The sequence below is a fragment of the Impatiens glandulifera genome, chromosome 8 (genome assembly GCF_907164915.1).
Source record: "Impatiens glandulifera chromosome 8, dImpGla2.1, whole genome shotgun sequence".
Lineage (NCBI taxonomy): Eukaryota > Viridiplantae > Streptophyta > Magnoliopsida > Ericales > Balsaminaceae > Impatiens > Impatiens glandulifera.
In genome coordinates, this window is record NC_061869.1 from 7,601,630 (window position 1) to 7,673,718 (window position 72,089).

General features: G+C 28.9%; 7 protein-coding genes across 7 annotated transcripts; all 7 read right to left on the bottom strand.

The window, feature by feature from the left end:
• Positions 1-1,416: 1,416 nt before the first annotated feature.
• On the bottom strand, positions 1,417-13,302 carry LOC124912860. Its single transcript, XM_047453499.1, has 23 exons — positions 13,129-13,302; positions 11,792-12,009; positions 5,530-5,644; positions 5,353-5,457; positions 5,214-5,273; positions 5,052-5,130; positions 4,792-4,939; positions 4,578-4,701; positions 4,332-4,512; positions 4,192-4,220; positions 3,941-4,089; positions 3,486-3,588; positions 3,280-3,375; positions 3,125-3,189; positions 2,933-3,056; positions 2,785-2,847; positions 2,654-2,713; positions 2,396-2,557; positions 2,237-2,310; positions 2,057-2,150; positions 1,825-1,961; positions 1,655-1,735; positions 1,417-1,585 (listed from the first exon to the last, which is right to left on the bottom strand). The coding sequence occupies exons 1-23, from the start codon at positions 13,300-13,302 to the stop codon at positions 1,417-1,419; spliced, it is 2,610 nt and encodes an 869-aa protein (XP_047309455.1).
• Positions 13,303-17,269: 3,967 nt separating this feature from the next.
• LOC124911197 lies at positions 17,270-24,123 on the bottom strand. Its single transcript, XM_047451648.1, has 24 exons — positions 23,941-24,123; positions 21,642-21,859; positions 21,469-21,574; positions 21,293-21,394; positions 21,151-21,210; positions 20,987-21,065; positions 20,755-20,902; positions 20,553-20,676; positions 20,295-20,475; positions 20,152-20,180; positions 19,901-20,049; positions 19,509-19,611; positions 19,330-19,425; positions 19,184-19,239; positions 18,986-19,109; positions 18,833-18,895; positions 18,696-18,755; positions 18,453-18,614; positions 18,294-18,367; positions 18,116-18,209; positions 17,895-18,031; positions 17,730-17,810; positions 17,543-17,648; positions 17,270-17,461 (listed from the first exon to the last, which is right to left on the bottom strand). The coding sequence occupies exons 1-24, from the start codon at positions 24,121-24,123 to the stop codon at positions 17,387-17,389; spliced, it is 2,610 nt and encodes an 869-aa protein (XP_047307604.1). The 3' UTR covers positions 17,270-17,386.
• A 5,229-nt stretch (positions 24,124-29,352) lies between these two features.
• Positions 29,353-32,072, bottom strand: LOC124911801 (long-chain-alcohol oxidase FAO1-like). Its single transcript, XM_047452320.1, has 3 exons — positions 31,779-32,072; positions 31,379-31,651; positions 29,353-31,160 (listed from the first exon to the last, which is right to left on the bottom strand). Exons 1-3 carry the CDS (start codon positions 32,016-32,018, stop codon positions 29,406-29,408), a joined length of 2,268 nt encoding a protein of 755 aa, XP_047308276.1. The 5' UTR covers positions 32,019-32,072; the 3' UTR covers positions 29,353-29,405.
• A 2,048-nt stretch (positions 32,073-34,120) lies between these two features.
• On the bottom strand, positions 34,121-37,678 carry LOC124911246 (long-chain-alcohol oxidase FAO1-like). Its single transcript, XM_047451700.1, has 3 exons — positions 37,404-37,678; positions 36,986-37,258; positions 34,121-36,109 (listed from the first exon to the last, which is right to left on the bottom strand). Exons 1-3 carry the CDS (start codon positions 37,638-37,640, stop codon positions 34,349-34,351), a joined length of 2,271 nt encoding a protein of 756 aa, XP_047307656.1. The 5' UTR covers positions 37,641-37,678; the 3' UTR covers positions 34,121-34,348.
• Positions 37,679-38,405: 727 nt separating this feature from the next.
• LOC124912861 (CRIB domain-containing protein RIC10-like) lies at positions 38,406-39,497 on the bottom strand. Its single transcript, XM_047453500.1, has 4 exons — positions 39,437-39,497; positions 39,264-39,364; positions 38,908-38,986; positions 38,406-38,818 (listed from the first exon to the last, which is right to left on the bottom strand). The coding sequence occupies exons 1-4, from the start codon at positions 39,495-39,497 to the stop codon at positions 38,406-38,408; spliced, it is 654 nt and encodes a 217-aa protein (XP_047309456.1).
• Positions 39,498-43,935: 4,438 nt separating this feature from the next.
• On the bottom strand, positions 43,936-45,193 carry LOC124912106 (probable glutathione S-transferase). Its single transcript, XM_047452665.1, has 2 exons — positions 44,841-45,193; positions 43,936-44,324 (listed from the first exon to the last, which is right to left on the bottom strand). The coding sequence occupies exons 1-2, from the start codon at positions 45,162-45,164 to the stop codon at positions 43,965-43,967; spliced, it is 684 nt and encodes a 227-aa protein (XP_047308621.1). The 5' UTR covers positions 45,165-45,193; the 3' UTR covers positions 43,936-43,964.
• Positions 45,194-48,383: 3,190 nt separating this feature from the next.
• On the bottom strand, positions 48,384-49,878 carry LOC124912201 (chromatin modification-related protein MEAF6-like). The gene is made up of 7 exons (XM_047452766.1): positions 49,689-49,878; positions 49,434-49,528; positions 49,238-49,338; positions 49,033-49,102; positions 48,872-48,899; positions 48,740-48,791; positions 48,384-48,632 (listed from the first exon to the last, which is right to left on the bottom strand). Exons 1-7 carry the CDS (start codon positions 49,699-49,701, stop codon positions 48,524-48,526), a joined length of 468 nt encoding a protein of 155 aa, XP_047308722.1. The 5' UTR covers positions 49,702-49,878; the 3' UTR covers positions 48,384-48,523.
• Between the last annotated feature and the right edge of the window lie 22,211 nt (positions 49,879-72,089).

Sequence of the window (72,089 nt, forward strand, 5' to 3'; positions counted from 1 at the left end):
GTTAATTATCAAAATTTGTTAACGTGTTAGTTATGTTAAAAACGTGTTAAACGTGCCAAAAACGTAAAAAAAAAACGTGTTAAATTTGTCAAAAACGCGTTAAACGTATTAAACATGTCAAAAACGTGACAAGACGTGTTATTAGTATGAAAACGTGTTAAACATGTCAAAAACTTGTTAAACGTGTAAAAAAAACGTGTTAAACGTGTGAAAAACATGTTTTAAGTGTGAAAACGTGATAAAAATATTAAAAACGTGTGAAAAACGTGTTAAACATATCAAAAACGTGTTAAAATGTCAAAAACGTGTTAAACGTGCCAAAAACGTGAAAATCGTGTTAAACTTATCAAAAACGTGTTAAACGTGCCAAAAACGTGAAAATCGTGTTAAACTTATCAAAAACGTGTTGACGTGTTAGATATGTTAAAAATGTGTTAAACGTGCCAAAAACGCGTTAAACGTATTAAACATGTCAAAAACGCATTAAACGTATTAAACATGTCAAAAACGTATTCAACGTGACAAAAACGTGAAAAACGTGTTATTAGTGTGAAAATGTGTAAAACATGTCAAAAACGTGTTAAATGTGTCAAAAATGTGAAAACGTGTCAAAAATGTGAAAACGTGTCAAAAATGTGAAAACGTGTGAAAAACGTGTTAAACGTGTGAAAAACATGTTATAAGTGAAACGTATTAGATGTTAGATGTGTGCAAAACGTGTTAAACGTATGAAAAATATGTTAAACATGTCAAAAACGTGTTCGACTTAAAGTTGGAAGATGATTAATTTATATTGGATTAATAATAGAGAATTAAACTAAATTTACATAATTTGGGTAACCTTAACCCAACCCAACCCATATTAACCAACTCAAATTAATATTTTGGTTTTGGGTTGAGTTTGGGTAAACCCATATTATGCTGACTCCTAGCTTCAATCATTCACTTTTTAACACCATAGCAATTTAACACCATAGCAAAATAAATGTCATGGTGATCCACTTAATACTAATCTCCCTGAAAAAGGAGAATGTTTGGAACTTGGCTTTGGAAAAAAACATGTATCTAATCTTTCTGCATCACTAAAGGGGTTTTGAGCATAGGACAAAAACACCATAAAAAATAAAATAAACATATACAAGCAAAAACAAATATTATGATGCCTCCACATGCAGACTTCTCATTAAACAATCCATTAATTAGACAATGATATACAAGTCTTCCACAAACAGGATTTTACAATCTTAGTAATAAATCCAATACAGGAAAGGAAATTGTGAAATTCGTTTCTGACAGGATAACAATTAACAAGCTGCTGAAGGTACCATGTCAAATGGATTTCCCAATGCCGCTACATTACCCGGACGCGACAATACAATCTGTATCAATCAAATAAGAAATTTTTATGCCACTAACTTAACCTGCAAAATCTGATTGACAAGAGTCACAAGACTGCGTGAAAAAAGAAAGGCATGCTACCTGATAATTCCCGAGGGTGCATGTTTTGAAGCCGGCTGCACAGTAGTCGAAGTAATACTCCCATGTTCGTATGAACTTGTCATCGAATCCCAACCGAATTATGTCACTGGAAATATGTTAAGAGAATTTAATATTTTTTTTCAGATAACAATCATGATTTTTATTTTCTTCATACCTTTGATGCTCCAGGAAGTTTTTTTTCCAATATCTAAGTGTTTGGTAGAAATGGATGCCTATATTCTCACACTGCTCAATACTGAATAATCGAAAGACATTATCAAATATTTGGTAAGAGAGACGAAAAAAGGTCGATGATTGTCAACATATTATGAAGGAAAATGTTACCACATCCTGGATGAAGTCACCATTGCTGATATTACTCTACCTAGAGAAGGAACACAACAGCCAGGGAAAATGTATTCCTTTATAAAATCCGAACTGTGCCTGTAACCGTCATACCTTTCATCTGAAATTGACGTGAACTAAGGAAAAAAACAAAATGTTGTAAAAGTTGGCTATTTGAAACAAACATTATAACATCTTTGAATTTGGAATAAATTTTTTGGAACATATTTACCTGTAGGACAAGGAGCCCATCTTCTGCCAATAATGATTCACAACTGTCAAAAAACTCATCCATATATTCATGGCCAACAGCTTCAATCATTTCACTGTTGGCACCATAGCAAAATAACTGTCATGGTGATCCACTTAATTCATAGCTCTATAACATATTTATAAAGATGAAATGACTTGCCAAGAAATTATTCTGTCAAATTTGTTGGTACTGGCCATCTGACGATAATCACAAAGTAGGAATCTTATTCGATCCTGAAAAGACAACAAACTCACTTAAATGTAAATATTATTAAGAAACAAATTTCATTTCAAGGATAAAATCATAAAATGTGATTGCCTGAAGACCAGCTTCCTTCACTTTCATTTCTGCATAAGTTAGTTGTTCCACAGACAATGTGATGCCTGTATATTTACAACCAGTTTGCTTCACAACTTCAATGGCTAGACTTCCCCAACCGCTCCCAATTTCAAGGATTTCATGTGTCTTGTTAATTTTTGCCTAATTTTTCAAAAGAAAATGTTTTAATGATTTTGTTTAATCAATTAAACAATGAAATCCAAAGCTGAAGAAATTGTTGAGGTAAGTAGCTCTTACTTTTTTAATCAAAAGAGAAATTTTTCTTAATTGTGCAGTTTTCAAGTCTTCATCTGCTGCCTGCCAGCAGATAATACATTGGAAGGATTTAGAAAATGTATGAATAAGATGAAAAGAAGATAAACTTTGACCTTAAAGATTGCACAGGAGTATGTCATTGTTTCGTCCAAGAACAAAGCAAAGAGTTGGTTACTCTATAAAAATAATAATAAATCAAATGTAAGAATATGTATGGTTAGAAAGATAAGCTCATCAAATTCTAATCATAACCATTTGTACCAGGTCATAATGTCGAGATATATTCCTGCGAGCCTGTGTAAGAGTATTTCGTCTAGAAACATGCTCAAGGAAATACTTTGCCGATGAAATGCTAGCCGTGAAAAACAATGGCGTCCACCAACCCCTAAAGACAAAGATGATTTTTCTAATTTTATCAATCATGATTAACTAACTTATTGAACAAAAAATTACCTTCTTTTGGTTCTTTTGGTAGAGCTTGAAGTAGATGTTTTTAAATCTCTGATTGCAATGAAAATCTGCAGATATGGAAAGCATTTGACTACTCCATGAAGAAAAGGAAACATCAAACCAACCTCAAATTCACTACCTTAAATTCACTGTCTTACCATAAATAGGTTTTGAAGACCTTCATCTTTATCAACTAATGAAAAATCCCCATTAATGTATGCATCTGCCAAGCCTAAATCAGCTTGTGTAGCAACCTACCAGAGAAAAACATCCATAAGAGATGGTATCTTTGCTTCTTCTTCTTTTTTATTCAACGCATAATCCTAATTTTCTTTCAAGATGGAAACTTGCCACAGCATGTTACCTTCCAATAGAATTGAGGACTATGTATTCTCAGTGTAACTTTAAGTGGGCATTTCTTCTTGCTTCCTTCAAAGGTGAACATTGTACCTCCTTCCTCCAGCAAACTACCATGCGAAGAAAAGACATAAGAATTGACAAACAACAAAAATCTACTTTGCGACTAACTCTAACCATAGAGTGAAAATGAACATCCGCTGAAAGTATTAAATTTTCCATAAGAGCCTTATTGATAATTGAACAAAAATGATTCCTAAAGTGGCCCCTTTGGAAACACTTTCTGTTTCTGGATCTAAATGATGATCCAGATAAGAAACCGTTAATAGATTTGTTACTTGTTAGTTTGTGTCTTACTAAATTTTGTTTCCAAACGAGATATCTGATAGAAAAAATTGACAAATTACAAAAATATGGAAAAATCATCCGTTTGTAGGACTGCAAACATGTCATTGAACTTACATTAAGCAACCAGTAGATACATGATGTCGAAGGAACCTAGTAACAAAAAGGCGTGCTCCTGTTTCTAGAAAAGATGGTACCATATGTTTTGGATTCTCTAGAACAGCATATTTTTTGTTGAGCATACTATGTGCAGCAATTAGGCCAGCCTGTAAAATGTTCTTTTTAATTAATGGTCAAAATATTCAAGAACCTAAACAAGAAATTATCTTGTGCACTTAGATAAGCAAGGATTACGGAATGGATGATACCTTTAGTCCATCCTCGTAGGATCCATTACCTGAAATAAAATCAAGTAAATAATCCATCTAACTGAGTCCTGATTTTGTGAAGCAGTTATTTATGAGAATTATTTTTCTTAATGAGTTTCTGAGGAATTGAAAATTCTAACCCTGGTATGCTCCGCAAAACCATATTCCCCTCTTTCCTTGAATATGGTAAAGCTCGCGGGATGCTTTTGAGGCTGCAACTGATGGAACAGGATGCCCAGTAGTCCATTTGAGCAACACAGGTTGTGGAGTGTAAAAAGGGTTGACAGTTACTAGATAAGGCAGACCTTTCTCTTCAATAATCTACATCGTTAAAAGTGTTATGTAAGCCATATAAGAATAGAATCACTATATATTTTTTTACAAACCTGCAGCACATTGAGCCAGTAAGTCACACAAAATCTTCCGTCAATAGTTCCAAGAAAATTCCAAGCACTCCATGCTGATGGGTTTCGAGGCATCAAGATCTCGTCACGATGAAGGAAAAACTCACTGCCATGAAGAGTCCGTTAGAGATACTAAAACGGATGAAACTTATTCACAAATTCCAACTTTCAGCAACAAAATGTAAAACTATAGCACCTGTAGACATATTGAAAAGCACCAAGTATTCTCCTTTCGTCATATGTTGCCTGTTCACCTAACATCTTAAGAGCATCGGGAGCATGGGCAGCAACAATGCATCCAGAATACAATTCTTGTGAGCCATCTTCACAAGTTATAATGCAACCTGCCCAAATTCCCCTTTTCATTTTGAGAATCTATGCATAAACTCATCCCATTTATGAATCCATAAGACTTGTGTGTAAACATGAAAATCAAATGATGAACTGATTGCTCACCGTCATCAGTTGTTGAAATGGACTGGATTTCACATTGGCTTCTTATTTGACAACCCAGACGTTGTAGTTCTTCTTTCACCTTTGATTCATTTTGCATTTTCAGTCAGAAATGTTTGCAATAAACATATTATCGGTGAGAACCAAGTATGATGATGAAACTACCTTTGTTACATAATTTTGGGAATGCTGATTGACTGTAAGCCGCTGAGTACAGCCAAAGAGCTGGCGGAAAATAAACACAAATGCAGGATAACTTAAAAAACGCAAAATCATCGTAGCAAGAAAAAGTAAGAAAGTATACCTGTAGCAAGTGATCATGGTTACGGAAGTAGGAAAGAACAGAATATGCGGTTAGATGTTTTACTTCGTCTGAGGGGCAAGACCAGATTGATGCACATATTGGAATCTAGGGTACAGAAATGATGATCCATATAATTAACGATTCCAGCAGCAAATAAGGAATTAAAGTGTGGCTTACAAGATATGATTTCTGAAACAAATCAGAGTAACCGCGCGATTCAATGAAATTCCCCAATGTTTCATGAATACGAAGATCAATCTCTTCATTTTGCTCATGCTCTTCTTCCAGGTACCTGATGCAATGTTTAAACGAATCATCTTTGATCTTCTCCCGCTTGAATTATTAAGTAAAGTTTACTGTTTCTAATTCTCTTTAGCGACGGAAAATTATCAATAATGACGGTATTTCTCGTTATTATTGACATTTATGTACAAAATATTTTAGGCAAACCGGGGCTAGAACCCGGGTAAGAAGGAAAGAAGGTCCGACATCTATCCAGACCCGCAACCCATCTATTTCGTCTTACCTCTTCCAGAACCCTTGGTTGCTAGAGAGTAAGCCAGAACCCTGCCTTATTTATCCTAATAACTTCGTTACCAAAAAGGAAGCTATGAGCCTTTTGAAATCCGGAAATGCGCTGGTTGGAAGAGAAGGTACAGAAAGTTGAATGCAGAAAGTTTGGAAAAACATCTCTTAAAGTATTTAACCATAAAATAGATTATGCTCATGCTCTAGTATATACTCGCTACGGAATCTCTTTTACATACATTCGCCAGTCTTCTTAAAAGATTTTTTAAAAATAATTCATTTAATAAAAAATCGTTTAAGAAAAACAATGGTTAATATTTCGTTACATTACAAATTTTAAAAATTTTAATGGAATCACATTTAAACATATGCATGTAATTCATTATATACAAAAACAAACTATGTTTTCATGTTATATTTTTATTAAGAAAAACATTTATTTGATTAAACAAATTAAAGGGTAAAAATATTTTATTTAAAGTTAGAAAATATTTTAATTGATGAATGAATAGTTGAAATGATATTGATTTATTTAAAAATTATTTAAATAATCTTTATCTTAAAAAAAATGAAATATACTTCCTAAAAATTCACACACAAATAAAAAAAGAAATTTTTCAGAAAATAATATTTATTAATTCAAATAGTGTAAGCTATAAAAATATTAAATCTCTTTTTCTGGTTGGTAAATTATTAGTTTCAGTTAACATATTGCATGACTTCTTTTTAAAATAAATAAACAATTTAAATAGTAATTTAAGCTATAAAAAAATAAATATGATAAAAGGGGCCAAACTTAATAATTAAGAGTAAATGTAAAACAATCAAATATATTCTAATTTGGCCAACATATCATTCTATTAACATTCCTTAATTTGTTCGTTTCAGTTTCAGGTTATTTAAATAATCGGGAGGGAGAAAATAATGATTATGTGTGATGATTTTGAGAAAATATAATGTTTTTGGTAAAAAGACATAAAGAGTATTCATATATATAAATAAAATAAATAATAATAATTTAAAATAGAAAGTATTTTAGTATTTTGGTTAATGAATTGATTGATTTAATGAATGAGAGAGAAAATGATGTGATAATTGATTTTGTTGAGTTATTTAAAAAACCTGAATAAGAATTCGGCCTTAAAAAAAATTTCAAACAAATAAAATAAAAATAAAAACAATATTTGTAGATTCATAACAGAACCGTGATAAAAACAATGAAGTTAAGAACGAAGTAAGATTGCATATCAAGCCACTTGTGTAAAGAAAATCATGTCTAAAAATAGTAATAATAAACTAAAATGGTAATGGTCATATTTGGGCCCACAATGTTCATGTATGGAAAAAAATGGTAATGCTCGGAACAAAATAGCCATTCTTTTAATTTTTTTTACACATTATTTTATTTTTATTTCCCTCCTATACATGTGGTTAGATCATGGTTTTACTTTCTTTTATATTTTGGTTATTCAAATATTTTTTTTCATAATAATTGATATATTATATATATATAAAATAAGATTTTTGATCTTTGTAGAATTAAATTACCTTAGTAAATTATAATTATATTATTTTACCAATATAAAATTAAACAATATTAAGAACTCAAAGATTTTGAGATCTAAAATTAATTTATTCTCAAATTTATATAAATAAACGCTTATAACATAGAACTCTGAAATAAATAAATAAAAGTATTTTAAAAAAATAGAAAAAGTTGAATAATTAGAATAATAAATTAATATTTAAAATTGATGGTCATCTTTAAACCATCCTAATAAGTTAGATTAACAATTCTAAGTAAAAAATCACGTAACAAACATGCCCAGTCATTAATAAATTTTTCATCTTCTATATTTTTAACTATTTCACTTAACTAACCTTTTATTTATATATATATATATATATATATATATATATATATATATATATATATTTCTTAAATGGTAATGCAATAAAATTATGAAATAAATAATAGTTTAATCACCGTAATATAACATTATAAAGAGAAAATCATAATATATATATTTATTTTTTATTTTCATAAGTATAAAAAATGATGAGTCTTCATAAGTGCTTAGCCACGTACAATAATACATTAACCTAATCTATATATATATATATATAATGATGCTTAATTTTTAAAGTGTCCGGATTGCCGGGTCGAGAGCTGTGGTTAATTTGGATATATGTGAGAGTAAATGGATATTTGGGTCGGATTATGGGTTGATCCGTCCATAAACTTAAAACAGTTAAAAATAAAATAAAAAAAGCTATAGGTATGGTTCGAACTTGCAACCTAACAAAATAAATACAACCTTTTAACCAACTAGGCTAATATCACTTTATATTTTAAACTCCACCTAAAATTTGATAAACGTGTGACATTTTAACAATATAAGTTCAACTTTTTAACTAATTAATCTATATATATATATATAATGATTAATGATGCTTAATTTTTAAAGTGTCCGGATTACCGGGTCGAGAGCTGTGGTTAATTTGGAGATATGTGAGAGTAAATGAATACTTGGGTCGGATTGTGGGTTGACCCGTACATAAACTTAAAACGGTTAAAAATAAAATTAAAACTACTATAGGTATGGTTCGAACTTGTAACCTAACAAAATAAGTACAACCTTTTAACCAACTAGGTTAATAACACTTTATATTTTAAATTCAACCTAAAATTTGATAAACGTGTGACATTTTAACAATATAAGTTCAACTTTTTAACCAACTAATCTATATATATATATATATATATATATAATGATGCTTAATTTTTAAAGTGTCCGGATTGCCGGGTCGAAAGCTGTGGTTAATTTGGATATATGTGAGAGTAAATGGATACTTGGGTCGGATTGTGGGTTGACCCGCCCATAAACTTAAAACGGTTAAAAATAAAATTAATAATGCTATAGGTATAATTCGAACTTGTAACCTAACAAAATAAGTACAACCTTTTAACCAACTGGGCTAATAACACTTTATATTTTAAATTCAACCTAAAATTTAATAAGCGTGTGACATTTTAACAATAGGGGAGCTGCTTTTCCCACCCCCTCCCATATTCCCACCCCCCTCCCTCACTCCTCAATCAACTCTAAAATGACTTATTTAACCCTGCCACCTTTATATATTTACATTTCTTATTTTATTTATTTTAGGGCGGCAGTGAAGGCGACTTATTATTAAAAATATTATGTTTGACTAATTATTAATATATAATATTATTAAGACTTATTATTAAAAATATTATGTTTGAATAATTATTAATATATAATATTATTAAATAAAATATTATGATTATATTAATTATTAATTATTATTTAATAGATAATTTTATTTATAAAAATATTAATAATTATTAATATTATGTTTGACTAATTATTAATATATAATATTATTAATTAAAATTAGAAATAATTATTAATATATAATATTATTAATTAAAATTAAAAATATTATGTTTGACTAATTATTAATATATAATATTATTAATTAAAATATTATAATTAGACTAATTATTAATTATTATTTGATAAATAATTTTTGTAAGTATTTTAATATATATATATATATAATTAATATAATAAAATATTAATTATTTATATTTTATTAAATTATTATATATTTCAATATTTAATATATTTTAAATAATTATAATATAAAAATAATAATATTTTGTATTTTTAATTAAATAAATAAAGTTAAAAAATATTAAAAATTAATTAATTATATTTAATAAAAACACTCAATAATAAAATAAAATAAATAAAATAAGAAATGTGTAAATATATAAAGGTGGTAGGGATAAATAAGTCATTTTAAAATTAATTAAGGAGTTAAGCGGGGGTGGGAATATGGGAGGGGGTGGGAAAAGCAATTTGCTTTAAGAATATAAGTTCAACTTTTTAACTAACTAATCTCTATATATATAATGATGCTTAATTTTTAAAGTGTCCGGATTGCCGGGTCGAGAGATGTGGTTAATTTGGATATATGTGAGAGTAAATGGATACTTGGGTCGGATTGTGAGTTGATCCGCCAATAAAAATTTTACCGTAATATTTTTTTCACAGTTTTTTATATTATTACTCGTGCAAATGCACGAGATACATGCTAGTTTATTAAAAAGAGGAAGTTTCAAAACCGATGTAAATTAGAAGACTAATATTTATTTGTATGAAGATCAATGGAAACATGTTTAAACACAAAGGTAGGAATATTCCCATAATATAAAAAAACGTAAGCTCTACATAAAAAAAATAAACTCCATATAAAATAAATAAATAAATGAATGATCAAATACTTCATAAATATATTTTTTTTGGTAAGAAAGAATAGTGAATTATTCGAAAACAAAGAGATGTTAATTCTAATTTTGAAAGGTTAGATTATCAATGCATTGAATTAACAAAAATGACTTATTTATCAGAAACACCTGAAAAAAATATCAATGCAAAGTAAGAGATCAAATTATCATAATACCTTACAAAGTTTTTTCAAAAACCTTAAAAATAAACAAACTCGAACTAAGTCTCAATCCAAATGTGAAATTTTAAAGGTTTTTTTTTTTTTTTTTTTATATATAACAAGCAATATGGGTGTTCGTTCATTCATAGCTACTCAAAGTTATCCTCCACTTTATTTTAAATCATTATGTAATTTTAATGGGAATCAAAACTTGACACATTTACTTGGATGAATTGATCAGGAAGAAACTTTAAAGTTGTCAAACATTATTATTATTATTATTATTATTATTATTATTATTATTATTATTATTATTATTTTGGTAATGTATCTCCACTCTGACAAAAAAAAAAAAAAACTTTTAATATACTAAGTTCATTTGAAATATTGGTCCAGCCAAAAATCTTGAGGATTAATTAAGTAAAAAGATTCCATTAGTTGTTTCAATTACGATTCTTAACTAAGCTTAAACAACTTTTAAGGGTTGTTAGGGTAATTAATAAAAAAATTAGCCACTAATTGCGCTTGATTAATTATATATATATATATATATATATATATATATATATATATATATATATATATATATATAATGGGTAATTAATAAATCAACTGCAGTTTGAATAAGACAAGAACACTTCTTTCATTTTTAATAACCGCCACAATAATGCAACCGGCCTAACATGTTTTTAAAAACAAAGCTAGTTTAAATAATACCTTAATTTATTTATTCCTAATTAAACAGTCAGTTGCCCACTACTCAATAAAATGTAATCTATTCTTTCCTAATTAAAAATCCCTTAATTAAACATTCCTTAATTTATTTATTCCTAATTAAACAGTGTAGCCCTCCACTAAGCCATATAATTTGTTTAGCCTAATTAGAAAATATGCCCTTCCATATAGTTTGAATTTTTCTTTTTCACTAATCACATGGTCTTCTAATTTAAGGGAGATTGAAATCTATTCTCTTATAGTTTTTGTATAATTTCAGATTTCTAGTTATTTGTGTGCTTAATTATTTTCATACTCTAAATTTTTTTGATGAAAATTTTATTAGTAGTATTTGATATATATACAAATTGAGAATCTTGAAATTCAATAACTTATTTAATATCAAATTAGTAGAGAATTTTTTTTTCTTTTAAACCAAGAATCGATAATCTTCGATATTACAAATACAGCCAATTGTACTTATATTGGTTTTTATTAAAAAAAAATTAGCATGATAAATTTTAAATCTTAGATTCGCCGTTTAAACCCTAGATCCACCGTGATTCGTCGTCAACATTTTACAACTTATTTTCAGTATCATCACATTCTAATAAACTAGATCAACACTTCTCTTAGCATAGAACATCATCATTAAATAAGATAGGATATAAATTTACTTGAGAATATCATCATTAAATAAGATAGGATATAAATTTACCTGAGAAGATCATCATTAAACTTTACAATTTCCCTTAGCATTTTCCAAAAGTATGGATGAATTGCATTCTTCTTTTGGGCAAACAAACTTGAAAAGTTATTTTGGTTGCCCCATTCGAGTTGATGACCATCGTCTAAGCTCATCGAGTAAGACATATATGAAGTTTTCATATCAACTCCAATGTTTTCAAAAAAATTTGCCGTATTCGGATGTGTTACCTGAAATTCATGATATATTTTATGAAAAGCTCCCAAATACCACTAAATTAGTCATGGCTTAAAAAGTTGATTCACAACCCTTACAAACTTAGATCAAGCATTTTAAACTTAACTCTCTCTTTTTTGTAACAAAATAATGTCATTTGTTGTTCACCCCCATTCTATTTCATATTTTGTAAAGACTTATTCTTAATTTAAAGTCATACAAGTTCAAATAACTTAATTTGACTTCATGTATTAGTTTAAACGGATTATATATATATATGTGATTTATATAAAAATGTATAAAATGTGATTTAAAAATATTATCATCTCAACAAACTAAAATTGTATAAAAATGTGATTTAAAAATATTATCATCCAAATAATATTAAATGTTGGAATAGGTGATAACTTGATGTTATTTATTATAAATTATTATTTGGTCATAAAATAAAAACATAATTTGAAAAATAAAAACCCATAAATTATAAAAATATTCAAATAATCATATCAAATAAATCCTAAAAAATAATTATCATCTAAATATTCATAATCAAACAAACTCTAACCAAAATAATAATAATAGTGAATACATCTAAGAGCTTATTTGAATTTTTTTTTTTACTCAAAATTCAATATTTTCTCCATTTTATTCATTATATAACAAAATACTCTTCATTCAACATTTTATGTCTCATCTTTTTATCTCATATATTTAAAGGTTAGGATGATCAATAAACTTTATTTTATTTTTAAATTAAATCAAATACATTTCTATCCAAAATCCAAACAAAACCAACAAAAAAAATATAAAAAAAAGGTATAATAGTTTCCCCAATCTCTCCCCCTCAAATCTCACCGGAATACCTGAATATCCGATGATGAATAATTGGATATATAGCTATATAGAAATATAGTATATAATAATAATTGGATAGATAATTCAGAAGAAAGTAGAAAGGGAGAGATCAATTAATTATCCAATGATTTTTAATATATTTTTTCATTATCGTGAATCATGAATTGATGTGTTGAAACACTTCTACGATCAGATTTCATTAGTTTAGTTATAGAAACATTTTTATAATATTAGAACCGATATGAGTAGGAGAAACTTAAAATAAGGTCGGAACTTACGCGGTTAAACCACGTGAGATCGAGGTCTAAATCAATGTCATTGATAGTGTAGATCTTTGATTGCCTGCCAAAGTAATCTTCGTGGTCGTAAAGCACCACCTCGGCTCCTCCTTTGGCTAGCACATGTGCCACCACTTGGCCATTAATGTTGGCACCTATTATCGCCACCTTCATATTCTTCTCCTTTTGCAAAAACAACTAGATAAGAAAAATAAACTTCTTATTTTAAAACATTTTTAAACATATGCTTAGAGTTAGTAAAATGTAATTGGTTGATATAATATATACTTACCTTAAATGCGAACTCCTAGAATATAGAATCAACAACTCAATTTGTCTTCAATCTTTTTTTCTCTCTTCATCCCTTTTTTGGAAAGAGATCAATATTAGTGAGCATTTATAGGAATAAATATTTGACCAAGGTTGTAGGTGGGATATGTTTAGGATTTTTGAAATTTTAAATAAAAATCATTAACTCATCCAATTAATTTAAATTTTACCAAAATTAAGTAAAAATATTTTAATGTTTTGAGATAGATAGTCTATTATTTTTTATTTTATGTTATCATTTGTTTTTGTGTTTAAAGAGATTCTTATTATTATTTTTAATTATTATTATTTTTAATAGATATTGATAATTTTAAAAAATTGTCAATATTTTAATTAATTAATTAATATATATATAAATATATATATATATATATATATATTTAATTGTCGGGTCGAGAGTTATGCTTAATTTGGATATATATATAAGAGGAATGAATATTTTAGTCGGATTGTGGGTTGACCGGCTCATAAATTTAAAACGGTTAAAAGTAAAAATAAAAAATGTTATATGTATGTTTCAAACATGCAACCTAACAAACATGTACAACCCTTTAACCAACTAGGCTAATAAGATTTTATGTTTTAAATTCAACACCAAATTTGATAAATGCGGGACATTTCAACAATATAAGTTCAACTTTTTAACTAACTAATCTATATATAAATATAATAATGCTTAATTTTTAAAGTGTCCGGATTGCCGGATCAAGAGTTGTGATTAATTTGAATATATATGTAAGAGTAAATGGATACTTGAGTCGGATTGTGGTTTGATCCGCCCATAAACTTAAAACGGTTAAAAATAAAATAAAAAATGATATATGTATATTTTGTATTTGCAACCTAACAAAAACAAGTACAACCCTTTAACCAAATAAGCTAATAAGATTTTATATTTTAAATCAACACCAAATTTAATAAATGCGGGGCATTTTAACAATATAAGTTCAACTTTTTAACTAACTAATATATATATATATAATGCTTAATTTTCAAAGTGTTAGGATTGTCGGATCGAGAGCTGTGGTTAATTTGAATATATACGTGACTCGCTCATAACTTAAAACGGTTAAAAATAAAATTAAAAAAATATATCACATTTTTACTGTAATTTTCTTTCACGGTTTTTATATCATTACTTATGAAAATGCATAGGCTAACATGCTAGTTTTTATGAATAATGATACTGGATTTGGATTGGGAGTTACATAAGATACTAAAGTTGATCAGGTGATAGGAACATAATATCCATGGATCACCTTTTGAATCTATCAGGAACATAGTGTCTTATGTGTGTCATTTTGAAAGTTCTAAGAGCAATAGCGAATATATGTACAAGGCTACCCGAGTTGTAACTTGAGTAACCCAAAATATTATATATATATAACAATAACGATCGGAAAATAACGTCGTTATTGATATTTTCCGTCACTAAAGAGAAATAGTGACAATAAACTAGGTTTATTTTGTTTGTTTGCTTGATATTATTATCATTCTAGTTCGAATAGATTTTGTAAGAATTCTAGCCCGAGTAGATTTCAAACTTTAACTCCAACATTGTCAGAAAGACTCATAATATGAATTAAACGTGACAAGGACGTCTAGTGACTAAATTAAGAAGATTGTAATGTCCCACATTATTAGGAAATCAAAATAAATATGTACTATTATAAGAGTGGAACTAATAGACTATAGATACTTCATAGAAACATTTTAGCATTGGGTTGTGAAGACATAGTGATTTGTATGAGGTATTTGTAGTCTATTTTTTCACCGATAATGTTACCCAAGTTCAGGACATTAGAGATGGTATTAGAGTCGACCCAGTAGTAAAAACAAAATGTTACTAGAGCTATTTATTGATTTTTTGAAAACAAAATGTCATGTGAATCAAGGAAAGAGATTGAGATTATGAATGAGACTAACTTGATGAGAGATTCCGTTATGGTTGAGAAATCTATATAAATTTAAACTTTTTATAAGAGTGTAGACTATAAATACATTCATGTGGAGGTGATTACGACCAATTTGTGAGGAGATATTTATAGTATATTTTTTGTTTGCTTACAAGTAACAATACTTGGGTTATGGGTATTACACGTTTTCTTTAATTTTAAAGAAAAAAAATATTACCAACAAGTAATAACACTATATATTTGAGATTTTTTTGTCAAAAAATGTGTTTTAGTTTATATTTTTTCCAAGGTACCATGTCATACCTTCACTTATCGACATTCAATAATGAATGAAGGATGCTTTGGAGAGTAGTGCATAGTCGAGTGGTGGTGGTGGTTTAGAGAAGAGAAACCATTGAATGAAGCTTTTTTGTAGGCTAGTGGCATGTATTCATGATTGTATTATTGGCATGGTGTGAAATTCGATAGGCTTATCTATGCAAACAAGGGCTCACATCTCACCCCCACATGTGCTTTACTTTTCACACACATTATTCAATATCAAATTAACTTTATTTTATTATTTATAAAATATTAAATTAACCACCATGACTTAGTAGTAATACAAAGTTAAGAAGTGGCCGATAATTTATACAATTAAGGTTAAGTGTATATTATCTTTGATTAACAAAGAAATCAACATCAGTTTGTTCTATCTCAAGACCAAGAAAGAATCTTTTTCTTTGCATATAAGCAATGGTCAGGTTCTGACCTATTAAAACCAATTTCAGTACACTTGATCTTTTAAAACAAGGAGTCAAGTTTAAGGCTCGAGTTGTTGCAAGGGGTTCGTTCAATCAGAAAGGAGTAGATTATAACGAAATTTTCTCGCCAGTAGTCAAACATACTTCTATTAGGGTGCTACTATCAATAGTGACACGTCAGGATTTGGAGCTCGAACAACTTGATGTGAAAACAACATTTCTACATGGATAGCTAGAGGAAGAGATATACATGACTCAGCTAGATGGTTTCCAAGTCCATGAAAGAAAAAATATGTTTGCAAGTTAAGAAGTCTTTATACGGACTTAAACAGTCTCCAAGGCAATTGTATAAGAGGTTTGACAACTTTATGATGTCTCTAGCTACAAGAGGAATGCATATGACTGTTGTGTGTACTACAACAAGTTGAAAGATGACTCATTCATCTACCTAGTCATGTATGTAGATGACAGGTTGGTAGCAGCAAAGAGAAAAACAAATGTTCAGAAGCTAAAAGATCTTCTAAATGCTGAGTTTGAGAAAAATGATTTAAGAGCAGTTCGAAAAATTTTAGGAATGAAGATTCTTAGAGATAGAGGTAAAAAGAAATTTTTCTTATCACAGAAAGGTTACATTGAGAAGGTGTTGACAAAGTTTGGGATGTCATCAGCTAAACATATAGATACACATTGTGCTGCTAATATTCATCTTACTATTTTCTTTTCTCCTCAAACAGATGAGAAAAAAAGTATATGACTCGAGTTTCTTATGCTAGCGTAGTAGGGAGTTTGATGTATGTTATGGTTTGTATAAGACCAAATCTGACACAGACAATGAATGTTGTGAGCAGATTTATAGTTGGGAAGGAGCATTGGTAAACTGTGAAGAGGATATTCAGGTATCTACGGGGTACATTTGATGTTGGTCTCATAAATGGAGGTGATACACAATATCTGATTACTGGTTATTCAAATTCTATTATGCTGGAGATGTTGATAGTAGGAGATCTATGACTGGTTATGTATTTCAAAAGAATTTCTTTTATTCACATTTAAATAACGGTCATTTCAACTCAACTTGTTTGAAACAATTTAACTACATTATTTAGTTAAACAAGTTCCTAATAACTCCTTTATGCAAACCTTTCAATCCAATTGAAATAAAATAAGGACCCTCTCTCAAACAGGGTCACTCCAATCATAATAAATCAATAATTAATCGTTCCAATTTAAAATAAATAATGAGTTTTGTTTCTACCAGAAAAAATTCAACTAAGATGTGGTCGATGGTAACACTTCGAACGGATTGCCAAATGCTGTCACATTACCCGGTCGCGAAAATACCATCTGAAGAATCAATCAATAAATCAAAGTAATTATCTCATTTGAAGTAAATGCATGAAAAATAAAACCATGCATGATATTTACCTGATAATTCCCAAGTGTACATGATTTGAAGCCAGCTGCACAATAGTCAAAATAATACTCCCATGTTCTTATGAACTTGTCATCAAATCCCAACCCAATTATGTCACTGAAAACATGATCATTATTAATATGTTTGCCATATCAGAATCTAGCTACATAATTATTATTATGTTCTTCTTTCTTTCACCTTTGATGCTCCAAGAAGTTTTTCCTCCAATATCTAAGTGTTTGGTAGTAATGGATGCCAATATCCTCCAAGTGCTCAACACTGAATAATCAAGAATTTCTTAATGGTTTGGTAGTAATGGATGAAAAATGATCATCATCATATTATCAAGGAATTCAATCTTACCACATCCTCGATGATCCCACCATTGCAGATGTTATTCTACTTAAACAAGGCAAGCAACCGCCTGGGAAAATATATTCCTTAATGAAATCTGAACTTTGTCTGTACTCGTCGTACCTTTCATCTGGAATCGATATAAACTAAACAAGAAGTTCATGTAAAAGTTTGGTTATAATTATATGATATCTTTGAATTTAAATTTGAATTTGAATATGTTTAGTTACCTGTAGGACAAGGATTCCATCTACTGCTAATAATGATTCACAACTTCCAAAAAACTCATTCATATATTCATGGCCAACAGCTTCAATCATTTCACTGGTGAAACCATATATAGTCAAATATTAATTAGCACAAGCTCTATAAGACTATAACATATTTTATTAAGATGAAATGACTTGCCAAGAAATTATTCTGTCAAATTTGTAGGTACTGGCCATTTGACGATAATCGCAAAGTAGGAATCTTATTCGATCCTGAAAAGACAACAAACTCACTTAAATGTAAATATTATCAAGAAACAAAATTCATTTCAAGGATAAAATCATAAAATGTGATTGCCTGAAGACCAGCTTCCTTCACTTTCATTTCTGCATAAGTTAGTTGCTCTACAGACAAGGTGATGCCTGTATATTTACAACCAGTTTGCTTCACAACTTCAATGGCTAGACTTCCCCAACCGCTTCCAATTTCAAGGATTTCATGCGTCTTGTTAATTTTCGCCTAATTTTTCAAAGGAAGAGGTTTAAGTAATGAAGCCGGAAGCTGAAGCAATTTGTAGAGCTACATATATATAGTTCTTACTTTTTTAATCAGAAGAGAAATCTTCCTTAATTGTGCTGTTTTCAAGTCTTCATCTGCTGACTGCCAGATTATATATACATCGGAAGGAAACCATTTAGAAAATGTGTGAAAAAAGATGAAAAGATGAAAACTTTTACCTTAAAGATTGCGCAGGAGTATGTCATTGTTTCGTCCAAGAACAGAGCAAAGAGTTGATTACTCTATAAAAATTAATAATGAAATGTAAGATTATATGTATATGATTAGAAAGATATGTTCATCAAAGTATGATCATAACCATTAATTTGTACCAAGTCATAATGTCGAGATATATTCCTGCGTGCCTGTGTAAGAGTATTTCGCCTTGAAACATGCTCAAGGAAATACTTTGCCGATGCAATGCTAGCAGTGAAAAACAATGGTGTCCACCAACCCCTAAAATCCAAAGACGGTATTACTAATCTTATTCTTAGAAAATAAAGATGGATAAAATATTGAACATAAATTACCTTCTTTTGGTAGATTGGGCAATAGATGTTTGTAAATCTCTCATGGCAATGAAAATCTGCAATATTTTACTTAGCACTTTAGTACTAATCCCATGCATGAAGAAAAAAAAACTTCAAACATGACCTAATCAAATCCACTGTCTTACCATAAATAGGTTTTGAAGACCTTCATCTTTATCTACTAATGAGAAATCTCCATTAACATATGCATCTGCCAAGCCTAAATCAGCTTGTGTAGCAACCTACCAAAGAAAACATCCATCTTTGTCTAAATTATGTGTTCTTTCGAGATGGATAAGAAATGTATCACAACTAGCAATATTACCTTCCAATAGAACTGAGGACTATGTATTCTCAGTGTAACTTTAAGTGGGCATTTTTTCTTGCTTCCCTCGAAGGTGAATATTGTACCTCCTTCCTCCAGCAAACTATCATGCAAATAGAAAAACATACGAATTGTCAAAACATTCTGAACAGCTGAAATCATTAGAACTTCTATACGAGCCTTATTGGTAATGAAACAAAACCGATCATATCTAAAGTGGTTTTATTTGGAAACACTTTGGATAGATAGATTTTCTAATGTGTCTTACTAAGTTCTGTTTCTAAACGGGATCTTATTAGGATCAACATCTAGAAGAGATATTTAACAAAAAGAAAAGTGTTTCCAAATTACAAAGTGTGGAAAACTCATAGCATGTTATTGGACTGACTTACGTTAAGCAACCAGTAGATACGTGATGTCGAAGGAACCTAGTAACAAAAAGGCGTGCTCCCGTTTCTAGCAAAGATGGTACCATATGTTTTGGATTCTCTAGAACAGCATCTTTTTTGTTGAGCATACTACGTGCAGCAATTAGACCAGCCTGCAAAATGCTCTTTTTGATTAATGATCAAAATCTTCAAGAAACTAAACAAGAAATGATCTTGTGCTCTTAGATAAGCAAAGGTTACGGAATGGATGGTACCTTTAGCCCATCCTCGTGGAAACCATTACCTGAAATAAAATCAAGTATATAATCAGTCTAACTGAGTCCTGATTTTGTGAAACAGTTATTTATGAGATGTACTACTTTGCTTAATGATTTTCTGAGGAATTGAAAATTCTCACCCTGGTATGCTCCGCAAAACCATATTCCCCTCTTGCCTTGAATGTGGTCAAGCTCACGGGATGCTTTTGAGGCTGCAACTGATGGAACAGGATGACCAGTGGTCCATTTGAGCAATGTATGTTGTGGAGTTTGAGAAGGGTTGAGTGTTACTAGATAAGGCAACCCTTTCTCCTCAATATTCTACATAGTTAAAGTGTCATATAAGCAATAATAGTTCTAAACCAAAATTTGCCAAAAAGTCCATTACTTTTACAAACCTGCAGCACATTGAGCCAGTATGTCAGACAAACTTTTTCGTCAAAAGTTCCAAGGAAATTCCAAGCACTCCACGCAGCTGAGTTACGAGGCATGAAGTTTTTGTCACGATGAAGGAAAATGTCACTGCCATAAAGAGTTAGTTAAATAACAGGGTCGTGAGATATAGTAAAAAAAATGTTAAAACTGAAGTAACTATACAACCTGTAGACATATTGAAAAGCACCAAGTATTCTCCTTTCGTCATATGTTGATTGTTCGCCTAACATCTTAAGAGCATCGGGAGCATGGGCAGCAACAATGCATCCAGAATACAATTCTTGTGAGCCATCTTCACAAGTTATAATACAACCTGCCCAATCTCCTTTCTCATTGTAAAAATTTATACATGAACTGTAACAAATCCGCAATTATGAATGATAAATATTTGACTCACCATCATCAGTAGTTGAAATTGACTGGATTTCACATTGGCTTCTTATTTGACAGCCTTGACGTTCTAGTTCTTCTTTAACCTTTTACAAGACATGTATTTTCAGTCAGAAATGTTTCCAATAAACATAGAATCAATCAAAGTACCAACTATGATCATGAAACCACCTTTGTTACATAAGTTTGGGAACGCCATCTCACTGTAAGCCACTGAGGACGACCAAATAGCTGAACGAAAAAGAAGAAAAACAATAACAATTGGTAATCTTTTCATAGTTATATTTCTTAGAAAGGTAAACAATCAAAATACCTGTAACAAGTGATGGTTACGACAGAATAAAAGAACAGAATATGCTGAGAAACCTTTTACTCCTTCTGAGGGGCAGGACCAGATTGATGCACATACAGGAATCTAATGAACCAAAATATCACACATTTAACATCCCATAACAAAAAAAATACAAAGAAAATCAATAGTTTCCTTACAAGATAAGCTTTCTGAAACAAATCAGAGTAACCACGAGATTCAACGAAATGCCCCAATGTTTCATTACGATCAAGGTCTTCATTTTGCTCAAGCTCTTCCAGGTACCTACAATCAAATAATGATCTTATCATTTGAAACAAGTTCATTTCATTAAGATATACTAACAACTGACCTCATAACATCATCCTTAAACTTGATAATTTCTCTAAGCATTTGCCAAAAATATGGATTTACTGCATTCTTCTTTTGTGCAAACACACTTGAAAAACCATTACGGCTTCCCCATTCACATCCATTTCCACTGTCTAAACTCACAGAGAAAGACATATCTGAAATTTCCATTTCCACTCCAAGGTTTTCAAAGAATTCCATCATGTTTGGATATGTTACCTGAAAATCATGTCATTTCAATCTTTTTACATCAGTTTACTGCATTTTCAATTTTATTTTGTTTTTAGTAGATGAACCAAATGAAAGTGAATTCATTGTTCATGAATTGTTCAAATGAGAATAATGGGTTTTTCTTGTACTCTTCTTTTTCTTATTCACACAAATAATTTAGCATAACATTTTTTTTTTTCAAGTTTTGATGATGGCCAAATATTCAGCAGATATTTTCCGACATGAGCAAGTGGAAAAAAATATAAATAAATAAGAGAAAAAAAGATAAAATTATGGTCCTTTCTAGATAGATAAAACTGGTCCTTTCTAGATAAAAAGGTCTGGCGTCTGCTAGACTAGATCACTTCATGTCTCTTAACTTTAATCACTTTTTTTTTGTCCACCTCCTAGTAGTACTTGTATTTTCCAATGTGCCCATTCTTTCATATTTTAATTTTAAAATATAAGTATTATTTTTATTTTTGCTCGATATAAAATAATTCAAACAAAATCAAACGTTATTTCATTCTACTCTCTACTCTATTTTATCATATTACTTAAGTCTTTTTATCAAAAATAATTATCACATTCTCAAAATTATCAACCATCATTATTTTTTTCTCTCGTCTAAGTTTTTCAAATAATCACAATCTTCTTCGGTTTTAAGATAACCCAAATTAAAAAAAATATCATTTCAAATATTCTTTCTCGTTACATTACTCAATTCATTAATCAAAATATTAAAATATATTTTATTTTAATTTATTTTTTATTATATATTAATACTTTTTAAAAAAATTAAAAAGTTATACAGTATGATAATGATGATTATTATGATAATGATGTGAAAGTATTCCTTAAATAAATAACTCAATCTAATAAAATATTATTATATTGTATTTCCCATTTTTTATTTTTATTTAATTAGTTAATTAAATATTAAAATATTATATATTTTAAATTATTATTTTTTATCTTACTATTATATATTAATACTTTATTAAAATCTCTATCTCTTATAAATTATCACAATCTATACATTACTTTTTAATAACTTAAATTATTTTAAAAATTCAAAATTTATATTTAATTAAACATCCTTTCATTCATTTATACTCACATTTATTTAAAATATATATATTAATACGCTTTTTATAAAAATAAAATTAACATCAATAAAAAAAAATTAATTAAATAATTAATAAATTATTCAATAAATCCTTATTGAATCTAAGGTAGTTACTTTTAATAATAAAATAAGATAAAAGGACAAATACATACATTATTACATGTTGCGGTCCCCCAAATGAAAACCAATAGCCCAACATTTAATAATTAATTCTCTTAATTATTTGTTTGGATTAAGGTCTTCACCTAGTTTTTGTGCAATTAATTCTTGAAGACTATTATCAATAAGAATAAAACATTATATTTCAAAGTAATATTCATTAGTCTAAAATGTAGTATAGGCTTCAAACAAAAATAAAATGTAAAATAGGCTTCAAGACATTTTTTTTTCTATTTTATTGAATTAGATACAAATACAGTATTATAAATAAAAGATATTTAGATAGTTGAAATAATTAATAAATGATAATTGAGTTTTATAATAAAAATAATAAAAAAACAAAAAAAAAACACTACATCAAACAAAGCCGGCCAAATGTTTTTAGTTATTCAAATAACTATAATTCAAAAATATGATATAACTCTCCATCTTATCAATCACATTACTTAATTCATATTTAATATATTAAAATATTATTTTTTATTTTATCATTATATATTAATATTTATCAAAAATATTCTCACACTTTTTAAATCATCACTAATCATTATTCTTTAAATAACCCCAAATCCAAACAATTCCTAATCTATAAAATTTTCAACTTTTTTATATAATATAAATGTAATTTCATAAAGTCATATATATATATATATAATAATAAATAATATTTCTAATTTTGGAAAGAAATTACAGTATAATTATAAATTTTAAATTTTTTATAATAAATTAAAAGCAGCATAATAAAATTAAAAGATGTAAAATATAGCTAGCATTATATATATAGATAAGAAGTAAAACTTACACGGTTAAACACCATAAAACCGAGATCCAAATCGACGCCGTCCACGGTCACGGTCTTCGCGTGACCGCCTAAATAATCTTCCTTCTCATATAGCACCACCTCCACTCCTCCTTTAACCAGTTCATGAGCCGCCGCCAAACCGCTTATTCCGGCGCCTATCACCGCCGCCCTCATTTTTCGCATTTTCTATTAGAAACCGTAATAATACTAATTAGAACCCGTGACATTTTAGTCTCTTAAATATAAGAAGTTAAGAAATTCTTTCGAGAATTCACATACTAACATTACACAATTACCTTCACCAACAGTTTCCATTGTACTTGACATTCGCAAACGCTAAACGCAAAACGCTTTTTATACTACATTTTAAAGTGATGAATTGTTACCTTGTCACCGATTTTCAGCGGCAGATGGGAATTCCGAACGCAGCAGGGACTCAGTTGGAGAGTTTTGGCCAATCCAAACGCGCCTAATTTCTCTCTCTCTCTCACTAGATATGTTTAAAAATGAATATTATGATAAGATAGAAAGGGTAGAGAAGAACCAGGATATATATTTGTAGCCCAAATTATGTCTATATTTACCTTATTAAATAATAAAATGAAAAAAGTAAGGTGATTTTTTTTAGTGAAAATATAAATGGACTTAATTTTTAAAATATTTGTGTTACTTTAGGAAAAATATCCTAAATTTGTTAATATTTAAAACCATTTATTATAGTCAATATTATTATATTTACTTGTATTACAACTATTTATTGCTATTTTGGATATTTATTTATTTACAGTAATAATGTACTTTATTGCAAATTAATATGACAGATTAATTAACAAATTTGTAATAGATATAAATTATATGGTATTTGGTTGTTGTTTTTATTAATAACAGAATTACACATTTTCTTTAAAAAAAACTGTAGAGTCTAACCATTTTTTATTTTATTTTTAATTCTCATTAATTTGACAAAAAAAAATGTTACATGTATCAAATTAATTTGCAAATAATACAAGATGGTATATATATATATATATAATTAAAATGATTAAATGAGAATTTAAATGTTAAATAATATATTAAATTTATAAAAAAAATAAATTAAATACTGAATATTTATAAATTTTGTAATTTTTGTTAGAATGACTTTAAAGATAGACTTGAGTTCCATAACGATGAAGGAGGAAGTAGAACAAATCAAATAAATTGTGTCGAAAAAATATCTACAAAATATTATAAGCTGTACTTAATCCTTTTTGTTGTTAAGAAAAGTATGAATGCAGACTCAAAGATGCCACTAGAACAATTGACATATATGAAAAATAAGACTCATCAAAAGTTGGAAACTTCGTACCTACGCCTCGATATGCTTACTAATAGAGCGTCCCTTCTCCTTCCATTAGAAATGGATTAAAAGAAGAAAAAAAACAACACATTTCGATTTCTAGAAATCACCTAATTAAAATTTTACACTCTAAAATATATTTTTATTAATTTTAAACAATAAATAATAGAGATATTATGAAAAGAACAATTTAACCAATCTACAGTGTACTTTTTTTTTAATTGATATCACGCCTCCAGTTTTTTAATTAATTATTATCTTTTTAAGCACGATGTACTTTTTTTTTCTTTGCCTAAGTTTGATTTTTCTTACATTAGTTTGAATAAAATTAAAAGTTCTAATTTATATATAACTATTTATAATTATAATACATTTTATTTATAATAACTATTTAAATATTTACTAAATAAATACCTATTAAGTAAATAATAATAATAATAATTTAGAATTAAATATTTATATTTATATATATTTGAATTTTTAATTTTATTACAACTTTTAAAATAAAATTATCATTTATTTAAAATTATTATTAATGTTAATAATTATAAATAAAATTATATTATATAAATTAAAATGGTTAATCTTATTAAAACATTTAAAAAATATATTTTATTTTAAATATGATATATATTAAAAACAAACTTAAATGTTTTGAAAGGGATGTTGCTGAGTGGTTCAATGGTCTAATATCTAGTTGAGACTGGTCTGTCTTTTTATTATTTACCTTAAATTAATATAAATGAAATATATTTAAACAACAAAACTTTCAATAAATCTAAATAAACAAAACCAAAATATAAAAAAAGGTATTTAAACAATAATTATATTTTATAAGTTTCAAATATTTATACATGCCTTAGGACTAAGACTTGTTTGAATTGGGGTTATTGTTATAACCTGGGTTATTGTTATAACCTGAGTTATTTAAAAATAATGATTCACATTGATTTTAAAAAGATATAAAATATTTTTAACAAAAAGATGAGTATTAATATATAATAATAAAATAATAAAATAATAAATAATAAATAATAATTTAAAATAAACAATATTTTAGTATTTCGTTTAATAGATTGAATAATGTGATTAAGGAAATGATATTTATTTGAATATATATGTCGAACAATGTCTTAAATATCAACAATATGTCACATAATATCAACTATAAATAGATTAAAAAACTTAAATTAAGAAAATAAAGAAGGAAAATAAAAAGAAATATGAATTAAAAAATAGTCAAACATAGAACGATCCTTAGATTGATAAGTCAACCTAAGCTCAACAAAAATCTCATCCTAAAATTCATTCAAAATAAACTTTATATTTATCTCAAGAACATGCTAAATCAACTAGAATAAATCTAAACTCCAAAATTTAAATTCTATATTGCTTAAACTCTAATATTGGATTTAGTGGTACTTTATTTGAAATTTATAATAATTTTAATAAAATCTTCACTTAATACGCTTTAAATGAGAATGATAAGTTTTGGATCATGCTTCCTCCCAAATTTAAAAAAAATATTTTTTTTTACTCAAAATTTCATTCATGTTATATATATATATAACTAATTAATTTATTTTAACGTAGTTTTAGTAAATCCGACATTCTTTTCTTTTTTAATTATTTAGATTAATATTAAAAACGTCTCAAAGTTAAAATGGATATGATCATTAACTCATTATAATTTAATTGTTATTTGAGATTTTAATTTGAATATTATGGGATTGAGTTTGTCGACTATTAATTCGTGAGAAGTTAAACAAAATGTGATTAAATCGTTCAAGATTGAAGATGAATTCATCGGCCGCGACAATCTCTACGTCAAAATAAGTATTTAGAATAAAACAAGGACTAGAAGTTATACTTTAAAGCTCGTCAAAACAAAATTCAAAACTTATTTAATAAAAAAAATAAATTGGAGACAAATAACTAACAATTAGGCATTTTCTATATATATAGTAAGAAGTTATGGTACAAAATTTGAATAGAAAAACAGAAAAAGAGACTTATATAATAAAATATATAGTTTGATAACAGTCCCCAAAAGAAGACAGTGTGGGTTTTATACGACCACATAAATTTGTTGGCATTTATTTGGGCTACGTGGAGTTATTACATACCCACAATTATTCATGGTCCTTGGCCATGACATGTTAGTTTATAACATTCTTTTGTTTTCCTTTTAATCCACTTGATTTAAAACTATTCCTACTACTTTTTTATATTGTTTGTTTTAAATAATTGAATGATTCAAATGGTTTGTTTTTTCAAATATAGAAAGTTAACTTTATCCCACGTTTATTATTTTTATTGAAACACGTTTAACTTACAAACTTTTAATTAAAAATTTTCATACGCTTTCTACCATGATTAATTGAACAACTTCAAAATTTCAAACATTGTGTGGCGTTAATAACACGATAAATTGAATAAGTTATCAAACATTCTTTGTTAAGAAAATAATATTTGTTTCAATTTTCAAAAGCATAATATTTGATTAGACATGTGGTCCATCTTAAAAAAATATATTACAATTTAGAAAATAAAAAAAAAATCACTTTTTATTTTTATAATTTTAATCGCATTAGTATAATTAAGTTAATTTTATTTTTATGTTTTTATTTATTTATTTATTTATTATAATTTAACTAATGTCATTAATATTATTTTTATAATTTAGTGTGATTAATATTATTTTATAAATTATAAAATAATTTTAGTAAGTTAAAAATATTATTTAAAATAAATTATAAATTTTAGTTTTTATAAATAATAAATTATATGTATAAAAAAAAAATTAAAAAAATTAGCAACATTAATGTTTTTTCTTCTTATATTTATCCTTAAAAAATCACTTTGATTTCAAAATTATTTGATAATGACAATGTAGTCAAAACCTATAATTTCTTAGATAAGACTTTAATGTGTATGGAATGAATAAAAATTATCTTTGTTATTAGATTTTCCAATCCACTAAAATGACACATTATTCTTAAAAATAAAAATAAAAATAAAAAGTCTAAGAGTGTATCATTACTCTTTTCTTGATTAATAATTTATAACGTCGTAACTAATTTTTTTTTTTGTTATGGATTTCATTTTATCTTTAATATTTTCACAAAAATATAAATGAATAAAAAAAAATTTGCTTAAAAAAATAAAAATAATTAAACTTGTTAAAATGACCAAAATACCCTCACACCAAAAAAATTCAGGAACTGATAAAGTTAAGCCCAAATATTATGTTTAGTCAAAGTACGAAAAACTCCTAATAAGCCAGCCCATTATCAACAGAGCGGTATAATCTGAAAATGGTCTTAACCAGTTTTTTATTTTATTTTTTTAATGAGTCGTGTGACAAAGGATCTTGAAAACGAAAATAATGACACGAATATGATGACAGGACTGTCAGTGCAGGAGAGAAATAAAAAAAAATCAAACTAAAAAAATAACTATGTTCAAAAAAATGACAATGTTCGGGAAATGGCTATATTCGGGAAATGACCATATTCGGAAAAAAACATTATTATGTTAAAAAAAGTCCCGGACATAGCCATGTTCGAAAAAATGGTCACATTTAAGAAAATTGTTATGTTCGAAAAAATGATCTTATTATGTAAAAAAAATCATAAAAAGTTTCCGAACATGACAATGTTCGGAAAAATAGCCTTGATTTTTTAATTTGTTATTAATTTCTTTTAGACATAATTTTATTTATTTATTTCTCAATACACATGTCATATGACCACGTCGTTTAAGTGCCCTTATGTCGTTATAATTTCTTTACCTAAATCATTTTTTTTTCTATTTCTATAATGTGATTTATGTCTCCACATTATTTATTCTTTTCTATATAAGATAATTTTATTTTAATTGTTAACTAAATTAAACCTGAGACATTTCATTTTTTTGACAAAGATAAAAAAAAAAAATAATAAATAAAATACAATCAAAATCAAAAATTTATTTATAAATAAATAATTTAATAAATTAAACAAAATTACTTTAAATTAAACATTGAAATAGTTACATTTCTTATTTTAAAACAAAACACATTATAAGAGACAATATAAACAAAATAACATATTCTTCATACAATTAACAGCTTTTTAAACAAAATCTAAACCGCCATATTTCCCTTCTTCAACAAGATATCCACTATCTTCATAGAAAGACAATATGAAGTTGCTTCAATGGTGATCATGGGATTCACACCTACAGCACTAGGAAGAACACTCCCATCGCACACAAACAATCCTTCCGCCTCCCACGTCTCTCCATTCTCATCAACAGCGCCTTCCTTTTCCGTAATTCCCATTCTACAACTTCCCATTTGATGCGCTGAACCGTAAATTGTCCATTGTTTAACCATAGATTGAGGTCCTGGATTTGCGATAACCATTTCAATGAACTCCTCAATCTCCTTCTCAGTCTTTCCTTCGCATTTGATTCTCTGTCCGTCACTTCTATGTGTTCCTACTTCAGTGGCGCCAGCAGCTACAAAGATCTTCAATGCTTGTCTTAAACCGGCTTGTATGTTTTCTTTATCTTGTTGGTCGAGATTGTAGCTCACTCTTCCTTTTGTTCTTATGTTTCCAGATCCTTTATCTCTGATTATTGTAATTAAATGGGCTGTTCTTGAATATTTGAGTAATCTGTTCTTTATGTCAGTTCCTGATTCCCATGGGGAAAGTGCTGCGAATTGTCCTGGACCTAATGCTGAAGCTTCTAAAACTGCTCTCTCTTTGTTGTCTTCAGACATAACCTTATGCATTGATGTGAGTATTCCGCCTTCGTAAACTCTTCCTTTAATCTTTGAGTTATACTCTGGAAAATATCCCCATGCCATTAGTACTGGATGTAGATGAAGATTCCTCCCTATGTGTTTGTTCCTTAATCCGCTTGAGATCAACAGAGGTGGTGTCAAGAGAGAACCGCAGGATGAGATTGTTACCTTTGCATTGATTCGTATCCTTTTTGTGATGTTTTCGTGCATAGAGAATCTACCTAGCACCCCAATGCATTTCTTCCTTTTAGTTCTTCCTTGTTGATTGTTTTCAAATAAGAATCGCTCGGCTTCACATCCTGTTATGATCACTGCACCATTATCAACTGCATCAACCAGCCAAGTTGTATCTGTTCCTTTTTTGTCTCCTTTTCTGCAGCCATAACCACATGAACCGCAGTAGTGGTGCTCGGATGAGTTTTGTGGCACTGACTCAACCTTAAGTCCAAGATTCTCACACCCTTTTCGGAGGACTTGATTTTGAAAGCCTTCTTGGGCGCATTTATCCGTGACACAAATTCTTTCACACACTTTATCCATTGCAGATAGATACTGAGGGCTCCCAAAGAGAGGGATCTTGTTCTTTTCTGCCCATTCTTGAAGTATTGAATCTGGTGTTTTGATGCAGGCAGACCAATTTATTGCAGATCCCCCACCAACAGTTGATGCTGCTATGATCATCACCTTTCCATCATTAGTGGGGTAAATACCTCCTTGTTCATATAGTTGATCTATAGATGGTCCTTCCAGTGAAGAATAATCATTCTTGTGAAAATAGTTTCCTTTCTCGAGAACTACCACTTTCAGGCCAGAACTTGCAAGAACTCCAGCTGCAACTCCTCCACCACTACCGGATCCTACAATTACAACATCACACTCGATCTTATAGAGTTGTTCTCTAGGATCTTTTGTGACTTGAAGGCCTTTTAGTTCTAGAGATTTGATTAACCCCTCCTCGTTTGTGTCAAATGTTTCTATTACTCCTCTTTGTAGAGGTCTATCTGTTTCGTCCTTGGACAAGTTCTCCATAGACGAATCTGGCTGATACTTAATGGCTTCCCATGCTGCATTTTCTGAATTTTCATCCACCTGTAAGCAAATGACAGAAATTTATATCCTTTTGCTAATCACTATAGCTACTCTAGCAAGTGTTTTTTTTAAAGGATGAACTCTCTTAAGTTATCTTCGGTTGAATTGAAAATCAATCTATCCTTTTTCAGCGATAGTGTGATACAATGGTTGTTGATTTTGGCTATTTATTGGTTATTAGTGGCAAATGAAGTATGTTTGAAAATGAAGAACATTACCTGGGACAAGAAGACAAAAAGGAAAGCTGCTTTGATCAACACAAATGCAAGCCTGATGGGTGTCAAGAACCAATGCTTCATCCATCCCTGTATGACTTTCTCTCTATTCTCAATAGACAGTTCCGAAAACCTGCTGATAAATGGCCTTTCTCTTTTGAAACAAAGATTGCCACAAAGTAGTAGTGACCCTATTCTTGTGGAAAAAAGTATCAATATCACCCGCACCAAGATAACTGCCTCAAGGAATACCCATTTCCTTAACCTCTCTGCTGTCTGATCCCCCCATTAACATGAAAACAAAGAACATGTAAGTTTAGTACTTCTTCTTCATTAGACAGTAATACAATTTTAGTTTCTAAAAATTTATGTATTTAAAGTTGCAGAGATGTGATCAGTTCACCTCATCAGGGACATGATTTTGTGAGCCAGACACTTCTTGGAAGTATTTAAGTGCCTTTTCAGAGCATGCTTCTTCCTCATTCTCCCCATGAGAGATCTCCAGAGAATTCAATGGTAGAGGGGGCAAGATGGCCTCACATATACAGGTTAAGGCTTCCATCTCACAAGAAGAGAAACCATGATTGTACTTCTTACTTTCACTACTCCCACCCCTCAACAAGGTATGACACTCTTTTCCCATCTTATTTTTTGTTATTATCTGCCTGTTTATCTTATCTATGTTCTTAAGACTGTTTGCATTTATAAGGTTAAGTTCATATAGGAATCCCCAGTTCTAGCCAGTTCTAGCTGTTGCTAGCATATAGTAATTAAATTCATTTAAGGTTTGCATTTATTGATTAGAGTCAAAGAGGGTTGCAACTACTCCTATTAATAGCTCTATAGCAATCATTTTACAAGTTGGATGTGATTAAACATCAAAATACTAGTTGTCACAATCAATTGTAAACTAATGGGACAAAGCAAGAACGTATGGAACACATCATTTTAGGGAGGAATGGTTAAAGGAAGAAAAAATCCATATTTATTTGTGTATCAACTCAGTATATATAATCCTGGCTATATAAAATAATGTTATTTATATAGTTATGTTTCTTATATAGTACAAATAGTATCTAATCAACATATTTATATTAAAAAAAAATTTCAACTAGGACTTTGTAATAAAAACGGAAAATCGACCGGTTAAATTATATATTTATAATAGTTCTCTAGGATTTTGAAAAAAAGTATAGAGCTAGATACTCTTAATATATATTTTTTAATTTAATTTAACTTAACTTAAGTATTCATTTAATTTTTTTTCACAATTTATTATAAATATCAATATGGTCTCAGTGATATGTGGATTTGTACAATGAAATTCATTTAATACTTAATTTAAGAAAAATTAAGTTATCGGTTCTCAGTTAAACCTAATTAACCGACCGGTAGAATAAATTTGATACCAATACCGGACAGTTTGGGTTGTAAAATAAATGACAAAATTGGACTTAACCGAACCCGATTAACCAAACAGGCACTCTAGTTTCAACACTATTATTTGTCTACGTAATTATTGTTTTTTAAGAGAATTTAATTTTTTTTTACTAACTACAAAAATTATGAGTCAATTGTCTATATTTAAAAAATAAAGTAATGTGACATTATTTAAAGTGATAATACTATTATATTAGGAATATAGTTCAAAATTTTATTTAATTTTTAATTTAATTTTTTTAGTTTAACATTTTCAAATTGTATTAACTCGTAAATTAACAACTTGACCATTTTATTATAATAACACGAATCTTACATTGTGGTGCTATGACATAATGATTTGAGAAAACTACGTTTATATAGAGGAATTATAAGAAATTAATAAAAAAAAAAGTTTAAATTTTATAAAAACAATGTCATGCAATTTATCATATTTTTATATAAAATTCTATTGTTTAAAGTATTGTAATTTATATAGTTAGATTATTTCAGACAATGATATAAATAGGAGTGAAAAGAGTCCAAATTTATGCATCTACTTCAAAATATGGAAATTACTAAAATTGTTAAACTTTTATCAAATGTATAATTTCACCCCATACCTTTTTTTATCCTTTATTTTTTCTTCTAATTTTATTTTTTGCATTAAGTTGTCCTATTTTTTTTTTCTTTATTCTCATTCTCATTCTCATTCTCATTCTCATTCTCATTCTCATTCTCATTCTCATTCTCATTCTCATTCTCATTCTCTCTTTTCTTCTACCTCTTTTTTTTCTTCTTTATTTTAAATCCCTAAACATTGGCCTTAAAAAAAACAAGTGCCCATTCTTTGGAATTCCTCCCTAACCTTAAATCTTTAAATTAATATCCTCACCCAGGAATTGGGGAATTGGGTATGAAGGAACAACACTCATTTAGACTTCAAGATTTATTTATTTATTTATTCTTTTGGTAGACAACTAGGTAAGTTTATTTTCTATAGAGTAAGGTTCAAGTTCTTTCAAGCATAACAATAATATGTAATATGTTGGTTGATAAATAATAATCTTCAATTACTTGGTTCTGTTTCTTATCTTCATAAAACTAAGTGCAAGGAAGAAAAAAAAGAAGAAACATTTTGAAACTGACTTACATAATTCCACACCAACTCAAGAAAGACAAAACTCTTTCCATAGATAACAATATCTAACACTAACAACATCAATATCATCCAAAGTTTATTATCATCTACATGAGATTACCTCAACATCATACTCATACAATCATGTTTATTCTAGACTGATTCTATTAAAATAATAACTATGCTAGTAAAAACCAGGATGAATGCATTTCAAATCCTTTCGAAAATCTCAGAATAGGAGTTCGAGAGGGAGGGTGATCGTTGTCTCATTTCCTGTTTGTCATCGTCATGAAAGCTCTCTCAAGAATAATGATGATATAGCCAGGCAAGGCTTACAAATTTCTAACATTATACATGAATATACTTGAACAATGAACTTTTTTTTTCATGTACCTAACTATTTAATAAGGAGGCTAAATAAAATCTAAACCACCCTTTCCCTTCTTCAAGACCTCGGATATCCTGTTGGAGAGGCAGTATGAAGTTGCCTCAATGGTGATCATAGGATTCACACCTAAAGCACTGGGCAGGACACTCCCATCACACACAAACAAACCTTCTGCCTCCCATGTCTCTCCATTCTCATCAACTGCACCTTCCTTTTCTGTGATTCCCATTCTGCAACTTCCCATTTGGTGAGCTGAAGCATAAACTGCCCACTGCTTAACCATGGATTTGGCTCCTGGACTTGCAATAACCGTTTCAATGAACTCCTCAATTTCCTTCTCACTTTTTCCCTCGCATTTGAATCTCTGTCCGTCACTTCTATGTGTCCCTACCTCGGTGGCGCCTGCTGCTACAAAAATCCTCAATGCTTGCCTTAAACCAGCTTTTATGTTTTCTTTATCAAGCTGGTGGAGATTGTAGCTCACTCTTCCCTTTGTTCTTATCTCTCCAGAGCCTTTATCCCTGATTATTGGAATCAAATGAGCTGTTCTTGAGTACTTGAGTAATCTGTTCTTTATGTCAGTTCCGGACTCCCAAGAACAAAGTGCTGCGAATTGCCCTGGCCCCAATGCAGTAGTTTCTAAAAGTGCTCTCTCTTTGTTGTCCTCAGACATAACCTTATGAATTGATGTGAGTATCCCACCTTCATAAACTCTTCCTTTAATCTCTGAACTACACTCTGGAAAATATCCCCATGCCATCAGTACTGGATGGAGATGAAGATTCCTCCCTATGTGCTTGTTCCTTAATCCGCTAGAGATCAACAGAGGTGGCGTCAAGAGAGAACCGCAGGAGGAGATTGTTACCTTTGCATGGATTTGTAACTTTTTTGTGATGTTTTTGTGCGTAATGAATCTGGCTATCACTCCAATGCATTTCTTCCTTTTAGTTCTTCCTTGTTGATTGTTTTCAAATAAGAATCGCTCGGCTTCACATCCTGTTATGATCACTGCACCATTATCAACTGCATCAACCAGCCAAGTTGTATCTGTTCCCTTTTTGTCTCCTTTTCTGCAGCCATAACCACATGAACCGCAGTAATGGTGCTCCGATGAGTTTTGTGGCACATCCTCAACCTCGAGTCCAAGATTTTCACACCCTCTTCGGAGGACTTGATTTTGAAAACCTTCTTGGGAGCATTTATCCGTGACACCGATTCTCTCGAATACTTTATCCATTGCAGATAGATACTGAGGACTCCCAAAGAGAGGAATCTTTTTCTTCTCTGCCCATTCTTGAAGTATTGACTTCGGTGTCTTGATGCAGGCAGACCAATTTATAGCTGAGCCTCCACCAACAGTTGATGCTGCTAGGATCATCACCTTCCCATCGATAGTGGAGAAAATACCTCCACGTTCATATAATTGATCTATTGATGGTCCTTCTAGTGAAGAATAATCATTCTTGTGAAAGTAGTTTCCTTTCTCAAGAACTACAACTTTCAGCCCAGAACTTGCAAGAACTCCGGCTGCAACGCCTCCACCACAACCTGATCCTACAATTGCAACATCACACTCGATCTTATAGAGTTCCTTTCTAGGATCCTTTTTTACTTGAAGGCCTTTTAGTACTAGAGATTGGATTAATTTCTCTTCGTTTGTCTCAAAAGTTTCTATTACACCTCTTTGTAGTGGTCTATCTCTTTCGTCATTGGGCAAGTTCTCCACGAATGTGTCTGCATGATACTTCATGGCTTCCCACGCCGCATTTTCTGAATTTTCATCTACCTGGATGTTCAGAAATACAAGTTTGAATATTCAATACTTGGCTACTTTCTTTTGATCATTGCTTGTTGTTTGGTTTTCTAGTAAGCACTATTGGTTTCATTTTGGTTTTCTAGTAAGCACTATTGGTTTCATTTTGTTGTCTGGATGTGCAAAATTTTCATTTTCTTCCAACTATTGAATCTTTTTGATGGCTTTCTCAATAGAAACATGACTATATTTTGGTTTCTATTTATGATTTGGTCAAATTTTATTGGTTTTGATTTTCCCTACTCCTTTTGGCAGCTATTGGTTTTGTAAAGGGATGCTAATTTTTTGAGTGTTAGATTTGCATTGAACATGTCAATTCTGATTCTATCTTCAAATAACATAAGATTTTTTGACTCATCTAGAAATACTTTTAATTTTTTACCTGGATCCAAATACAAATACAAAAATGTTTGAGAACAAAATTTACAGGTGTTTGATAACACAACTTATCACTCAATTTAATCTTGTAATCTACTAAGAACATCTCAAATACAACTTTAATCTTGTAAATTAATCAACTTATGCCCTTTAAGTAGGTTTCTGACCTTAGTTAAGCATCTTATAAATCACTTACATCACTTAATATTCAAATATTTTCATTTGGTCTATTCAACATTTATTTATCAGACACTCATCTAATTCAGCTCTTAAAATTCAGTATTCAATGTTAGTACTTGATTTTCAATTTATCAGATACACTCGTTATAGACAATGTTTTTGTATTTGTATACAGGTTTAAAAACATATTTAAGAAGTGTTTCCAAATGGAAATGGCATGTTATTTAGGTTTTGTCTTTTTGTTGTTCATTAGTGGCAATTGAAGCTATGTTTAAAAATGAGGAAGATTACCTGGGAGAAGAAGACATACATGAAAGCTGCTTTCATCAACACAAATGCAAGCCTGATGGGTGTCAAGAACCAATGTTTCATCCATCTCTGGATGACTTTCTCTCTATTCTCAATAGACAACTCCGAAAACCTGCTAATAAAAGGCCATTTTCTTTTGAAACTAAGATTTCCACAAAGTAGTAGTGACCCAAGCCTTGTGGAAAGAAGCACCAATACCACTCGCACAATGATCAGCGCCTCAAGGAATGCCCATTTCTTTAACCTTTCTGCTGTCTGCTCCCCCATTCACATGAAAACAAAGAACATTTAAACTTAATGCATTCCTTCTTTACTTATTCAGTTATTAGTTTCTTCAATTTGTTAGTAATACAAAATTAGTTTCTAAAAATTTCTCAGTTTGAAGTGCAGATGCAATCACCTCATCAGGGACTTGATTTTGTGAGCCAGACATTTCGTGGAAGTACCGAAATGCATTTCTTGAGCATTCTTCTTCCTCCTCCCCTTGAGGGACCTCCAAAGAATTCAATGGTAGAGGGGGCAAGATGGCTTCACATACACTGGCAAAAGCTGTCATCTCACTAGAAGAGAAACCATGGCTGTACTTCTTACCTTCACTCTTTTCACCCTTTAACAAGGTATGACACTCTTTCCCCATCTTTTTTGTTCTTTTTTATTTGTTTTGTTTGTCTTACCTATGTTCAAAAGACTTTCCATTTATAGGATTGATATCTTAGAAAAGTCTAGAATTGAAATTCATAAAAGTTGCTTTTATTGTTTACTGCTTACTTGAATCAGGAAGAGTTCTATTTGACCACATATTAGAAGTGTCAAAAAATATCAGTGGAAGTTGTACATATATGTCCAAGCATTTATTTCTTCATACCACATATAGATGAGAGTATATGTCAAAATCAAGTTGTCTCAGTTAAGGTTTCTAAAATGACCAAGTCACATCCAGAATCATTTTACTGCAGTTATTATCCATTTGCATTGAGTTGTTATTTTGAAAATTGATTTATCCTAGAAAACATATAAGTCCAATTGAGTTCATACATATGTTACATTGATTTTAGTCGCAAAAAAAGCTTTCTCGGATCAACAACGACAGATTATGAATAATTTGTATTCTTTACAACTAAATGATTTAAGATTTGACTGAAAATGGTCACCAAAATTGAAATTGAACTACCCAGAAAACAATTTCAACAAAAATCGAAATGGGTTGACCTTGTTTGATTTTGAGTTCTCCATCTCCTTCCATAAAATATAATAAGCAAATAAACTCTTAAAAAGAACAAAATTTGAAGCATAATATTTGTCATGCCCTTTGCAGCTTGCTTATAAATGCAAAAGGGGTGACTGAGATATTACAATTTATAAAAGTAAAAAGCTGCATGATTAACTCCAATTTGTATCATCATTATTTACTTTCATCTCCCTCGCGTATTGGTCTCGATTGCGTCTCATTAGTATTCGAAGAAGATGTTTTGGCACGTCTGGTCTTCGACGTCTTACTTGTACCTTCACTCGATCCATCCTTTGTCTTCTTTTTATGAGTCTTTTTTGGGATCTTTATCAGGTCATCTCCGTTTGTCTCCATTCCAATACTTGAATTAGTTGCCCGATCTTGATCCACCTGTTCTGAACAAGCAGCGTCTAGGCTGGAATGTTTTGCTCTCCTAGGCTTGCTTGTGGTTGTTGTTGAATCCACTGATTCACTGCTTAAAGAGTGGTGCTGCTTAGTTTGCTTTGTCTTTTTGGATTTGGAGCTGCGTGTGGCAGTTGGGGACCCAGATGGGTTATTAACCTGTTCAGTTTTTGTATTGTCTTGACCTAATAAATTATGCATATGTTTAGGTATAATGAACTTGGGTAGTTTATAGTTTTTGAGATGAAATAGGAAAAATATTTTATATTATTACCTTGGGTGTTTGATGATGTGGGGTTAGGGTTTACATCATCATTTCCTGATCCTTCTGCAGTTTGCTTGAACCCATTCATCTATTAAATGAGAAAATAAATGAATTAAATTGATGTAAAACCATATGATATGTCATGCATTTATTTCTGACAGTTGTGTCTTAAAGGCTCTTTGTGTTTAGTTTTGTGTCGGCAAATTTCGAGGCCTTATGAAAAACGTTTTACAATATAATACCCAGTCTGGTGGTTTAGTGGAAGAATCATTTATTTCTGACAGTTGTGTCTTAAAGGCTCTTTATGTTTAGTTTTGTGTCGGCAAATTTCGAGGCCTTATGAAAAACGTTATACAATATAATACCCAGTCTGGCGGTTTAGTGGAGGAATCATCGCAACCAATATGAGCAACGTGCTTCACGTCGGTGGGAAATCCAATCTGTATTTCTTCGTCCTCTTTCTCGTCTGAAAATTTTCAATGTCGGTTTAGGTAAGTTAGTTAACAAGTAATGATTGAATTTGAAAAGTAGAAATTACCAAATACTTGAGATATAAATCTCAAGCCTTTGAATAGGCCCTTCATGGATTGTTGAGTCATTTTGGATGGTGATGGAATTAACAACTAATTAATTGCTCCTTCTCACAAAAAAACAAGGCAAAAGAAAACACCTCTCTTTCTCTTTCTCTTTGGATCCTGGGAAGACACAAGGAAAGATGTTTTTATTTTTGAAATATAGAAGAGAAAGAATGATGATACAAAACCATATGAGATATTATATGTATTGCACCTAATGAGGGAAGGAACTGAACTTTAGGTCAAAATTATTGTCTTTCTCATTTGGGGATGGTTGAATCAGATAGATTCAGCATCTCATGATCATACCCTTCAAGTTCTAAGAGCCCCCCCAGAAGGCCAAAAAGAAAGATTAGGAGACTATGGTTAACTTCTTCTTTCTTTTTTTTGGGTTGGGATGGAGAATGGAAATTAGGAGAGAGGGATAGAGAATTGAGGAGGTTGATCAACCAAAACAAGAAGCAGCCCTAACATTTAGGAGGAAAATGGTCCATTTTTACTTTCATATTTAGTAGTGGTTGAGAAATTAATACGCATTTTCATCCATAATTGTTGATAATATAAAATATTATCACAAGGTTACATTTGTTATCAAAAGTCATCTAAGTCCTCAACTAGGGTTAGCTAACTTGTCTCACTCTGTATAAAAAAAGAACGACATTTTTCTGAATATTTTAATTCTCGGATATACATGTCAACCTTGAAATAGCTTGGTTAAACAATTTTATATAATTTACAGAAAAAAATTATATAGGTTTAGGAAAAAAAACACTTATGAAAACCCAATCATTGGGGTTTGTTCTGCCTTTTATAGCGGCGTAAAAATAAATCTTTACCGGCGTATAAACCACTGTCAACATATTGCCGACGCTTAATTTACGCCAAAAGATAACTCGTCGGAAATAACAATAGCGGCGCATACTATTCGCCGGAAATATTGTTATTAAATGTTATTTTGCCAAGTTTGTATTATTTACATTTATTTACTATTTTACTCAGTTGTTTTGTTTTTAATATTTGGCAACATGTTTACTTAGTTAAGTATTTAGCAACGGTTTTATTAATAAGCAACTTGATTTAATCTTGTATAAAATCCAACCATCAACGATATAACTAACAATTACAACTAATAATGAAACATAAAACAAATAAAAACGATATAATTGTTCAATTTATCGAAATCTCATTGGATAATTAATGTCATCAAAATATCGACGATTCTGAAAACCAGGATTTATTTAAATGCAAAAGTTTCTCTTTTATAACATAAACTTGATTAAATAATTGAAGTAACAATATTAGTCTCTTCAAATAGATTATATTCATTTTCATGACACCTATGAACAAAAAAAAAAGAAAAATTCCTAAAATCCAAGCTCCAATGAATTTAACATCAGAACTTTTTTTTTTTCTTTATATATGTGAGATTCATTCATTATTAATCAATAAATAATTACAAATATGACAATCTTTATAGTAAATAATTAAAGCATCAAAAGAGAAATTACATAAAATAATAATAATATGGAAATAAAATCTCAATAAAAAAATGCCAAGATAAAACTCAGTGCTCAGATTGTTTGGAAAAATAAGTTGGCAAAGATTTTGTAAACATGTTTCATTGTTATTTTTTTATTCGATCATGCAACCTATTTTTTATTTATTTTAGGAAGATAGTACACCTTACTTTAACCTAAAACTAATAGAAATTGACATGATTCTTACTAAAGCTATCATACAAAATAAATATTTTAATTTCGATTTTAAAATAGAATATCACGATTAAAGGAGGTAGTTAATTATGATCGTATGACATTACGCTGATTTCATGAACTAATAAACTTGATCTTATAAAATTTATTAATTAATTAATATAGTTTACATAGGGTAAAAGTTTGTTTGATTATCATTAATAATATATTGACTTAAGTAAGAGATCTCCACAAAAATATACTGTTTTATAAGTTATGTTTGGAAAATAAAACATAGTTAAAAAGAGGAAAAAGACATTAATAATATTGAGTGGAAATATTTTTAAAAGACTAAATGTTATGGTTTCATAGGTTAAATAAAAATGGGAGTCATTCCTATAAAGTCATGCTAGTTGATACATTTCTATATTAAAAAAGTAAAATAAAAAAATAAAAGTAAAATATTGAGTGTAGCATAAAATGTCGTTCTTTCAGAATAAAATATTTAAGCATTCACCTTCAATGTGATAAAGTGAGACCAAATTAGGACTTATTCTAGTTTTCTTTGAAAGTTGTATGAGTTATGTCAAAGATTTTTGGAGCCTTCGACAAATTTGTGTAGTTCGTTGACTTTTGATAAAAATAAATGGTTTCGTAAGAATTTTTCAAAATTCTTTAATCACCTTGGTGAAGATTCAAAGGTAAAATTTGAATAATAACGGAGTCATTGTCGATGTTTTGGACGATTTTCGGAGGGGATAGTGTGGGGGACATTAAGAGCATCAGCAGCGCAAATGACCTCAGCCCTCTTATTTTGTCAAATTAATGTTCCACCTCAGCATAAAGCGGGCACATATTGAACTTGGGCAAAACACTCCAATGCTTCTGCCCGCCCTCTTATCTAAATAATTTAAAGGTGTTTTAAATAAATAACTAATTTATACTATTATAACTAATATTCCTATATTATAGGAAAATTTAAGAATTTAAACTTTAAAACGTGTTAATATAATTAATAAAAAAAATATTAATTTATTTAAAATATATATTTAATAATTAAATATATAAGTAATTTAATTTAAAATATTTTTATAATTTAAAATATATTATAATATTAAAAATATAAGAATAAATTTGTGAATATATAACTAATATTACTATATTATAGGAAAATTTGAGAATATATAACTAATATTTTTATATTATAATAAAATATAAAATATTTTTATAATTTAATAAAATATAAAATATTTTTATAATTTAAAATATATTATAATATTATTATAATTTAATATATAATTAATATTCTTATTTTATAGTAAACTTTAAAATATATATTTATTTAATGTTATTATAATGTTACTTAAAAATAGTAGAAAAAAATATTATAATTAAATTTATAACTAATATTTCTATATTATATAATATATTATATTATCTAATCATGAAAAAGTCAGAAGAGGGCATGACCGGCATAGAGGGCACTGCCCTCTTTTTCCTTTTATCTACAATGCAAAAAATGAAAAAAACCAATGACCTGCCCTTTTCCACGCTGTCCGATGCGGGCACAGGTCATGCGTTGGAGATGCTCTAACTTTGATGCCTTTATTTTCCTGTATTGTATTTTTTTCTGTTAATTATATAGTTTTCCTTAAATGATATTTATTTTTAAAAGAGAATATTGAGTGAAATAACAAATGGCCTTTAAATGATCAAGCTGTAAACTTAGTAATAGACTTAATAGTTACTGTAGACTTTTTGAAAAATAATGGAATTTTTTATGTTGAAAAGATTATTACAGTAAGAAAGTAAAAAAAAAAATTAAAAAAAATTATGATATGTATAATCCATAAAAACATAAAGATGTCCTTAAAAACACAACAATATCAAACAACTCAAATAAAAACCTAGAGATCTAAATTCAACAATTTTGTTATTTTTATTAACAAAGTTTTATGATTTTATTTAGTTTTTATTTTTTTAAATTCACTCTCTATTACATCATTATATTATAATTATCAAACTATTTATTTCATTAATTAAAATATTAAAATATTATTTTTAAATTTTTATTAAATTTTAAATATAAAAAACATTTTAATAATTAAACCAATTAAATTTTAATTAAAAACGAAAGAACTTACCTTCTTTTTTATCATATAAAGTGTTTTTTTTTAATAAAATAAAATCTAGAAAAACTCTTACATCAAAATGAGCATCTCAAATCTTTAGTCCCTAGGTTTGTAATTGCAGAAAGTTCTGGTGTGTAGAGACAAAACATCATATTTAAAATAAATAAAAATAAAAATATTCTGATGTTTTACCCCCTCCAATAGAGAAATAGAGAAAATCCCTTTTACTTTTTTTTTTGTTTTGTTTCATTAAAGTTAATAGATTTCAAATGGGTAGATAACACATATTAAAGAAGTGTCAATTTATGCCATTAATTTATATGGACCATTTTAAAGAAAATTATGCCACATGGACCATTTTCAAAAAATAGTTATGTCAATTAATTCCTGATATGTCCTCCAAATCAAAAGGTCCTGAGTGTGCAAAATGTCATATGGCTTGGCAAGAAAAATAAATACCCTAATTTATTATTTATTTAAACTAGGGTTACGTAGGATAACACCGACGCTATTAAATATGGAATGTACTAACGCGACAAATAATAGATTGAGTTTAACTCATATACTATTATACATAAAATTTAACATAAATACATTACTCAATTAATTTCAATATTATATATATATATATATATATATAATAAGAATATTATTAATTGCAAGATTTTTCATTTATTCCAAGCAAGCTTAAGTTGGATCCTGCGCTTCTCGAAATACACAAGCATCTGATCCCGGGGAGGTAAATGGGCCTCAATTTTTGGATGGTCCATAAAACGTTTGGCCCATAAATAAATAACTGGAAATTGGGCTTCATCTAAGATCTTCATGGATCCAACTTCTTCCCAAACAGGCAACCAATAAGAAATCCAGCCCAATACAAGGTCCAAGTAGCCAATACTTTCCCCTCCAAAGAAATCATTCTTAAGTTCTTCCTGGATCAAGCCCAATACTTCAATTGCTGACTGTACATATCCTTCTTTCTCTTCTCCTTTAGAGCATATCATGGCCATCCAAGCATATTCCAATAGCTAAAATCCAAAATTTCATGAAATTTAAATAAAATAATACTTAATATATTTATTATTAGTGACTAAGAGTTTTTATTTGGTTATGAATTAAAATTTCATCAAAAACGAAAAAAAACTATGCGGTAGGAACCCTAAAACTCGGAGCTGACTCTTGACCTAAAATAAACCCAACAAACTCATAAACTAAGGCAAATCATTCATATGTTAAACCAACAAGTTCATAAGCTAAGACATAACCTCCCTAGGGGTAGGTCATCCCAAAAAACAATTAGTAAACCTAATAGGTTATTTAACCAATCCAATAGACTAGATATATATATATATATATATTTTAAATTCTATCTTTATGAATTCAATGATTTACCAAAAAAAAAAAAGTAATTTATATGAACTTAGTGAAAACAACTTATTATCAATGTAAGATAATTATTAAATTAAATAAAAAAAAATTAACATATCTAGGGCAGTCCAATAGTGGAACAACAACCACTTATTAATATTAAAAGTTAAAGTCACCTTATGGTCGCCAACTGTGGCCCAAAAACGTGCGTGAGCCTTTAGATGTGGATCAGAAGGAAGCAACGTGTGGTTGTGATCTGTCCACGTGTCGTGAATGTATTGGAGGATGATGGGTGATTCGGGTATGGGTTTATTGAGGTGAACTAGAACCGGGACCCTTTGTTGAACCGGGTTGAGTTGGAGAAGAAGAGGACTCTTGTTGAAAATATCATCTTCTATGTAGGTGTAATTTAAGCCTTTCAATTCAAGTGCCCATTTTACCCTTATCACAAATGGACTTGGCCAAAACCCTACCAACTTCAATTCTTGATCACTTTCCATTATTTCAAGAATTAGAGAGAGAGAGAAAGTTTATTTGTGATCACAATTTTGTGGTAAAGGTCTCATAATATTTATAAGACAAATATGCACACGTACTCACTTACGTTATAATTATGTGTTTTAAAACATGAGAGAGTTGAAATTTTAAAGAGAACGAATAACTTGACATCGTAACCTAATCTGATTGGTTGAAAAAAATAACAAAATTTTTATTTTTCTTTATTTTCTCATCTTCTATCCTTTTCTAACTAGTGATAATTATATTGACTCATCATTCCTTCCTCATTCTCCATCCCAAATTTCATTCTCTATCACTCCTCTTAAAATATTATATATATATATATATATATATTTATCATCTTCCATTATGATTAGTTTTGATAAAGTGATTTTTATACTAAACTTAAAATATTATTTCAACTATTTAATCAATTTATTTATCAATTAAATAGATATATTATTTTTTATTTATTTTTAATATAAATTAATTATTAAATGAAAATATAAATAGAAAGGATAATTTGTTTTTTTAGAAAAAGTTTAAGAAAGAAAAAACTGTTCCTCAAAGGAGGCTATGGTATAATACATTTTATTTTATAAATGTTTTGAAAAAAAAATACTATAATTTTTCAAACAAATTAAAATTCAGATTTATCTATAGATTTTATTTATTGATAGATGTTGAAAGAGTGGTTCGGGTGGGTGCTCACTCCAAGAAAAAACAAATAAATAAATAAATTGTGTTTGGACTCTTAATTTCATATTTTTAATTTAATTAATTAATATTTTTTTTAATTAAATAAAATGGTTAACATATATTGAATCGTTTTATCAATAATTTTTTCTTGAGGAGTGATGAGAAATGATTAGGTGAGGGAATTTGGTGAGGAAATGACGTGACATAATCTTATTCGCTGAAAAAATCAAATAATTTCTCTCTTTTCTCTCTTTCCTCCCACTTTTACCTTTTTCAACCAATGAAGGTGATGCCAAGTCATTCCCTCACCAAATTCCTTCACCAAATTCCCTCACTCTATCACTCCTCTTATTAAAATTATGAAGTGCATTATTATTTGAGTTAATTTTCATCAAATATTTTTTTTATCATTGTCTAATATTTTGAGATCATAATTCTAACTCTAATTTTATTTTTCAAAATGAGTTGTAATTTCATAAAAAAAAAATTGTTTTATAATTAAAAAATAATATTTCAAACTAAGAATTCAACTCAGTAATAGTATTTTTATGAAAACGGGAAATAAATGTGGTCAAAACATAAAAGACGCCAATATGGACCACGTTCATTTGATAATTCAATTCTCAAATAATCAAATGTAAGCATTAATTAATTAATTAATTTATTATTTTGTAGATAAAATTATAAATATAAATATATATATATATATTATTTCAAAATATTTAAATATTTAATTTTTCATCCAAATCATTCCACTCATTATTTGTCCATCAAACAACATTAAATTTATTTATTTTTGGGGTTGAGCACGTAAAAAAACAAATTTTGTTCACTTGTTAAGTGTATTTTGTATTATGTGCTTAACCCGCGTTGATTAATCGAACAGATAAAGAAAGAAAAAACTTAAATTTATTTCATTTAATCCAAAAATATTCCCATAAAACAAGCTCCTATAATAGGAGTCCTATTGTGTGATACTGTAATGTAAATTAATTAATTATAAATATATTTTTAGTGTTTGTTAACATGGACTTTTACATACAAAATAATCTTAAGAAATTGACAAAATTATATATTTCATTTTTCTTATATAAATGTTGATTTAAAATAATTATTAAATTCAAAGTTGGGAATTGGGATCTCAAGTTGAAACCATGTCTATTTGACTTGTTGGGGGTAATCCATACATTTATTTTTTATAAATATAAACTTAAAATTAATAATTATTAATATAATATAATATAATATAATATTACCATGTAATAGAAAATGAAAAAGTATAAAAAGAGAAATTTAATATTTTCATTGATCACATTGCGTCATTCTCTTTTTTAAATTTTCTTTCCTAATCATTTCTTTACTTTTAAGTACGACATAAAACTGTCTCCAATCCAACAAACATACACAAACTCATTTTGGGTTTGGAAGCTTCAATCCACAATCAAACTCATACGTATAATGAGTTTTTGATCAATTTTACTACGTCATTAATAACTTGATTTTTTTTAATACTATTTGATATATATATTTCTGTTCTTAATATATTTTAATATTTATAAATTGAGTTTAAAATTATAGGTTTAGTTTTATTTTTTTATATAATTTTTTTATACATTAATTTTGTTTATATATTTTATTTTTTATATAATTTTTTAATATATTAATTTTAATTTTTATATAATTTATTTATATATATTTAATTATTTTTATATATATATATTGTTTATGTATCCTAAATTTATAATAACTAACAAAATTAAATTTTAAAAAAAAAACACATTAAAGTAAAATACAAAAATAGAAAAATAACATTACAATCTACAAATTAAAAATAAAAGATATTTTAGACTACATTAATAGATAAAGATTTCAAGATTTCAAAATTTTTAATTAAATAGAAAATATATTAGGGCTTTAATTTGTAAAATTTACAAATATGTAGATAATATTGAAAATGTTAAAAAGTTGATAAAAAAATATTATGAGAATATTTTTTTGAGTTTGAAAATAAATTATTGGGTTAGAGATAAATTACTGTTTGATATTACTATTACTGCATTTTTGGATGTGAGATTGAGATTAAAGATGAGAGATGAATTACTATTTAATGTAACGTTTACTGCATTCGTTTATTGCATTTATCAAATTAATCAAAAAAATTCAAACCGATTTTAGCCCTGCTAATTTGAATTGGATTCGATTGATTATCCAAATTATCAAAACAAAAATATACTCTTCATTTCTTTTTCTACCAAATTATCAAAACAAAAATATACTCTTCATTTCTTTTTCTACTGAATTGTTCTTTCTATCAGGTAGATGAATCATTTTTTTATTCTTCTACTTCAGTAACCATCAAAAATTTATTTCATTTTTTCTAAGCTTAGTCAATTAAAGAGACCATATAGTTGAGTTTGTTTGCCATTTATTTCCTTAAACAAGAAATAAGATTGAGCTATTGATTATACAGCTAAAGAGCATATTCATATAAAAACATAGTCAATTTCTATCCTAAAAACATAGACTAAGAATTGCTGGCATGTAGAAAAAATATGATCAACACAATACAATGATGTTACATTTTCTTATATCATTTAAAGGAACAAACATATTTAAATCTTACAGAATATTGAAAAATGGAAAACCAAGGAAAGACATTTTTTTATCTCAAACTGGAATCTGGATCATCTTCATCTTCAAGATCCAATCCATTCCCAAGCCGAATTTTCTTCCCTTCCCTTTGTCCTGTTCTTCCCTTCTTCGGCTTTCCTCTAAACATAACAAACCAAACATTCAAATTAATAAAACCAATCACCTTAATTCCTCTTCTGCATATATCAATTTGTAACAAGTTTTCTGTTTTTTGAAATGCACTTACTGCCCAATGGTGGATAATCCCCCACTCCCTTTAGTTCTAACTTGACCCAAATCTGATTTCACAAGGTCATAAGTCAAATCATAACAAATAAATGGAAACAAGATAAACAGATATAGAAACAAAAGATCTCACCATCTTTTCCAAGTCCTTGTTCATCTGCCTGAGATACAATACAACAAGTTAAGAAAGTATGTCAATAAATCTATAAATAGATCAAACAATCTTACATTATAACATACAGAAATAGCGAAAAAGATCACAAAAATCAGCTCCTTAGATTGATTGATACATACCAGTGGTGAAGTAACAGAGGATAACGAAAATATCCTATCTTCAGGCTGGAATTTTCTAGACCTCTTTAAGCTGTAAATAACCCAACAAGTTATTGTCCAAACAAAAACTGAAACAGATCACCGAAAGAGGGAAAAACAGCAGGGAATTCATTAAAAGTGGTATTTGATTAAGATGTAAACTTAAGAAACAGTAAAAGCAGCATACTTTGAGGTGTTCTTTGATGAGGAAAGGACACCATCGAAACCCTTTAATGCATTTCCAAAATGACTAGATTCTTGTAGATAGCTTGTTTCTAGTTCATAAACCTATAAATTACATATGAACCCACAAAAAGAAACTATCAAATTGAACTCTCACAATCACAAAATACCATTTATTTGATCAAATAAACACAAATTACCTGTTTCTCGATGTTCTGAAGTTCTTGTTGAAGCTTTTCCCTCTTGCTAATAAGTGATGCAAGCGTAGCTGCTGGATTAAAAGAAGTTCTCTTCCCTGCAACAACCAATCAATCAATCAAACAAACAAACAAAACCCACAAAATCGGACATAGAACCCATCAAAAACTGATATCAATTAAACGAATTAATGAGAAAAAAAGAAGAGAGGAAGGATCAAGAAGCCCTAGTAATGAAGAAATTGGCGCAGAAGTTACCGTTGGATTGCATGTCCCGCGTATTGAAAGTAGAGTGTTTAATTAACGAACAAAACAGGAAAAGAAAAGTTGAAATTGTTTGATGTTACGGGAGAGAGAGATTCAAAGAGAAGCTAAAACTAAACTAAGCTAAGCTAAAGCTAAAGCTAAAGCTAGGGCACAAAGCGCCCGATTTGGGTCCTTTTGTTTGAGATAACGAGTCTTGTCTGTTTTCTTGATAAAATAAATAAATATAAATAAAGATAATCACAAGGGCATGTTTGATTTTGACTATTTTCCAAATTATCTGATTTTATTTTTTTATAAAAGTTTTGATGAATTAATATATATTTTGTTTGGAAAGGGTAGTCCAATTTCATTAAAAATTTATGTTATTTAAGTTTTTTTTTATCTTTATTTTGTTGGTATATGTTGATTGTTGAATACTATTAATTTTAAATTATATTATTTAATTTTGTAATATACTTTTGCAAACATATTGTAAACACTAAAATCTATCCACTCAATTTATAAATTTTAAAAAAATTATTTTGATTATTTTTAAATAAATAAAATCTAAATAATTAATCCCAACATTAAAACCTAATTAAAAATTAATTAAATTAATTATTGTGATAATTAAATTTTAATTAATTTAAGGTAATGACAAAAATAAATAAATAAAATAATTTAGGATAAATATTTACCAATTAAAATAAACAATCTAGGATAAACGTTGTATTTATTTTATCATAAATAAATTATTTATTTAACCCAAAAATAAAATAAATTCACAAAATAAATGTCATATTTTATTTTAAATATTTTGTATATTTATAGAAATTTAAAAATAAAATCAAAAGGGTACTGAAAGAAAAATCAATTTCAAATAAACTCTTCGTAAACCAGAAGGATCGTTACAGCCGAAACCACAACCATCAGATAAACGTTGTATTTTCAGCCAACGCCTAAGAGTCGTCCGCGTCGCCCGTTTTAACAGAAGAAGATGCTTGCGCGGAACAACAAACGACTGCTCTAACGCTGTATGCTCCAATGCGGATGGAACACCAACGGAGCGTCCCACGTTCACCAAATTCGTCCGAAACGACGATGTTTGACTAAAGAACAAACCAAACACCATTATGAGTGTTTGACTGATTGAAGCCCACTCTGATCAACTTGCTTCGAGAGGCTATAAATAGTCTCCTTGATCAATCCGAAGGCAAGAGATCAACTCTCAAGAGATTAACTCTCAAGCCTCAATCAAAATTTTCAGAAAATCCACCATTGAAGTTCCAAACTTCAGGATTTTTGGAATTTCCGTATAAGGTTTTAAAACTTGGATCTAGACATCCTAAAAGCTTCCCAAAGGTCTAAAGAGTGTTCTCTCATCCTTGGTAAACTTTCAATCATCCTTTAATTAAATATTTTATTTTGAAATTAAAATTTTTATATTTCAGTTTTTATAAGTTTGTATATTGCCTGGTTTTGATTTTGTTATATTAGAAAACGACCCTATGATCATTTGCAAGTTTTATGTTGAAGTTATAACCGATCAATCAATCTAATATAAAACCCCCAAATTTGAATTTGAAAAATCCAAATCGGGTTTTCTTTTCTTGAGTTAATCCTCAAGGACAACTTAGAAAGCTTCCCAACATTTTTTAATGATGTTGGGAACCTATTTGGATTATGTTTGATCCATCCCAATCATGTTTGATCAAAATCAAAATTTTCAAAATAAATAAAAAATTTTAATTCTTGAGTTGGTCAAAATGAACATGTAGTGTTCATGTTTTGGTACAAATTAATCAAATAAAGTATAAGGAAGTCATTATCAAGATCCTTACACTTCATTACATCCAAAAAACCAAAAACCTGATTTTGGTCTCCAAACTGTTTCGGTGAAATCGAACATCATCTAGGTTGAATCAAACCTTGAGATGATGTTCATAATATTCTTAGAAGATTTTTGAAGCTACATAGGCCCTTGAATCGAAGAATCTAAGTCTCAATCAAAACTACAAAACCTGCAGTTTTGATGCTCTTGAGGACCAACAGGTTGGACTAGAATCGAGAGGTCTGACCAAGGATTTTGACATCCAGCCAAGAATTCAAGCCTAAGACCGAGGAGTTTCGCACCTGACCGAGAACTCCCAAACCAAGGACCGATGAAGTTAGCCCAAGCTAACCTAGGACCGGTGATTTCCGCACCCGACCGAGGGACTCCATCACCCTAACCGAGGATCCCCGAACCCGACCGAGGGAGTTCTGACCAAGGACCGAGGGTTTTAGCCCCTGACCGATAAAAATTCACCTAGGACCGAGGACATCGGACCTAGGGCCTATTTGGTTGCACTTTTTTATTTTCCATTTTTTTTTAATTTTGGAACCTCGAATCATTTTCTAAAAATACAAAAAAAAATAGAAAATGATTTTAAAATATTTTTGAGATATTTTTTTTTGTAATAAGGACTCGTTTGGGATTTATTTTTAAACCCTTATTCCTTTAAATACAATGTTCTTTAGGTATTTTTCTCCATAGTCATCATCAGCAACAACATGTACCAACATTTAAATATTGTTATTATAATTTTAAATACACAATATCATGTGAATGTCTAGAACCAGAAGAATAATTGGTTAAAATAAAACGTTATACAACAAAGTTTCAAAAACAAATATTTTATAAAGTAGAGACCAATTTTAAAATGGGTATGGAATATGACGCACGAAAGCTCTTTTCCAAGTATCACCAGAATTCGAACTAAACACGGCACGATCGGTACAACTGCCCAATAGACACAAACAGAAATGCACGATTGACACGGACGACACAATATTGTTTTGCGTAGTAAGTCATCGAATCGGCGCCATAATCACCATTAATCAAAGGAGGCGCGATCGACACAAGCGACACGACACGATCGACACAGACGACACGATAGGAACAAGCGACATGAAACGAACGACCCGATATTGTCTTGCGTCGTTCATTATGTGTCGCTAGTTTGGGGTTTGTTGTGCATTTGTAAACTGCGCAGAAATTTGCCATCGATTTCGGTTTATCTGTGATCATCTCTTAGAGTTTCTGAAATTACTCTATTCTTTTACTTTGTTTTTGCCATTATGGGAAATGTGAAGAATAAGTAAGCAATCTACTCCAATTTTGAGAAAATTTCTATAGAAAATAATGCAGGAAAACATGGGGATAATGAAGAGGTTTATAAGATACACTATAATGAAATAGTTAATCCATCTGGGCTCAAGAATCAGATTATAAAGCTCTTTATGCATGCAAAAGTGGGAAAAATTATCATTAATGATGAGAAAACACATCATATTACAATTCAACTCAACATCCACTATCTTCAAGATTGAAATCTGCTAGAAAAAGAAGAATATGAAGAAATTGTTAAATGGTTAGTTGCTACAATGAAAGAGTCGATGACGACTCCCAAATCTAAGTAATATACTATCAAGAGCAACTCAATATGAAAAACTATTGAAGTCTAGAAGAACAAAAATGCAAAAAAGGAAGAAGATCATGCCTATAAAGGGAAATTCTACTTGGGCAATATACAGATAAAAGTGGAGGTATTGACTTCTCCATTTGAATTTTAATTGTCTGCTGAAGTAGAGGAAAACTGTATAAAGAAATGGGAAAATGTAGTTGTGGGAAACTACAGCGGAAAAAATAGAGTATCATTCTCAATTATTAAAGAGACACTATTGAAGCAATGAGAAGGAAAAAGGCTGGAGAAGATTTCAACAAATGTCCATGATCTATATTTCTTTAAATTCAAGAAATAATCTAATCTGGAGGAAATTCTAGAAAATGGACATACATATATAGGACCTAACTGTATGAAGTTGGAAAAAATGTCTGAAGACTTGAACCTATTGAGTAAGCCAAAAGAAACTGCACATATATGGTTCAAACACTGAAATATACATGCACATATGTACAATTCTGAAGCCCTTATTCATTTTGCAGGTTTATTGGGTAGACCATTATACATGGACTCAATTACTAAAGGAGGAGAGCACATATCAATTGCTATAATTAGCATTGATGTGCATCCTAGAAGCACACTACCGAAAAATATGACAGTAGTAGACAAAAATGAAAACCTATTGTCATGGAAACCACTTATGAGTGGAGGTCAGACAAATGCTCTTTCTACAATACCTTCCAACATGCAAGCCCAAAATGTGATTTGACTAAGGAAAAAATCAGAAAATTTATAAATGTCAGAAAGTAAAGATGCGGAAAAATGAAACAGATGTGCTTATAATCAAATAGCAAAATGTGGTTAAAGAACATAAACAAAAGATAAAGAAAATTTTGTACAATAAAAAATCGGTACGAATAAAGAGGTGGAACTTCAACCTAATCATGTTAAAGAGATAGTTGAGGAAACGCAATAAAATCAAGTTGAAGTGGTTGTTGATGAAAACAAAAAAGAAGATACTCAAACTAATCAAGAGTTAAAAATAATAATTTCAAGGTTCATATAGAGGAATCAAAAGTTGCCGAGAATTCCGAAGCTGAAGCTGAAGGAAATGAAGACAATGATATATAAATTCAAGTTGAGAACAACAAGGTGAAGAGCCCAAAAATCCTGAAAAATATTTTTTTCTATCAAATCAAAACAGGTTCATATAAAGAAAAAAAATCAAAATTAGAATAGACTTATTCATCAATCTCTTCAATTCACCCTCTTTTTATTGCAAGAGGAAGGAGAAGAGGAAGGACAAGGGGAAAAAGAAGACAATCTCTTGATACAACCTGTTGGTATGGAAATAAAAATCCTGGATAATTATGATTTGATACATGTTATAATCTTTGTTTGTAATCTATGTTTGTATGTTTGGTTCAGGTTCTTTAGGGTGAAATGGTGTTAACCGCTTCCCCCTTTAAAATAATTTGAACTAAACGAAACTCTGGTGAAAAATAAGTTTGTACAAGTATACCTTTTATTGATTTTAAAATCAATTTGCGTTTCAAATAAATAATCTTTTAAATTAATTATTTTAAATTAATTTATATACTGAATTTCCAAAAACCAAATTTTAATTTGATTATTTCAAATCTAAAAGATTATTTAAATTTGAACTAAAATTAATTAGTTTTATAATTAATTTTAAAAGTGTCAAGATTTGTTTAAAATCTTTTAAAATAATATTTTATCTTAAAAATTTTTTTAACACAAAAACAGATATTGACATTTTTCGAACCTTAAACTTTTCCGGGACAAGTGTTTTAGGAGAGTTATACATATTCCTCTATAGAAATTCTAAGAGTATGGTTAGATTTACATATAAAATTCCGCTTAAACACTTATATTTCTAACTGAGTTATCTGCAAACTTGTCAGACCACACCTACTCATTAGGTGTTCACAAATTAGCAATTAGAATGTTGAAGTCACTATTCCTAATAATAAAAAAAACTTCTAGCATAATAGTTAAATATATAACAAGAGTTAGTATTTATTAGAACTTTTATGGAAAAAATAAACATTAACATCTCTTTTGTTACAAAGTAAAAAACATACACGAACTTTGAAAAATGATCCCAAACACAAAGTGTACAATGAATTATTTATTATACAGATTTTAGAATATAATTTTAATTATTAAAATATAAATATTTAAACTAAAATTAATTTATCAATCACAATTAGTTAATATTTTGTATTTTAGTTTAATAAAAATAATAAAGTATTAATGTAATTTTAAATTATGTCACACCTATTAACTTTTAGTTGAAATATTTAAAATATTATAATAGAGTAAAATATTAAATTATATTTAGTAGATTATGACTTTATATATATATATTAATAAATATATTCACGTAATCTCAATTAAAGTTTTAGTAAATATTTTTTTTTATATATAACCTTTTTAAAGTAGAAATAATAATAATGATTTAATGTCAAATAAAATATTATTTAGAGTAACTTTTTGATATATTATTTAATAGTAATTGAAAAAGATATTAAGTATTTTTATATATGTAATTTTAATTATTAAAAAAATATTTAAATTTAAATTAATATAATAAATTTTAAAAGGATAAATAATTAATGAAAAACTAATTATATTATATATATATTTTTTTATATATAAGATTAAAATAAAATTTTAATAATAATAGTGCAATATAATAAATTTATATATTTAAAAATGAAATAATTAAATTTAAATTAATATAATAAATTTAAAAATGATAAGTAATTAATCAATAAATTATTTATTTATTTTGGTGAATTAAAATAAAGTTTATAAATATATATATCAACTTTAGTGATGAAGAAATAATCAATTATATAATTAAAATAAAGATATTTATTTTGTAATACTAATATACATAATTTTATATTTCTTTTTTCAAATTTCTGTCATATTATATAAGATTATATCTCAGTTTGATATTGATGATTTGATTAGGAAGGATTTAGATTAATTACATATTTATTTATTTAGTAGTTATTCAAATTTTATATTAGATAAAAAAAAATTATTTACTTGAGGGTGTTAATTAATTAGTCTTTTTATAATTTAAAAAGCTCACTTTTTTATTCATTTCTCTTGAAATTTTAAAATATCAAACAAATTGTATATGTTTTTTTTAATGTGTAATGGAGAGTCATAAGAGATCATTGACTACTATCTAGATGTTTGAAATTATATAAACATGATTATGTTCGAAAGAGTTGCATGTTTAATAGACTTTATTAATGCAATAATCACATCTTTGCTCCTCAAAATATTTGTTTTGGTCAGAAAAGTTATTTGTACAACTATATTATATAATAATATGAGAAATTTGTATATCATTTTTTTTTTAAGAATTACTATTCAGTTTTGTAGATAATGTATTTTTGTAATTAGAGTTGTTTCAATTTTGCATTTGTTTATTATTTGTGTTTATAATTTTTTTTTAATAACTTCATTAATACTTATTTGTTACTCTCTCAATATTATATTGTTTCTAATTTGTAATGATAGTCCTTCTACATTGTTTCTTAAGATTATGTTACATATTTAAACACTTATTAATGTATTTTAAAATAAAAAATGAGACAATAAAATTGAAATATTTATATGCTTGTGTGACACTTATAATCTTTAATCGTTTAAAATTATTTTATTATTTAGTGTTAAAATCGAAAAAAAAAAAATATTTTTTAAAAAGAAGATATGTTTTTTAGGATTTTATGAACAATTTTAATATAAATATAAAATTTGTATTTGTATTTTGTTTTATTAAAAAATGGAGTTTTAGTATTGACTAATTACCATTGATATAATTGTAAAATTAAAAAAGGTAAATAAAAGGGCAGAAGTCCAAATATAATCTTTACAATGATTATATACATTTTTTCAATAATTTTATTATTGGAATTTTTGTAGATAATTGTTTTTTAATCTTCTTAATATACTTATTGGCTCGGATGTTTATAAAAAAATGTTATTCTATTTTGAAATAGAAGATATTTTATATTTTTAAATTGAAGATATTTATTTTATAATTTTATTGATAAATTTAATATGAAGTATAAAATTTGTATTTATTTATTTATTATGTTTAATTAGGGATGTAAAAATTATTGATATTAAAGGTATATCCAAAATACACGCAATATATCCAAAATATCTATTTTTAAGGTATGCCGAAAAAGATGTAAGTATGATACTGATACCAAAATTATTAGTGAGGTAAATGTATGAAAATTTTTAAATTTTGGTATATTAAATATACCGAAATAGTATTTATAAGTTAAAATATATATAATACTTAAGAAAACAATTAAATAGAGTTGATATTAATTTAATTGTAGAAATATAATTTTTGAATAATATCAAAATATAATTATACTGAAATTATTGGTAAGGTAAAAAATGTATGAGATTGATTTTTTTAAGTTAATATGTTTTTTAGTATAAATGTATAATCATACTAAATTAAGGTATACAGAAATCAAAGATAAGGTAAATGTATAAAATATTTTGTATACCGAAATTGAGGTATATCCAAATCAAGGTATACCGAAATCAAGAAAGGTAATGTAAATGTATACATTTTTTGTATACCGAAATTTTCGGTAAGGTATAAGATATGGATAAAACATTAAGGTATACCGTACCCGACTCATCCTTAAATTTAATATTATCTCTTCAAAAAAAATTGATAAAATTGTAAATTTTAAAAATATATTGTATAAAATTATATTTTATATTTACTGTTTTATTTATTAAATCACACATAGGCCCAAAAGAAAGGCCCAAAGAAAGGCCCAAAAGATGTTTCACTGTAACCCTAGTTATTATTTTTCCGCCGCCCCGTCATCTTCCTTTCTCCTATTTATTCTGTTCTCTCAGAGTTTTCAAAGAACCAGTTCTGATCTCTATCCTTCTTCTCGTTATGCGAAGATTCAAATACCATGTAAGCATAACTTCTTCTAAAGAAGTTTACATTTACGATGGTTTATATAAAACTTCGAGTTTGGTAAGAAGGGTAATGAGCAACCAAATCCCAAATCTATTTTAGAGTTTATGTTAATCTCTTTTCATCATTTACTACATTAGCTAGCTTGATTAATTTGTTCTTTGTTCTTCACAGGTAATGCTTGGAAAATCAAAACTCAGGAGAAACTGTAATTTCAGGTTTCTTTCAAAACCTATAAACAAATCTACACCTAATTAAAGACACAATTTATGTTTTTTCACATAATGTTTTTTTAACTTATGTTTTTTAATTTATGTTTACAGGAGAAAGCTCTGTCAGTGCTATTATGCACACGGTTGATGATCCTTCAGCTTGCATCGAAAATGGATTCGATATCTGGTTTCCCTCCTTTGGAGGGAATCAACGTTGCTTCTTACTGAAATAATGTTGTTTCTTTTCGAAATGAAAAATGTTAACTGTGGTTTATGATAATACGAGTAATAGGATTTTAGAACTAGTGAGAAGTTGTATTATATTGATCAATGTAATTGTAATGGATGAAATAAAATTAGATTGGTTGAATGTGTTCTTCAAGTATTTTTTATGATTTTATTGCTGTTAAATATGTTGATCCAAATTTGCTGGATTTAGTGTAATTGTATTTTAGAATCCTTCACATTAGTAATAAAAATGAAAATAATTATTGTAAGGAGATTACAAGATAAGTGTTTTTGATTTTAGAAATTGATTTTTGTGTTGAAAAAACAAGATGTTGATAAATGTTTGATCACACTCATTAAAAAAAAACATAACTAAAAATGAAAAGTGTTGGCAAATAAAATTTTCAAATATAACCTTTTGCCTATGTCAAAAGACTCTTTTGCCCTCAAATTAAAAAAATCAACCTTTTAGTTTCTTTTCTTCCCTCCCTCTCATCTTTTATATTTCCAAACCGTCTTCCCTCATCCCCAGTTTCTTCCTCTTCCAAACACCCGACGACGACGACCACGATCCTCCCCAAACACCACCTCTCATCCGACGACTAACCGAGCCCCCGATGACGATCCAAGAAGAACGAACGACTATCCAAGGCATCGAACGACTAGAACGAACTAAGGTTGCATATCGACTAGAACGAACGACCGACTATCCGAGGCATCAAACTCCCGAGGCATTGAAGGTGAGTTTTTCCCGTTTTCTATTGTTTACCTTCAATGCATGCTAAAATTGAACTATGGTTTAGGATTTTAGTCATCTTAGTGTTTAGGTTTAGGTTTAGGTTTTGGGCTGACTAAATCGTTTTGGGTTTGAAATGGATTTGTCGAAGGCTGTCGTAGGCGAATATTAGCAAGCAAAACGATTTAGTCAGCCCAAAACCAAAACCTAAACCTAAACACTAAGATGACTAAAACCCTAAACCATAGTTCGATTTTAGCAAGCATTGAAGGTAAACGATAGAAAACGGGGAAAAACTCACCTGCAATGCCTCGGGAGTTCGATGCCTCGGATAGTCGTTCGTTCATTCTAGTCGATATGCAACCTTAGTTCGTTCTAGTCGTTCGATGCCTTGGATAGTCGTTCGTTCTTCTTGGATCGTCGTCGGGGGCTCGGTTAGTCGTCGTGGGCTCGGTTAGTCGTCGGAGGAGAGGTGGTGTTTGGGGGAGGATCGTGGTGGTCGTCGTCGGGTGTTTGGAAGAGGAAGAAACTGGGGATGAGGGAAGACGGTTTGGAAATATGAAAAGATGAGAGTGAGGGAAGAAAAGAAACTAAAAGGTTGATTTTTTTAATTTGAAGGCAAAAAGTCTTTTGACATAGGCAAAAGGTTATATTTAAAAGATAAATAGAAAAGTAAAACTAAGTAAATACTTAAAATTAAAAGTACTAAAATGATTTAGTCAATGAAAAAATATGTGCACAAGAGAAAAAAAAAACCTATGTCTAAAAGTAAATAATAAATTAAAAAAAATCAACTAAGGAAAATAACCAAGTTTTATACATGTTACATAATAATTTCATTTAATAAAATATAAAATTAATTAAAATTTTTATTTATTGTAAAATAACAAAATAACCATTAAAACAAAAAATATTTAATAAAGGTAAAAAAATTATCTTATACCTTTTACATAATAAAATTTATTTAATAAAATTAAATGTAAACTTGATTTAATCTTATTAAACAAATCAAACAACAAATTTAATGAATAGATTTTTTTTTATCATAAAATGACCAAAATGTCCATAACTTTATTTCTCTATGTACAATTGCTTATTTTAATTGTAAAAGAACAATTAAAACAAAACAAAAAATTTAATAAGTGGAAAATGGGAAATTTGACAAAATGAACTTAAAGAGGGTCTTATTTGACTTTTTGACTAGCGAATAAAATTAAATGAGCGGGTGACACCTTTTATTTTTTTGGACGAAAATTCCCCCGTTGCGAGACGCAAATAGGTGCATTGTGAAAAGTCCACAATTTCGAGACGCAACCGGCATTAGCGAGACGATTTTTTTTTTGAAAAAAAAAAACGTCTCGCGAATGCCGATTGCGTCTCGCGAATGTCAGTTGCGTCTCGCGATTGTGGACTTTTCACATGGTATTTGTGGACTTTTCATAGAGCATTTGTGGACTTTACACATGACATCCAGTTGCGTCTCGCAACCGGCGGTTACGTCTCGTAGCGGGAGTATTTTCATCCAAAAAAAAGTGTCATCAGCGCATTCAAATTTATGCGCTGACCACATATGCAAATAAGACAATCTTTAAGGTCATTCAGTCAAATTTCCCGTGGAAAAGACTATGTCTTTTATTATTTTACATGATAAAATTTATTTAATAAAAATTAAATATAAACTTGATTTTATTAAACAAATCACATAATAAATTTAACAAATAAATTTGAAAATTTTGTTTTGCCATGGCAATGTTTGGGACATATCATTAATATTTTTAGTATGATTTTTTTTTTATTTCAGGTATGTAATGTAAAATAAAATTTTAACCTTTAAAGTAAAAGAAAACAAAAGATGATACAAATAAATGAAATAAATAAAATATATGAAGAACAATATCACCGAATAAATGGATGATTCGAGGCATATTCTTAACACATTTCCCTTAAAACAGTTCTACTGTCTCCTCTTGTGCTAGAGTTTATCAAAGATGGTTGTTTCTCAGGATACAACGAATCTAGTAGTGATTCAGCACATGAATCATTACACAGTGAACTTGACAAAGTACCTTAATCAATCACCGGGTTTCAACGAAAATACAACGAGTCAATATCTTAAAAAATACTCGATTGAGTGAAAAACTCGAATAACACTCATGAGTGAAGAACTCGAAGAACACTAAAAAAATAAATAAAAAACCTTTCGAATTCTAGAAGGATTATGAAATGAGTGAAAAAAAGATATGAGATATTTTCAGAGTTCCAACTTGAAGAGGATATTTATAGCTGAAAATTAAATCATCACAATAAATTCATTTATCAATCCAACGGCTGATAATTCACCAAGCGACTAACATTCCTAGACTCTTGACATTTAAAGATTCTTGAAATTCGATCTTATCCATTGACATTCGATCTTATTCACTAGCATTAAATTTCACCAAAAAATCACATTTGAATTTGGTGTGAATTTATATTTATTTAGGTTAAATTATATTTAATTTATTTTTCTAAATTTCCATTTGCTTTTAATTAATATAATTAGTTTAAAATTCTAACAGATAAAAATCAGAATTATTATACCTATTAGGTTAATGTCATTAGGCTAGATGGTAGATACTTTTTCACTCTCAAAAATACGAAAAGACTATCGACAGAGGATTGAAAGATCTAAATCCCGCATCATCAATTCCAGCATAATCATTTTATCACATATCTATAGATTCATAACTGAAAGATCCAATATCTAACGAAGATTCGAAGGATGTCATGAACCGTCATTCACTAAAAATTCGAGTATATATCTAAAATTATAATTTATAAATATCTCAATTTATCGAAATAAAATAATATGATCAGAAAAACTAAACAATAAAAAATATAGACTAAAGATGTTTTACAATAGATGCTTGTCAAATCCTACTAATTGTCTATATTTGGCATTTTGAAAGGTCACAAAAAAAAATACATGTATCACAATTTTTTTTTAAGTTGACAAAAGAATGTCAACCAATAAAATATGTTATTAAGTAAAGAAAATTTGCATGAAAACTAATTAATAATATTACAAATGTCAACTAATATTTAATTATTAGTAAAACAAATGTCAACTTAATTTAGAAAATTGAGTGGTGATGGGATATTATATTATTAATTAATATTCATCCAGTGGGTTAAGAAAAATATTATTTTAATTACATAATACAATTTTTTAAAGAAGTTATCAGAAAGAGATGGGCAATATTTGAATATCTTACATATCTATATAATAATGTTTTTTTTTTTTTAAATTAAACTTGATATTGTTGGGCATATGTAAGAAATGTCTATATATTGGCTTAAACTAGTTTTTTGAGAGCCGCAATTTAATAAGAAACTGCAATTAAAATTGTCTCATTGTAATTGTGTTTTAATATTTGCAATTTGAATAACTCTTAATTAATGTAATATCAAAATAGCCTAAATGAATAGCTCCTTTTCAATTAAACTATTATCAAGTTAAAATAAGTGTAATATTATAATTATATATATTTAGGGAAGTAACTTATTTTATGTGAACTACAGTATCTTTCAAGCTAAAATAAGTATTATTTAATACTTTTGGTAAATTACTCATGAACTCTATCTTAACATTAATTGAATTGGGGTCATATTTATGAAGCAAATCAAATAACTTTAATTTTTTTTGTTAGATTTTTTTTTTAAATTTAACTATAATCAAACATAATTTTATTAATCACATCACTGAATTTATTAACGGTTAAATAGTTAAATTAAAACTTTTTATTGGGATTAATTGAGTTTTCTACATCCTTGAGACTCCTTATTATTAAAATTATATAAAATTAAGTTTTATCTTAAAGATTTCAAACATCATTAACTTATTATATATGTGACAATTATAAATAAATAAATAAAATATTCATATTAGTAATTTAACTATCGAATTTCAGCGAATTCAGGATTTTGACTACTGGATTATTTTAGATAATTCGTCGAAATTCGGTATTAAATTAGTGAAATGCACATTTTATTTATTTATAAGTATCACGTAAATAATAAAATAACGACGTTTTAAAACAATTAAGACAAAACCTCATTTTGTATACATTTAATAATAAGGAACAATAAATTAAGAGTGGTAAAAGAATATGACTAAAATCTCAATTTAAATAAAGAGCCACAATTTAACAATTCCATTCTTTATTAATTAAAATACTAAAATATTTTTAATTTCTTTGAAAAATTATTTTATCATTATATAATAATATTTTTTAATATATTTTTATTAAAACGTTCACTCCCTCAAATCAACCAAATCAATATTTTTAAAATAAACTAAAATTTATTTAAATAATTCCAAACCGGCTAATAAATAATATTGCAAAGGTCAACTAGTATTAAATTCCTAGTAAAACAATTTTCAACTTTAGAAAATTGTGGTGATGGGATAGATCTACATTAACAAATTAATTTTCTATATATTATTTATTAATATTCATCTACTGGATTAATTAGGAACATACTATTATTTTAATTACATAATACTATTTTTAAGTATCAAATTTTCATTTTTTATATGTCAGAAAGAGATTGGAAATTGAATATGTACATTGTATACTATTTTTTATTGTTTTTTTTTTTAAATCAAACTTTATATTGCCAGACTTATGTAAGAAATAGCTGATATTTTTGTTGCTGAACATGGTGTAATTGTATTGGATGAATGAAGGAATTTATTACAAGCTAAAATACATTAAGAGCTTGTTTGATATTGAGCTTTTTGGATTTTTATTCAAAATTTAATATTTTTCTTCATTTCATTTCATATATCTTATCACCCAAATACCTTTTATTTAATATGTTCTTTATCGTCTATATAAAAGGTAGAATGATAACACATTTAAAAATAATAATTAAAAAAAGATTAAGTCAAAAATTTGATAAAAACTCAAATAAAAATGTAAACCACAAAATATCAAGAAGGAATATTCTGAACTTTTATTATTTTTAAATTTTAGATTGTCTTATTTATGACTCTTACCCATGTTTATACAATTCTTGTGCAATAATAATTACAAACTTTCCATTCAAGTTTTCTTTATTAAAATAATAGAATAAATTAAAAACTTCAATGGCTTCAAAATTTTCTTTTACTTTCAAGATAATCAAGATTAGAAAATTTGAAGTCCTATTCTTATGAGTTTGATTGAATTTCTACTTCAATAGTTTATATTATCATAAAATTATTTATATATTTAAAATCTAAAAATGTCATACCAGGGATAGGATGATCCTCTATTCCCAAATAGCCTCACCTCTGTTCCTCCTGTTATCTGGCAAAATAATCATTTTATAAAAATAATAATTATATTTTTTAGAGGAAGGGTGACAAAATAGTCATTTTATAAAAATAATAATTATATTTTTGTCCCTCTATATGACAGAAAACATAGGAGCAGAAGGGATTTGGACAGGCTAACCCTGTGTGTCTTATAAAGATATGTCTAACATCATTTTATGGTTAAAAAAATATATATTAGGCATAAATAGTTCATTTTTAATTGTTTTTTCCTTCTAATAAGAATATTTTAGATTATGAATGTATTCATACGACAAATTATAAGAGGATAAATGTGTCTTTATTAAGTTAGATATAAAAAAAACATATGATCACGTGAATTGGAGATTTTTGTTTGATGCCATAGATAAAATGGAAATGAGAGATAAATGGATCGGTTGGATTAGATTATGCACTTTGACGACCAAGTTTTCTATGATTGTGAATGGAAGTCCTAAAGGATTTTTGAAGTTCAACGAGATTAAACAAGGTGACCCATTATCTTCACTTTTGTTCGTTATTATCATGTCAACGCTTTCTTGAATGTTCATGTTCACAGATCAACTGGTCTCATTAGAGGAGTCGATTGTGGGGAAAGGGTGTCTCCTTTTGTCATTTCTCATCTTCTCTTCGTTGACGATACATTGTGCATGATACATGCCACACATATAAATGTCAAACATCTGCGTGATATTTTATTAATAGTAGTATTCCATCTATTAATCCCCTTTCAATATTTTAGGCACCAAGAAGCATACCAAGATAAGTAGACAAAAATATTTCAATGTTGAAGCCCGAAATACTTGCCAAATATGTTTTCCTCCTATTAGAAATAGAGTTCGAGAAGAGACAATCTTGGGACTCAATTATCTCGATCTAAAATGGAAAGGAAATTGCCTATCTAGAAGAGTAAGATGATTTCGAAAAGGGATCAATTAGTCCTCATCAAGAGTGCATTGACTTCTATGCCCACTTTTATGATGTCATTGTTTATTATTCTCAAGATTGTGGTTGTGAAAATGGAAAAAATTATGTGCGAATTTCTTTGGTGAACTTTTGGGTCTTCGTAAGTTAGGCTAAAAGTGAAGAGATTCAAGGATTAAAGGGGCTTGGAAATTAGGAATTTGAATTCATTTAACAAAGCTTTCTTATCAAAATTGTGGAACTGATTCTCTTTAAAGCGAAACTGTTTATGGGATTATATGATCAGATGCAAAGATGAAAAGGATTAGTCTAGATGGTTCACCAAAGCTAGTCCTTACCCAGTTGGTTGTAGCGTTTGGAGAGACATTTATACTCTATGGAAGTCTTTTCATAGGCAATGCAGATTTGCGGTAGGTGATGGCTCATTGATAAACTTTTGGGACAAGTTCATTGTTGATTTGGGATTCCTCTATAATTACTTCTAAGTAAATATTTTTCAAGAATCATCAATTCTCATACAAACTAAATTATTTTTACTTTTTATTTTATTAATATTTATGCCTAGTGACAAAAACAAACATTGAAAAGAAATCAGCATGTAGCTGAACCATCAAATTGACTAAAAAACATCTGAATTGTAACTTGTCTTTCATCAAATTGAACAAGGTTGTAATTGCGGCTAAAAAGTAAATTGTTAAATCTAGGGTTTCTTGAAAAAAAAGAATAAAAAAAACTGGATTACGTGGATATATTATAGTTAATAAACTTTGTTTGATCTAAATTCAAAGAAAACAACTTATTTGAGTACTTTAGATATTGTTATTTTAATCTATAATTTGATTAAGAGCTTATTTGTTTCAATAAAAAAAAAATTATTTGGTCAATAATTAAAACAAATCAAGTTTGTTATAAAAAGTGTCAATTTTTTTTCTAATTATTATTATATTTTTTTTTATCAAAAATTCATTTTTTTTATTTAATTTTCATCTATAAAAATTTCATTTAATTCAATCACATATTTACTATTAAACGAAAATAAAATTATTTTCATTTATTAATTTGTAAATTATTTTTCATTCTTTAGCCATATATATATATGATGTCGTTATTCATTCTCCCCGAGAGTGTTGAGGTGAAAATGAAGAGATTAATGTGTAAATTTTTATGAGGATTTTCTAGCTCATCGTTTTATAATCTATTTAGTTGGGATAACGTTAAATGTTTTAAAGATCAAGAAGGTCTAGATATTCGAGATCTTATTTCTTTTAATAAAGCTCTTCTATTAAAATGGTATAGTAGATTTGTAATGGAGCCGAATAGTCTTTGGGCATCGATAATTAGATGTAAGTAATGTATTGAATGGTCTGGTTGGTTCACTAAAATGTCTAATTATCCAGCGGGATGTAACATTTGGAGGGGAATTTATCATATGTGAAAAAGTTTTCGTGAACAGTCTAGATTCATAGTAGGGGATGGTTCTTCGATTAGGTTTTGGACGACATTTGGTGTAATGTCAAAAGTCTAGCTACAACGTATCATAAACTTGCTTTCATTGCTATGTGTAGAAATGTCATAATTAATGACATGTTTGATCCTCGGTCTAGTGGTTTCGCTAGCCGAATTAGATATAAAAGGAGATTAAACATTATGGAGACTTCATCTCATAATAGAGTTTTACTTTTGGTAAGACACAAACAAATGTCACCGTCTGAACAAGACATTATGCGTTGGCAAACTATGAATAGTTTCCATGTGGGGGCATTGCTACAAGTTGTTTGATAAGATGATTTCATATAATTTTTATTGGGAAAAACTTTGGGCTTCAAAGATTCCATCCAAGATCTCGTTTGGATGGAGCGTTATTAATGGTGGAATTCAAACAGATGATATGTGCATGAAAAAAATTGTATTATGGTTAGTCGTATGTGTCAAGAATAGGTTGAATCGAAAACTCACTTACTTTTACATTGTCAATGAGTGACTATTATTTGAAGTCATTTGTGGAGTATTAATGAGATTCAATGGTTGATGCCCGAGTCTTTAGGTAGTTGTTTGGAAGTTCGGATTGATGCAACTAATATGACAGACCTACATATTTGGGTTACCATCCCAATTATTCTTTAGTGGACTATCTGGTTGGAGAAAAATCGTTAAACTTTCAATGATCGTAGTCGTTCGATGCATTATAATTCATAATACTATTATTATGATGCTTTCTGAGATTCGGTCGGGAAAGCCAGTAAAGTCCGTGTTAATCGTTTTTTTAGAATTTACGAGCTCAATAACTTATTAAGTATTATTTTTTCTTATTTTTTATTTGTATTTTAATGTCATGTTTTGTCGTTGTGCTTAAACAATTTTTTCATTTTTAATATACATGGACCTTTTTCAAAAAAATAAATTTATTTTGTATATTTGTAAAATTAATTATGATGGTAATTGCTAATTCATTGTAATAGAATAAAGAAAAAAATAAAGATTGTATTGAATGATATGTTGAATTATATAGATTATGTCTATTATATAGATATTTCATTGAAACTATAAGGAAACTTATATAATAATATAATATTATCACAATTTATCGTATTTTAATAATATCTTACGGATATATTATTTTAATATAATAATGATATTATCACAATTTATAATATTGTGATAATTAATATGTTACATATATATTATCTTATATTTTAATACATTGAAACAAATTCATAAAAGATTAAATATCATTAATTTAATTCTCACTTATGTTGAGTTGAAAGTCATAACAATAGAATATTAAATAAATATATTATTAGAAAAGTTCAATCTTTCAAAAGTCTAATAAAGAAAATCAAAGGTCTCGCATTGAGTCTAGTAAGAATGTATTTAGTCGAATTCAATTCTCAACAAAATTGTCAATTAAAAAATTAAAATTAAATAATGGACTATACCTTTGTAGTCTCTTGCCATCTTGTAAAATGGTTAAAGTATGGTTCCAAATTTGTTTTTTTGGGATATTTTGAATTGTTTTTCAGTAAATTCTTATTAAATTCAAAATATCTGGGTTTATTGTCCTAAAACGTGTAGATATGATTAGTTGAGAATTTGAATTATAATTTTATATTAAAATGATAAACTATTTATAAGGTATAATCCATAAGTAAACTTAATAATCAATTTTATATGTTCTAAACCCACCCATTTAAAGGTAAAAAAACAATTTCAATGGTTCTGCCAATTTGTGTAATATTTTACATTTTTAGTGCTCCATTTGATTAGCAAATCTCCGAATCATTATTACAATGACATTTTGAAGTTAAATCATAATTGTTAATGCATGCTTTACAAAAAAATGATAAATAAATTGTGTGCTGTTAATTTTATATTGTGATTGATTACTGATGTTCAACTAATTAATTGCAGCCAATGTTGTGACTTGTGAGTACACATAATGCGGCTCACGTAATGGCATCTTAATTAATTTAATTAATTAAATACATAAATGATTAATCAACTTATAAGTCCTAACTCGACTCGTGTGACTAATTCTAGTAAGCCTTTTTACATAATATAAGCAGAACTTAGAGAAAAGGAATTTGAGAATAAAAATTGTATATTAAATACTGGGTAATTACAATATAATACCTCTTAGAGGTATTTATAGGACTAATGAACGTATTAAATTAGGAACTGTCTTTCAATTACAATTTAATTATACTAATTTAAGATATCTATTCCTTAATTAGAATATACATTCCTAAATTAGAATATCTCTTCTAATATATTCCTTAATTAGAATATTTCTTCAATCTCTTCCTTAATTAGAATATCTTTTATAATCTCTTCCTTAATTAGAATATTCATTGGGCCTACTTAAGCGGTTGGGCATCCCCTTGGGATAGGGAGATTAGTGCACTGTGAGGCCAAGACTTTAATGAACCTCGACATCCCCTGAAATGGGTCGTGACACTAATTGGCCGTGACATTCTTCCCCACCTAAATCGTGGCCGTCCTCGGCTCGACATTGGATCGGTACTATTCAATCTTCTAACTGAATTGCCACAAGAGATCCTCTCTTTCCCAACAATTCTCAACACCGGGTAAACCTTTCTCCCACGCCGCTCGATTTTAAACGGTCTCTCGTATCTGCGCACAAGTCACTTGAACAAAGATTGTAGAGACTTACATTGATGCATGAGTAATTTCTCTAATCCTCGATCCCCCTCCTTGAACCCGACTACATACCTCTTCAGATTTGCCCATTTCTTCATCTTCTTGGTATCTTCATCCAAAGATTCCCGATCAAGATTTGCTTCCTTTCCAAGGATTTGGCGAGAGTTAAGGTGGACTGACTTTGACCAATGTAATATGTAGTCAAAATTTGTGAAGTTGATGGTTGTGTGGTGTCTTTGGCCTTGAGCCCCTCGAAGGCTTCAACACACTCTATGTGGACTTCCTAGGGTACTTCTTATTTTCCCTTGGACCCGTCCCCATCATCGATTTTGGCAAAAGTGGAAAATGTCACTTTACCATGTTTGCGACCTCGACTGAACTGCATTGCCGAGAACATGCTCATTCTCTCTGATTCTCTTCTTGTTGGTATCACACTAGTCTTCCCGTGATCTAAAATGATTAAGGAATCAGAATAAGTCATTATACAAACACGTACCTGATCGAACCATTGTAGTCCCAATACTACATCGTAGTCTTCCATAGGGACTAACATAAACGAGACTGTTCTCTTCCAATCTCCGATCCTGGTGTGTACTTTTCTAGCCTCCCCCGGCCACCGACTTGGCTGTTGTATTCACAAACTTGACCGTCCCTCTTGTTGGGTTGATGCAAAGACCCAACGCATTAGCCACTCCTTCACGCATGAAGTTGTGGATAGATTTAGTATCCACTAGTGCTTTGATATGCCTTCTCCCGATCAAGACATTCACGAACATCGAGCCCCTCTTTCTTCCCTTGATCGGTTCCGCAACACTAGCCTTCACAACATTGATCAGTCTTAAGGATCCTATTTGAGTTCATTCTTCCTCATCAGAGGACTCAGTTCCTTTAACTGCTGCAACATTTCCCCCCTTAAACGGGCACATAAACTTTATGTGATTATGAGTACCACAAATATAACAGACTCTTGGCTTACCCGATTCATTGGCTTGCCTCCTTGAATTGTTGTGTGGATGCCCCTTCTTGGGTGGGAGGTTTCCCCCACCTTTCTCCTTATCATGTGGGTGTTCTCCCCCCACCATTCTCCTCATCATCTTTGATAAACTTTGGCCTGTCAACGGACACCTTGAGTTCGATCAGCCTCTCCGCAACCGCAATTATCTCGGAGACGTTCTACACATTGGCTTTCTACAACTCTAACTGTGCCCAAGTTTTTAGGTCGTTAATAAACACGAACAAAGCCTCCTATTCCGTTAGACTAAGTATCCGAGCATCAATTCTTGGAACTCCTTAATGGTCTTATTGTGTACAAGTTGACTTAGCTACTTCCTAGCTTCGAAATCGGCATTCTTTGGGAAGAATTGGTGCTTGAACTCGATCTTGAAGTCTTCCCAAGTTTTCATCTTCAACGTACCTAGTTCAATATCTGCTTCCTGTCTCCTCCACCACAGTAGTGCCATCTCTATATGAAAGAATGATGTTGTTTCCAACTTGGTATGATCATCAAATATGCTTGATGCCCGAAAGTACCTCTCCATGTTCCATAGGAAGTCCTCCACTTCCATTGCACTTCTCGAGCCTTTGAATGGAGTTGGCTTGGGAACATCCATCCGATGAGGTGACGCACCTCTATGCTCCCCTCCATTCCACCCAATTTGACCTTTCATCGCATCGAGCCTCCCCATCGTTTCCCTTCGGAGAGCGTCTATCATCGCATGCATTTCTCCTCGGATTGTCTTAAGTATTTCTTGTGGGATATCATTAATCTCCCATCGAACTGATCCCATCACTTCATCACGAATGTTACGATTCAAATTGTTAATGATCCCCATAACATCATTCTCTAGCTTTTCACCTTTCTCATCCAACATCGTCACTCTATCGACCACTGTACTAAACACTTCGAGTGCTTCTTGGTGCTCGCTAATGCCTTCTTCAAGTTGGGTCACTCGCGCTTTCATGGAAGCACCTCTCTCGAGGGACTTATGTTGGTCGGTCGGAACCTTAGTGACGATAATACCTGAATCCATCTCTTGCAGCTTGAATGCGGAAGCACAACTTAGCTCTGATACCACTTGTCACGGGATGAAATTCGACCCGTGTGGCACTAGGCTAGATCGACTCAGATTTTAGCTAGTAAGCCCTATTACACAATGTAAGAAGAACTTAGAGAGAGAAAGAACTTGAGAATAAAAATTGTATATTTAATACTTGGTAATTATAATGTAATACCTCTGAGGTATTTATAGGACTAATGACGTATTAAATTAGGAATTGTCTTTCAAATACAATTTAATTACACTAATTTAGGATATCTCTTTCTTAATTAGAATATCCTTTCCTAAAAAGTGAGAACATTTCTTTTT

Bases quoted from the DNA above. Each gene is read 5' to 3' on its own strand.
- LOC124912860 (XM_047453499.1), bottom strand. From the start codon at position 13,302: ATGAAGGTGGCGATAATAGGTGCCAACATTAATGGCCAAGTGGTGGCA. The intron at 12,010-13,128 runs GTAAGTTCCGAC...CATGAATTTCAG, and splicing joins ATCTCACGTGGTTTAACCGC to GTAACACATCCGAATACGGC. The intron at 1,962-2,056 runs GTAAATATGTTC...TTTTTTCCTTAG, and splicing joins ATGGGCTCCTTGTCCTACAG to TTCACGTCAATTTCAGATGA.
- LOC124911801 (XM_047452320.1), bottom strand. From the start codon at position 32,018: ATGGGAAAAGAGTGTCATACCTTGTTGAGGGGTGGGAGTAGTGAAAGT. The intron at 31,652-31,778 runs GTGAACTGATCA...TGGGGGGATCAG, and splicing joins AAAATCATGTCCCTGATGAG to ACAGCAGAGAGGTTAAGGAA. The intron at 31,161-31,378 runs GTAATGTTCTTC...ATTTGCTTACAG, and splicing joins TTTTTGTCTTCTTGTCCCAG to GTGGATGAAAATTCAGAAAA.
- LOC124911246 (XM_047451700.1), bottom strand. From the start codon at position 37,640: ATGGGGAAAGAGTGTCATACCTTGTTAAAGGGTGAAAAGAGTGAAGGT. The intron at 37,259-37,403 runs GTGATTGCATCT...ATGGGGGAGCAG, and splicing joins AAAATCAAGTCCCTGATGAG to ACAGCAGAAAGGTTAAAGAA. The intron at 36,110-36,985 runs GTAATCTTCCTC...CTGAACATCCAG, and splicing joins TGTATGTCTTCTTCTCCCAG to GTAGATGAAAATTCAGAAAA.
- LOC124912861 (XM_047453500.1), bottom strand. From the start codon at position 39,497: ATGACTCAACAATCCATGAAGGGCCTATTCAAAGGCTTGAGATTTATA. The intron at 38,987-39,263 runs GTATTATATTGT...CTCATTTAATAG, and splicing joins CCACTAAACCGCCAGACTGG to ATGAATGGGTTCAAGCAAAC. The intron at 38,819-38,907 runs GTAATAATATAA...ATAATTTATTAG, and splicing joins CACATCATCAAACACCCAAG to GTCAAGACAATACAAAAACT.
- LOC124912201 (XM_047452766.1), bottom strand. The intron at 49,339-49,433 runs GTAATTTGTGTT...TGTAATTTATAG, and splicing joins TTCAGAACATCGAGAAACAG to GTTTATGAACTAGAAACAAG. The intron at 49,103-49,237 runs GTATGCTGCTTT...GGTTATTTACAG, and splicing joins TCATCAAAGAACACCTCAAA to CTTAAAGAGGTCTAGAAAAT.
- LOC124911197 (XM_047451648.1), bottom strand. From the start codon at position 24,123: ATGCGAAAAATGAGGGCGGCGGTGATAGGCGCCGGAATAAGCGGTTTG. The intron at 20,677-20,754 runs GTTGTATAGTTA...TCTTTATGGCAG, and splicing joins GCTTTTCAATATGTCTACAG to TGACATTTTCCTTCATCGTG. The intron at 19,426-19,508 runs GTAATATTGCTA...TTTCTTTGGTAG, and splicing joins GTCCTCAGTTCTATTGGAAG to GTTGCTACACAAGCTGATTT.
- LOC124912106 (XM_047452665.1), bottom strand. From the start codon at position 45,164: ATGGAAAGTGATCAAGAATTGAAGTTGGTAGGGTTTTGGCCAAGTCCA. The intron at 44,325-44,840 runs GTGACTTTAACT...TTTGGATTTTAG, and splicing joins CCACAGTTGGCGACCATAAG to CTATTGGAATATGCTTGGAT.